Below are 68948 nucleotides of genomic sequence, written 5' to 3'. Positions count from 1 at the left end.
ATCCTGAGGTGGTGAAGGAAATAAGCATATGCACTTCCTTAGACTTTGGAAAGCCTTCCTATCAATCTAAAGAGCGAGGTCCTCTGCTTGGTCAAGGGATCCTGACTTCAAATGGAGCAACTTGGGCTCACCAGAGAAAAATCCTTGCTCCAGAACTATACATGGAGAAGGTTAAGGTTCGCCTCAAATCGAACGTAGCTACTTTTGGGTGTGAGAAAACAAGAAAAAACTCGCTTTTAGGCGGAATACATTCTGCTTTCTCATTGAACTTAAATAGAGAAGAATTACAATTGTGGTTGATCACATCAAGCTAACAAGATAAGCATTGATGTGATAAGGTATTTATCTAGCTAATTAATACAAGAGGATTAATTACAATCAACCACAAGAGGTGTGATTGAATATAAACAGATTACTTAAATGTTATCTGTTTGTATTACAAGAGAGAAGTAAGAGTAGTAAGACTCCCAGTAGGAGTAGGAAGTTTACAGTGACTGGTTGTGCTCTGGCACTACGCTCGAGCGCTCTAGTGATTGTGCTCGAGCACCCTTGGGATGGTATTGCGCTCTGGTACTCTCTGATACTGCGATCGAGGGCTTAAGTCTTGATCGCTCTCGGGATGGTATTGTGTTCTGGTACTATCTGGTACTGCGATCGAGCGCTTAAGTGATTGCGATCGATCGCCCTCGGAATGCCATTGATCTCCTTCCTTAACATCGGGTAGGAGAGATCACAATTGTTTCATAAAATTCGTTTACGAGAATATCTTTATTGAATGAGAAAAGGGTTAATCCTAAATTAAATACTTATTAAAAGTCGTAGAGGGTAGTATTCAACTCCTTTGTACGTTGTGTAGGGCATGATGAACATAATGGTGGATTCCTTGATGGCAGTGGTGAATTCATGGAGGAGAAAAAGTGAGGGTGGAGTTGCAGATGTAAACATTGATGAATATATTAGAAGCTTTTCCGGGGATGTAATTTCAAGAGCCTGTTTCGGGACCAACTATGCCAAAGGGGAGGAGATATTTTTAAAGCTTCGAGCACTTCAAGAGCATATGTCTAAAAAAGATTTTATCCAATGGCATTCCTGGAATGAGGTTTCATCTTTTCCCCACCCAAAATCACTTTATGTCTACCATCACATAAAAAGGTTGTTTTTTGATAAAAAGGGGTTGTTTGTGTTGCAATCAATCAGATATCTTCCAACAAAGAGTAATAGAGAAACATGGAAGCTGGAAAAAGATGTCCGCGCTTTGATTCTCAAGGTAGCCAAGGAAAGAAAGGAAGCAACATCAGGGAATTATGATTTGTTACATATAATTCTTGAAGCTGCCACCAACAGTGGATTTTCCCAACATGAGACAGACCGATTCATTGTAGACAATTGCAAGAACATATACTTAGCTGGGTACGAGACTACTGCTGTCTCTGCCACGTGGACATTGATGTTGCTGGCCTCAAAACCAGAGTGGCAAGCCAGAGTTCGTGCTGAGGTGGTAGAAGTTTGCGGGGGTCAAATGTCTGATGCTGACACGGTTCGTAAGATGAAAATAGTAAGTGATGCCCGACACGTTGATTCAAGATATTGAATGAATTTAATTATTTAATTTATATTCTAACAATTTTAATCATCGACAGTTGACAATGGTAATTCACGAATCATTGCGACTTTATCCTCCGGTGCCAGTGGTGTCCAGGGAGGCATTAGAAGACTTGAAATTCGGAGATATTCAAGTTCCTAAAGGTGTCGATGTCTGGACCTTGATGGTTACCTTGCACCAAGACTTTGATATTTGGGGACCCGATGCCAGTGAGTTTAACCCTGAGAGCAATGGAGCCAGTGGTGCATGCAAGCTCCCTTATGTCTACATGCCTTTTGGAGTTGGTCCGCGTACGTGTTTGGGGCAGAACTTTGCCATGGCAGAGCTCAAAATTCTTTTAGCTCTAATTATCTCCAACTTCTCATTCTCCATGTCACCAAAATATAGGCATTCCCCAGCAATGAGGTTGGTTATAGAACCTGAAAGTGGTGTCGATCTCCTTATTAAGAGGCTGTGAACAATAAGCCTACCGGCTGATAATTGGTTCTTTGGACAGTTAATCTTATTTATTGATGTAATTATTAATAATGGTTTCATGAAATTTTGTGCGTAAACTCGTTACATGTTACATGTTACATGTAATGCATAAAAGGCATGCTCTGTTTTATCCTTAAAACAATGTGTTTGATTGGGGCCTTGGATCCTCTTAAAAAAAGACATCTCAATATTAACAAAAGGTAATCCTCATTTAGTAATTATGTTAAGCAAAGAAAAGGTTTACTATTTATATTTTCATACTAAAAGTGTTAAATACTGCGCCTATATCTTGGAGCAAAACCAAGATTTCAAATGAGGTGGACAAATCTAAAAAATTGAAGATCTTTTAAGGGTAAAAACTTAATTTTGGGGGTCAAAGACATAAATAAAATATAAAATTTAGATAAAAAAATTAAAATTTTTAGAGATTTTTTAAAAATTTAGGCAGGTGCAATTCCACCCCTGCCTACATCTCATTTTATTACATTGGGTTGATGTGACAATACTCATAACTCTTATTTAAAAATAAAGAAATAAATAATAGCTGATTCAATGACCGATAAGCACTGTCATATCAAATAAGTGAAATAAGAGTTTCCCTTTTCGTAATGTTAGTAGTAGTAAATAAGGGTTAATAACTTTTTTAATACCTATGTTTTCCCTTTTTTTATTGTTTCCCACTTAGATTTCAAATTGTATCATATATGATACCTGTTTAGTACCTATGTTTTCCCTTTTTTTTTTTTTATTGTTTCCCACTTAGATTTCAAATTGTATCATATATGATACCTGACTTATGGGTAAAAGACTAATTTAATACCTTCGTCATATTATATTAAACCGAACTAATTTCGGCCATCCCATTCCGGCATTGGGGTAGCGCCACCCCATATTTTTCTTTTTCTTTTTTTAAGTTTTGATTTTTAAAATTTTTTAATTAGATTTATGATTTTTTTTTTTTGTTAGGACACGTGGCATGTTTTTGTTATAACACATGTCAGTCCGTTAGTTTGATTGACGAAATGGTGACGGAAGTGCTAAATCGGTATTTATCCATAAGTCAGGTATCATTTGTGATAGGAATTAAAACCTAGGTAAAAAATAAAATAAAAAAGTGAAAACCTAGATACTAAAAAAGTTATTAACCTAGTAAATGATACTAAGATGACTCTGATGCTATAGGACAATGCTTATAGTTGTTCAAGATGCATTCGAGTCATTCGAAATTGACGACGATGAGGTTGAAGTAAATTCCCTAGAATATGACTCTATTTCTATAGGAAATAAGAAAAAGGGAAAGAAGCATAGGAAGACCTCAGTTGTTTGGCAATATTATGATATCATTCCTAATGCTGATCCAAATGACTCGGAGATATGGGCAAAATGTAAGACGTGTGGTACTAAATATAGGGCCCAAAGTTCATATGGAATTGGAAATTTAAGAAAGCATACTAAAGTTTGCGGATGGAGAAACACTCATAATGTTGGGTAAATGCTCTTAACTTGAAAAACAGGATCTCTGGGGGCAAGTGACTCTAAATTTGATCCTAAAAGATATAGAGAATTGTTGGTTGCTTCGGTTATTAAGCATGATTTGCTTTTTTCATATGTTGAATATGATGGTGTAAGAGAAACACATCAATACTTGCATGGTGATGTACCATTTATCTCTAAAAATACTGCTAGGGCTGATTTGGTTAAGATGCATCTCAGGAAGAAACAAAGGGTTAAATCTATGTTGAATGCTTGTCCTGAGATGATTTATTTAACATCTGATTTGTGGACTTCTTTGACAACTTATGGGTATATGTTGCTTACTGCACATTTTATTAACAAAGATTGGGTATTAACTAAAAGGGTGTTAAACTTTCCATTTATACCCCCACCACATAATGGTATATCTTTGTCTGAGACTATATATAATTTGCTACAAGAGTGGAGGATTGAGAACAAGATTTTCACAATAACATTGGATAATACTTATTCCAATGATCTTTGTGTTGGGTTATTAAAAGAAAAATTGAACATGAAGAATGCCCTTCCTTGTGATGGTGAGTTCTTTCATATGCATTGTTGTGCTCATATTCTTAATTTGATAGTGCAAGATGGATTGAAAGAGATCAATGATGCTACCCAAAAGGTTCGAGATAGCGTGAAGTATGTTAATGGATCACAAGTGCGAAAACAAAGTTTTCTTTAGGCAGTGAATCAAATGTCATTGGACAGTCATAAAGGGTTAAAACAAGATATGCCAATCAGATGAAATTCTACATATCTTATGCTTGAGAGTGTTATTCACTATAGGCGTACTTTTAGTTATTTGGAGATGACTGATAAAAAACTATAAGCATTGCCCTGCTGCACTTGAGTGAAAAAATGTGGATAATATTAGTAGTTTTTTAGCTTGCTTTTACCAAGCTACATGTGCTTTTTCTGGTACTAATTATCCCACTGCCAACTTATACTTTTTCGTAGTTACCATGATTTATGTGAGCTTGAAGGAAGACCTTGTGAGTGAAGATGAGCATAAGAGGTTGATGGCAATTCAAATGATCTCTGAATTTGGGAAATATTGGTTGGAATTCAGTGAAGTGTTGGCCGTAACAGTTATCTTAGATCCTCATTACAAGCTTCACCTTATAAATTATTACTATACGAAGATCTATGGAGTTATGAATTCTACACAGTATGAGAATGTTCATGAGAAATTAAAGAAACTTTTTTATGGAGAATAGTGTTTCTTCTATACTTTCAAGTTCAAGCTCTATAACTGTTCAGCAGCTCCTAAGTACCTCGCGCAACATTAGCTTGGGAAAAGATGAATAATATCATTAATTTCTTATCTTGTTAGTAACTTAGTATATATATATATATATATATATATATACTCTTAATTATTTATGTTTATATTCTCTCATTTTCATGTAGGAATATTTGGAATTTCGTAGAGATGATGTTAATTCACAAAAGAATCAATTGGAAATTTATGTGAAGGAACCTAGGTCTGTGGCTGTAAATGATTCATTTGACATCCTTTCATTTCGGAAAGGAAATGAATTTCGCTATCTTGAAGTAGCTGCTATAGCTCATGCTGTTTTGAGTATTCTTGTTTCTACTGTTACTTGATAATCCACTTTTAATATTAGTGGACGTGTGATTGATCAATATAGGAGCTCACTCAAGCCTAATATTGTTGAGACATCAATTTGCACTAGAGATTGGTTATATGGAGATCAAGGTAATATTATTTATTTGCATATTTCATTTCTTCATTTACTTGTATTATTTTTTAACTACACTATAATAATACTAATTTTTTTTTTTTTTTTTTTGATATAGAACAAATGAAGTTGAATAGCAAAGAAGAGAAAGTTTTGACAACTGATGTTAATTCTTGTGACATTCCAAATTCATCTAGAGCACAATCTGCTAATATTTCTTAAAATGAGCAAATTTGTGGTGTTTCATAATTTATATCTTTGATTGCATGAGATGGAATCGGTGGATGATGGATCCTTCAAGTGGACAACACCATGCATAATGGCCCATGGGAACCTTATTTTGTAATGAATCTAATGATGATAGAGTTTGTTTATTTTTTCTTTATTATTTTGTTTTTGTTATTTTTTATTTTTATGATCTTTTTCTTTATTGCTAATTTGCTATGATGGAAATGGACTATCTAATATGTATAGAGTTGAAAATTGCTAATCTTTGTGAATGTTTTTATTGAATGGCAATTTGTTAAGCATTGGTATATATTATTATTACATTATTTTTTTCCATTTTTCATTAAGGGTTTTTTAACGGGTCGGGTCAGGTCGGATCATGTCTATTCGATATGACCTGGTTATTTTAGACGGGTTAAGCGGATTGTGTCGGGTTACCTGTATATTTCCCGTGTTATAATTGTGTCAGACTCACTAACCCGTTTAACTAAACGAGTCGTGTTCGTGTATAAGGTAATTGTGTCGCGGGTCTGAACAAGTCGTAATCATGTTTACCCGATTACCTGTTTTGGCGGCCTTACTTTTACTCGCATTAAAATTATAAGGAGAGGGACAAAATTCCCTTAACATGCCCAATGCACATAGCCATACCTACAGTCTACTTTTAAAAACAAATGTAATTACGAAAAGGCCCAAGTAAAAAATGAAGAAAATTTGACTTGAGGAGGGCAATCTGTGTAAAAAATGTACGGTGCTTATTATTGTTTACACAACTTTGGGGTTGCCATGGACCCCATCCTTGTACATAAGTCCTCCTAGCCTCTATGATTTAAGATCAAATATGGGATCTATCATTAAAGCATTCGCATTGAATTCTTTATATTTGTCTTTTTCCTAAAATTCAAAAAAAAAATAAATAAATAACATTTAACAAATTCTTTATCTAATGTTAAATATATCTCTTATTAGATATCCTCTCCTACCATAAAGGGTTGAAAAAGTAAAAGATATCGCCTTTTAATCTTATTTCCCATACCATTTGTCTTTCCTTTTCTTTCACATTGAAAATAAAAGATTTATGAAAATTTTGTTACAGAATAGAAATATTTAGAGAGTATTTTTGATGGTTTTAAAAAGTAGCTAGCTATAACAACAAAAGTAGAATTTTAGATTTAAATGAAAAGAATTTTGAAGAATTCAATATGAAAATTGGCCGTGAAAAACAAAAAGAAAAATCAGCAAAAAAGAAATCACAACCACATATATTATAAAATACATTAACACCTACATATAGAGCAAAAGTAAACTATACATTTGAGAAATCGATAGCCATCCCAAATGCTTCTCAATATAAACTTAAAACAAAATATGTACTGTTTTGCCACATCAATATATTAATTTTTTTATTAATTTAATTTAAAAATTAAATCTAAAAAAAAACAAAAACATTGAAGGGGTGGCCGAAAAGCCACCCCTAACCCCTATGGAGTCGCCACTCCATAGGGGTTAGGGGTGGCCGCAAGCCACTCGTAATTACGTATACGCCATACCAATTGAGCATTATTAAAGTTGGTTTCATGCATGGTAATAATTATAGAAATATTTAGAGAGTATGTTTAGTGGTTGTAAAAAAAAAGTAGGTAGCTAAATCAACAAAAATAAATTCATAGCCATCCCAAATGCTTCTCAGTATAAACTAAACAGAATTAAGAAGGGGAAGCCACTTTTGGAAAAAAACAGAGAGAGTAAAAGCCATGGAGCAGCTGTTGCTTCTTTTTAAGATCATCATCACAATCGCCTTGCTTGGCTTGGTTACCACGTTAATGAAGATGTGTGAAGCTCTAATATTGAAGCCAAAAAGGCTTCGAGGAATACTGAGAAAACAGGGGATCAGAGGCCCTCCACCCTCTTTTTTGATTGGAAATATTGGTGACATGAAGAAAACGAAATCCTCACCCTCAAAGGCTCAACAAAAAGAAGAGCAAGCAATAACCCACAATTGCTATTCTGCAATCTTTCCATTCTTTGACGAGTGGAGAAAATCATATGGTAATAACATCAATAGCAGTGCTAGAATTTAGTTTCAATTCTCATATATTCTTGTAAAATCTGATTGGTTGTTTATTTTAACAATTTTTTTTTTTTTTTTTTTTTGGATGAATAAGCTCTTTTTTATAGACAAACCAAACTCAACATTATTAGAGCTCAGGTTTACCCACAAATTTCTGCCCAACAGTTCACGGGAGAAACGGGTTATCGTTGTTCCAACCCAAGGCCCGATGTGTGAGGGGGAGATTGTTCGGGTTATACTACATCGGTTATGCAAGGGGTTGGTGGTTAATTTACAAATGTGAGGGAAAGCCTTACCTTTTGGAGTTGAGATAGGCCTAAAACCACCCAACACAAACACATCAAACACCCAAAAGAAACCCACAAAACACTACAAGTGAGGAGGCTATCAACAAACACTGTTAGAATATACTATGTGAGAATATATCAAATCTCACATCATATATCAAACACAACAGCAGTCTAGCAGAGAGCAGGTACCAATCCCTAGTAAATAAACAGAAATTCTGCAGAACCCAGCAACAAACACTGCAAACAGAACTCCCCTACTTTTTAAAGCCCCATTTAAGAAGAAGATTCAAGCAATTTTTCATTACCAACCACAAGATAAAAAGAATATATGCTTGGGGGTGGCTAGGGGAAACCAGACAACTTTCCACCAATCCACAACCAAACTCAATCATTCACCACACTCGAGAGCTTAGCATCTAAACTTGTCAAAAGGATTCCACCAATCCACCCACAAGTGAATATCTTTTCCATTGCCAACCTCAAAGTTTATACAATGTCTAGCAAACTCACGCAACTTCAAAATCTCTCGCCAACTCCACGAGCTATTCTTGGATATTTTTAACCAGTTTTGCTATTATAATGTCTTTAGGTCCAATATTTATGTTCTCACTTGGCAACATACAAATACTGCACATGAGCGATCCTGAGGTGGTGAGGGAAATAAGCATATGCACTTCCTTAGTCGTTCGAATGCCTTCCTTTGAATCCAAAGCGGTTGAACCTCTGTTTGGCGAAGGGATCCTGACTTCAAATGGAGCAACATGGGCTCACCAGAGGAAAATCCTTGCTCCCGAACTATACATGAATAAGGTTAAGGTATATATATGCTTCAAATCGAACGTGTATGGCTACATTTTTCTTGACTAATTATTTAAATTATGAAGTTTGCTGTTAAAATAAAATGAATATAATTCCAATAGTGGTGCAATTTGTAGGGCATGATGAAGATAATGGTGGAGTCCTCGATGACAGTGGTGAACTCATGGAGGATAGAATGTGAGGGTGGAGTTGCAGACGTTCACATTGATGAATATATGAAAAGCATTTCGGGAGATGCAATAGCAAGAGCCTGTTTTGGGAGCAACTATTCCGAAGGGAAAGAGATATTTTCAAAGCTTGAAGCACTTCAAGTGCACCTGTCTAAAAGTTTATTCAAGATTGGCATTCCTGCACTGAGGTTTGATCCTTTTCTATCTCAATTTCTATTGTCACTTTGGATGGATAGAACAGAGGAGCAATAAAGGAGCAAAGTCGGTTGAAATTGGAAGGGAGCTCATGGACTTGGCAACTCTCTTTCCCTCTTTACTTTTTCACTTAATTATTTTTCTGGGTCTTTATTGATTTACTTAAATTTAAAATTTTCTTTTTCTTTCTGCAAATTGGTTGATAAGATACTGAGCTATATATGGAAATTAGTTAATAACGGAAACTTGGTTTTTCGAATCTAAATTGTTCTTCTATTTTCCTACTTCAAGTTGGATTACTTGATCATTCTAAGACGGTTTTTGTTAGAGTAAACACTCAAAGATAAACACAGAAGCTATTGAAAGGTGGACATGAAAGATAAACACAGAAATTAGATAAAAATTTATTGTGGTGTTGCAATCAATCAGGTATCTTCCAACTAAGGGTAACAGGGAAATATGGAGGCTAGAAAAAGAGGTTGGCGCTTTGATTCTCAAGACAATAAAGGAAAGAAAGGATGGAGCATCAGAGCATGATTTCTTAAATAAGATCATTGAAGCTGCCACCAACAGTGACCTTTCTCAAGATGAGATAGATCGGTTCATTGTAGACAATTGCAAGAACATATACTTTGCTGGGTACGAGACTACTGCTGTCTCCGCCACGTGGACATTGATGTTGTTGGCCTCAAATCCAGAATGGCAAGCCAGAGTTCGTGCCGAAGTGCTCCAAGTTTGCGGTGGTCAAATACCTGATGCTGACATGCTTCGCAAGATGAAAGTAGTAAGTTCTTTCTATTTTCATTCATATATATATAGATAGAAGGGGCATCATGTTTGCTATATATAAACATTCACCACCCAACATTTTGTCAATAACTCACTTGGATTTACCTTTAACCCATCACAGTTGACCATGGTAATTCATGAATCATTGCGACTTTACCCTCCAATTTCGTTGGTGGCCAGAGAGGCATTGGAAGACTTAAAATTTGGAGATATTCGCGTGCCTAAAGGTTTCAATGTCGTGACCTTGTTAGTAGCCTTACACCAAGACCCTGATATTTGGGGACCAGATGCCAAGGAGTTTAACCCTGAGAGGTTTGCTAATGGAGTCAGTGGTGCGTGCAAGCTCCCTCAAGTCTACATGCCTTTTGGATTTGGGTCGCGTAAGTGTTTGGGGCAAAACTTTGCCATAGTAGAGCTCAAAATTATTTTAGCTCTAATTGTGTCCAACTTCTCATTCTCCTTGTCATCGAAATACAGGCACTCCCCGGCAATGACTTTAGTTATAGCGCCTGAACATGGTGTCAATCTCCTTATTAAGAGCTTGTGACATATTGGAGTATATGTTTATATCTTCATTCTAGTTTACATTTCTACATGTTTAATTTTTTTTTTCGAGTCCAAGTTGTCAAAGAAATGGTGTAGAAGATTTGGGTACTTCAATTGAAGAAGAACTCCATTCAAGGGTGCCTTGCATGGAAGAATCCAATTCAATTCCCAAAGGAGTCAACCAAGTGCAATTTATATCCCTCTCTGTGAATCAGGGTGATTCTAGGATTACGCAATGTGCATCCAACTGCTACATGTCTTAGTTGTTTTAGTCTACATTTATCTTAAATAAGTAGACAAATTATATAAAGTCATGCGCTCTTTTTATCAAGCATTCAATGAAAAGTTATATTATGTCTAAACTTGTTTGAGTTGTGAAATCTCTTTAAAAGAGAAATCGGGATAGCTAAATCCAGGAAACTGCTTATCTATAGAAGATTAAATTACAAACAATTTATACTTATAAAACCTTCGAAGTACACACTAATGCACCCAACAAACGACCCGTTTGTCTGCTACTTCAGTAACTCCAGGACTATGGCCAATCTTCCATGTGATCTCCTTTTTGGGAACTCCAGTGGCTTGAAGGTTTTTTAAATGTGGAGGTTTGTGTGGTTTACGCAAAATAACTCTAAGAGAGATAGCTCACGAAGGCGTAAGTAACGAAGAAAACTCTTTTAGTAAACTTCAACATGGCTAAGGGTCTGTAGAAAAACGTGCATTGTGAGGCCATAAATAGACTTGAGAAACTTGGAGTTACAATCTAAACTCGATTTCTCAATTAATGTGGATTCTAAGTTAGGTTTTGAACCTAAAGGTAAACTTGTAATGCCCTCAAATTTAATTAATAAAAATAATTAACGTGGAGAGTTACTAGTGTTAAACACAATACAGAACCTCCTGATGATCTTGCTGCTCATGCAGCAGATGTTCCAGCAGCTACTAGAGCAGCAGAAGAACCTGATGATCTACACAACAAGCATGGCATCACGAGTGGGCTCGAGCGCATTCACTAGAGTGCTTGAGCATAATAACCAACGGCTACTTTGCATCATGAGTGGGCTCAAGCGAATTCACTATAGCGCTCGAGCGTAGTCACCAACGGGTATGAGTTGTTTACTTCTACTGCAACTCTTAGCTGTGTTTTCTGTCATTGAATGCAACCAACCATTGGTTGCATTCAACCACAACTCTTGTGGTTATATTTAATTAGTTCTCTCTTCTGTGTTAAGTCCTCTATTGTATCTCTTCTCTTCTCTTAGATTATTTCTACTTCAAGTTTATCTTGTTGTAATACCTCAACTTTTTAAATTGTTTTAAAAAAAGTTATTAATCCCTTACTAAATGAGCTAACAACCTTCTAAATCAGCCCTAAACAGAAAACCCTAAGCGATCTCAGCATAACCCATAGCCTTCACACTTGGCCATGAAGCCTTTGAAGTGAAACCCAAACCTACCATTTCTGACCGTACGTACGCCCAGGGGACCGGACGTACGCTCTTGTCTTTAGTAGAGGATGTACGCGTGGGGACCACCAGATGTACGCTCTTGTCTCTAGTACCGGACGTATGCCAAGAGACCACACCGGACGTACTCTGCCAATAGTACACCATACTCTACAAATAGTACAGGACGTATGTCAGGGGACCACACCAGACGTACGCTGCTTTTTTGAGTAGTTGGTGAACGCCTCCAACTTTTCTCCTCTATAAATACCAACCCCTCCCCACCCTCAAACTCACCACTTACGCCTCCAAGCTTTCTGTAACCACCAAGTGAGTGTTCCTTGTGAGTTTTGTGTTTTGAGAAACAGAAAGAAGAAAGCTTGTGTTCTTGCCATCCCCTAAGGTAAACCCTGCCTATTTTACACTTTCACTATTATTTTATTGTTTTCCTAAATGCTGTGAGTTTTCGAAAGGATGTTATGTTAGGTTTTCACTCCTTTCCTTACAAACCAAGAAATGTTTTTAAAAGAGTTTCGAAAGCTCCTTTGATTTCTTGTATTGCATGATGTTGAGTTTTCTTATGATGCATGTGCTTATTTTACAGCCTAGAAGGAGTTATAGTAGCCTCTAGATTGCATAGGAGCCTTGAAACCCCGTTAGGAGCTTTTGGCTGAATGCCAACTCACTAATCGAACGTACACTCCTTGAGCCTGAACATATGGTCAGGAGGTCAGAAATCCACCTTAGCCCCATTTGTGAAACTTAGGCCCTAGCAACCCTTTTGTTAGATAAGGCTTAGTATCTTACTTGTAAGGGTCCTCTAGTATTATGTATAATGGTGTGTTATATTTCATTATAGCAGGATTTAGTAATGTCGGAGGATTCAAGCAAGCGTACGAGGTAAGTAAACACTTACAAACACTTTCTTAAAAACGTGGGATATGTCAGTTGACTGACCACGAGAATGATATGAGCATATCTATTTTTCGTAATAACTTGGTAACTGCTTTATTAATTGAATAATAAGATGCATCGTATGACATGGTACACCGGTACGTGCGGTATAAATGGTCATGGGCTTACTATATAGACTTTATTCTATGGTCAAATGTGTGTGTGTTATATAGGCCTTGGATCCAATGGTTGTTTTATGGCTGGCACAGCCTTAACAGGCAGCAATTACAAGACGGACATCATTAGCGATGTGGGCCACCTGAGGTCGGACTCGATCATGCTGCTAGTGTTATGTACGGTAGCATACAATGACTGAGGGCATTGACATTGTATTACAGGCCCCCAAGGAGAGCGCCAACCCTGCTGAGAAGAGGTAATATCTCGGATAGACCATACATGAGAGTTATAACCTATAAAGCATTAGTTTTTCCTGCATTAAAATATTTAGGCATTTGTAGCAGGGAGTACACCACTCTTTTATTAACCAAACAATACTTTTACTGTGTATTAACGGGGGAAACAACTCTTTTAAATGTTTACTAAAGCTACACATTTATTTCTGCTTAAATGAACTCATATCATACTGAAACTGTGAGATTTGCTTACTAAGTCGTTAGATTTACGTTGTTACTACCCTTTTAGGAAGTTTGTCACTTAAACCCAAGAGTGGCTATGGACCTTGCTTTAGAATCTTTATGCTGCTATCAAGTTTGTTTTACATTGTTATTAGCTGTTCCATATCTTTAATTTGAGGATTTTACTTATACCATGACAATGTAAATAGTTTTTCCCAAATTGTAGTTCACCTTCGTATGCATTACTCTGAAATTCTTAGAGGGGCGATTCCCCATTTAGCCACAAGTTGGTTTAACTGAGGCAATTGCCAGTAACCCTGCCAGGTTAGCCAAGGCTAATTATGGGGATGTTACACTTGATAACTTGAAGTTTGATTATACTTGTAACTCCTTACCTATTTATACTCAACGAGAATGCAGTAGAAAGTATTTCGCCAAAATCAATTTCTTTAGTTTCTCTTTATGGTATCAAAGCCCTTGTAGGCACACACCCGAAATTTCTTTTTCTTTATCATCAACCTGTCTGCAATGGCAATTCCCACATCCCTTTCGGCACCAACCTTTTCTCCACCTACACTTTCCTAATTCAATGGAAATCTTGAAGGTCCAAACTACCTTGGTTGGACAACACAATTTCTTCCTATCCTGCACACTTATGATCTGGTAGGCATTGTTGATGGATCTAAACCATGCCCTCCCAAATTCCTCAGAGATGACAGCGAGAAGGAAACTCTCAATCCAGAATTCACTATCTAGAATAGAAAGAATCAATCTATCCTCAGCTGGATCAATGTGACACTCTCTGAGAAGGTTCTGTCCACAGTTTATAGACTTAATCCTTCCAGACAAGTCTAGTCAGCTTTAGCAACTAAGTTTGCCAATGATTCTAGGTCTCGAATTTCCAATCTCAAAAGACATTTACTGAGTCTCCACCGAGGCTCCTTAATCTGTTAAGATTACATTTAATAAGCCAAGGTATGGTCTAATCAATTAGCAGCAGTAGGGAAACCTATTCTTGATGAGGATTTGATTTCTTTCTCCTGAATGGTCTTAACCCTTCCTTTAATAATTTTGTTACTACTGTCTCTCTACTAACTCGAGAGAGACAACTCACACTTGATGATTTTCAAGAGGAGCTTATCAACCATGAAACACTGCTCAACCAGCAGCAAGCTTCATCTGCAGATATTTCAACTTTTGCCCTGTTTACACAGAAGCAGGGTCAGAAGTCCTTCAAAGGCCGTGGTCCATTCCCTGCTAAGTTTCCCTCTAGAAACTTCAACCCTAGACCACCTACACCTACTGCCAAATTCTCTACTAATGTTTCCAGTGCTACACCAAGGTACAAGACCACTCCTGCTCCAAGGTACAACACTTCTTCTGGCTTACTACCATAACCAGGATCAAGTCACACATCTCCTTCAACTCTAGTCCTCGAGTACCATGTAAAATATGTGGGAAGATAAACCACCAAGCCTTGGACTGCTACCATAGGAATGACTATTCATTTCAAAGGAGACATCCACCTCCTTAACTAGCTGCAATGGTGGCTCACTCCAACAATGTCTATGAAGATCCTCAATGGTTTGTTGACAGTGCAGCCAATACACACATTACTCAAGACTTGGAGAACCTCAACATTCAGCAACCCTTCCAACACAATGAAATTGTTGCTATTGAGAATGGAACATCCCTTACTATAGCAAATTCGGGTTCCACAACTCTTCACTCCTCTAACTCTATTTTTCAACTCAATAATGTTTTACACTGCCCTCAATCTATTGCAAACCTTGTGTCAATTCAACATATCTGTCATGACAATGCATGCTTCTTTATTTTGACATCATCCAACTTCTATATCACTAATTTTCATACTAGAACAATCCTCCTAGAAGGGAAGAGTGAGAATGGTATGTATCCTCTTTGGCTAGGCAAGAAGTCTCACAAAGGCAACAAGTCATTTATAGCTTTATTAGAAATAAGAACTTCATGCTTAGTATGGCATTTTAGGTTAGGTCACCCTGCTAATTATGTAGTTACTCAAGTTGTTAGAGATAACAATCTCCCTCTTTTCCATTCAAATTCTATGTCAGATTCAATTTTCAATAAAAGTATCCTTTGTGAGTCATGTCAATTGGGCAAAAGTAAGAAACAACCATTTTCTGCTTCTAACCATGTCGCTTTATCTACACTCCAACTCATTCATACCAATATTTGGACTTCTCCAATAATGTCTATCACTGATTATAAATATTATATTGTGTTTGTGGATGATTTTTCAAGGTTCACATGGATTTATCCTTTACATACCAAATCTGAAACTTCTTGTGGAAAACCAATTCTCCACAGCCATCAAGGAACTCCAATCTGATGGAGGAGGTGAGTATACCTCTCTTCATTTCCAATATTTTTCTCAAAACCAATGGCATTGTTCATAAAAAAAGCTATCCATACACTTCCACTCAAAATGGTCTTGCAAAGAGAAAGCTAAGGCACATTATTGAGACTAGATTAACTTTGTTAGCTTACTCTCATCTTTCTAATAGGCATTATGTAGACTCATTTATCACTGTTGTGTATGTTATAAATAGATTGCCTACATCTGTCCTCCAAAACATGTTTCCATAGTCTAAATTGTACACCAAAGCACCTTACTACCAAAAACTTAAAGTTTTTGGATGCTTGTGTTATCCCCTACTGCAGCCTTACAATGCTCACAAACTAGATTATAAGTCTAAACCTTGTATCTTCTTAGGTTACAACTATGCAAGTTACAAATGTCTAGATCCAGTCACCAACAAGGCTTACCTTTCAAGACATGTTGTGTTTGATAAGAATTCTTTTCCTGCCAAGGATCCTGCTACATAACACTTTCCATCCAAGTTGCATTCCACAGGTGATTCTAACTTCCCTCTACCTACTATTTCTTCTTTTATTACTGAACCTCCAAATTACACTCACTGTATAATTCAGCAGCCACACACTACAGATCAGCCAAACTTACCTTATGTTGACCTAAACCCTATTGTGACCTCTACAACAATCCCATCCCACCCTATGATTACAAGATCTAGGGCTCACCTTTTAAGCATAACACCTACTGCAAAACACTCATTTACTGTAGCACCTTCATCTTCCTCTGCAGGTCAATCTGCTCAACCTATGGCTGAACCTATTGCTCAATCTCTTGCTGCTGCTTTACCTAAACCTCCTACCCCTCTCCCACTGCCGCGCGTGGAGGTGCGTGGAAAGACCCTTCCGGCACGTGGAACACCATGGAGGCGCGTGACTGACAAATAGATCCTTCTGGAGGCGCGTGAGGGAGCGTGGAAGCTTGGACGGCTGAGATTTTTTCAGATTTGGACTCGTATGCGTCTGATCTATCGTCTAGAGTGGAGCATGTAGCTCTGGCAAGGGCAGTTGCGGCATGTGGACGCGCGGACCGTAACTGGTGTAGGCGTGTGGCAGTGCGTTGGAGGGCCGATGGCAACGTATCTTCCACAAATCTGTAGATCTGTGCCTCGCAAGCATGAATTTGGGATAAATTTTCCCAGATGAGGCTGCATTGAAGGTGCGGATGAGATTTTGAGCAAAAAACCGCTTGGTGGCACGCAGATGACCGAAAAAGGGAGGTCGCCGGAAGGAGCATCGTAAAATGTCAAAGACGTTTATTGGATGCCACAAGAAAGTGGCTCTGATACCATGTTAAATATATTGTTGAATATAGTGTGGACAATGAAGAAAGAGAGAGAGAGAGAGAGAGAGAAGAGAGAGAGTGGAATGAAACAATGGACTACATTGTATTATTTTCTTCTATATTGATGATTTGTTTACATAACTCTTTATTTATAGAGAGAAGAAGTAGTGGGCAAGAAACCCTAGACTAAACACTAGAATATGTAAGGAAACATAATAAAGTAAATAATATCAAATATTCTAACAAATAAAATAATGCAATTCCTACACCATATCATGATGGGGAGGGAGGGTATTCAGGGGAGTAATGGCAAAGCTTACATCCATAGTAAGGTAGATAATGGAAAGAGTAGTATTGATATAATAAAAGAAGTTGAAAAAGTAGTGGTGGAAGGTGCAGAGAAGAAGATGGACATTGATCTCACAATGTCCGATCCTAAAATCACAGAAGTTGTCTTATATGATGCAGACCCTATGGACGAGACGCATGGGGTGCGAACTCCACAAACGTCCATCCATGGATCACATATAACCAGGGGATGGAAGAAACAAGCTCGTAAAGGGAAGATGGTGAGTGATCCCAAGAACTTATTGACTGTTCCCCTAGGAAAAAGGAGGGTTGAGGAGACTTTAGAGGAAGATATGATTACTACAAGAAGAAGGAAGATAAAAGGAAGCATGAAGGTAGGGGTTTCAAATATTATGGAAATGGCAGAGGCTGTAATCTAGCCCTGCCTCGCCATAAGTCTTTTAAGCTGGAACTGCCGAGGCTTGGGAACCTTCAGATAGTTCGTGACCTATGCCAAATGGTAAAGGAGAAGACACCCAAATTTTTGTTTCTTATGGAAATAAAAATCTGTCAAGAAACAATGCAACGAATTTGGATAAAACTTGGTTTTGAAGATATGTTGGCTATTGATCCAGTCATATTAAGTGGGGGAGTGGCTTTGTTTTGGAGAGATGCTAAGGACTAAGGAGTAGATATTCACAACTACTCCCTAAGGCACATCAATGCTATTATTTCAATAGAAGAGTCTGTTGTTTCATGGAAATTTACGGGAATCCGGATCGAGCTAAGAGGCCAGAATCATGCAAATTGTTATCTTATCTTAAGAATTTCAATCCTCATCCATGGTTGTGTGTCGGTTATCAAGGAAGTACTTATACATGGAGTAATAAGCAAGACGTGGGGGTTTTTTCACAAAAGCTAGGCTTGATAGGGCGACAGCTACAAAAGACTGGTGTACTATTTTTAATAATGTTGTCGTTGAGGTACTTGCAGCCCGGAGTTCTGATCACAGCCTCCTGTTTGTGAGTTTATTGAAGAAAAAATATGGGAGACGAAATAAGAAAAAGCCTTTTAGATTTGAGGCGAGTTGGGGTACATATGTTTCTTGTAGGGATATAGTGAAGGAGGCTTGGGGGGAAATGGATGGTGGGGACAATTTTACGCAGACAGCAAAAAAAAAAATTGCAAAGGTGTCAACAAGCTTTGACCGATTGGAGTACAGCAAAGTATGGATCTATAGAAAAGGAGATACAACAAAAAACAAGGAGATTAGTTGCTCTACAAAAAATTAAGGGCCAGACAATCTAAATACTATCAAGCAGTTACAAAGGGAGATTGAACATTTATTGGCAATGGAAGATGTGAAGTGGAAGCAACTAGCCAAGCGTAATTGGTTTAGACAAGGAGATCGGAATACCTAATTTTTCCATGCATGGGCGAATCATCGGAGGAAAATAAACCACATTGGCAAGATCATTGACAAAGAGGGTATTTTATGGAAAGAGCATGAAGAAATCGGGAAATCTTTTATAGAGTGTTTCCAGAATTTGTTTACTTCGATAACTCCAGTGGGGGTGGAAGAGAGCATCCGGGATGTTGAGGTCCGGGTCACGGAAGAGATGAGCAGGCAGTTGTTGAGAAATTTTACGGCTGAGGAAGTTGACCTTGCTCTTTCCCAAATGCAACCACTAAAATCTCTGGGACCAGATGGATTTGCTACAGGATTCTATCAGCAATACTGGGACACGGTGGGGGTTGAGACTAGAAGAGCAGTTCTGAGCTATCTCCAGTCAGGTATTATGGATTTGGATCTAAATTCTACTTTTATTACATTTATTCCAAAAGCAACTCCTTCCATTAATGTTACTGATTTTCGTCCAACAAGCCTCTGCAATGTGTTGTACAAATTGATCTCAAAAGTGCTTGCTAATAGAATGAAGAGGGTGCTACCCCATATTATTGCTCAGAATCAAAGCGCTTTTATCCCGAGTCGTTTAATAACAGACAATGTTTTGGTTGCCTATAAGGCCTTCCATACTATGGATTCTAGAATGGCGGGGAAGAAGGGTTATATGGGTATAAAACTTGATATGAGTAAAGCTTATGATCGAGTGGAGTAGTGTTATCTAGAATCTATTATGCGAAAAATAGGGTTTGCAGAATGTTGGATCCAACTCATTATAGGTTGTTTCAAAACTGTAACTTATTCGGTGTTGATTAATGGTTATCCTCAAGGACGTATTGTTCCCACTAGAGGTCTTCGACAAGGTGATCCTTTGTCTCTGTATTTTTTCCTCATATGTGCTGAAGGTCTAAGTTATCTAATTTTGCAAGCGAAAAGGGATGGAAAAATTACTGGTGTTCCATTGGTTCGAGGAGGGCTACGGGTGAGCCATCTATTTTTTGCGGACGACAGTCTGTTGTTTTGTAGAGCAAATTTGATGGAATGGAGTTACATCTTTTGGCTGTTGTCTATATATGAGAAAGCGTCAGGTCAAAAAATCTACAAAGGAAAGACCGCCATTTTCTTCAGCAGAAATAAAAGAGTGAGTTTAGAAAATATATTTTATCCATAGCTGGAATTTCTGTTGCAAATAATTTTGAGAAATATTTGGGGCTGCCAGCGGTGGTGGAACAATAAAAAAATAGAACATTTGCTGGCATTAAGGGTCGGGTTAGGCAAAAACTAAGTGGATGGAAGGAGAGATTTCTATCCCAAGCGGTTCGGGAGATTCTTATCAAGGCTGTAGTCCAAGCAATTCCTACTTAGAGTATGAGTGTGTTCTTGCTACCTAAGACTCTATGTAGGGAATTGAATGCTTTAATGAGCAAATTCTGGTGGGGTGGGAAAGAAGATGAATCAAAGGTGGCGTGGATGAGTTGGGCGAGAATGGGGAGATCCAAAAATCAGGGAAGAATGGGGTTTAGGGTTCTGGAGAGCTTCAATCTAGCTATGCTTGCAAAATAGGGATGGCGATTCTTAAAATATCCTGATTCTTTAGTGGCCCAAATTTATAAAGCTAAATATTTTCCAAATAACTCTTTTTTGGAAGTGGAAATGGGAATGAGACCATCATATGCATGGAGGAGTATTGCTAGTTCTTGAGCCCTTCTCAAGTCAGGTTTAGTTTGAAGAGTGGGGAATGGGGAATCTATTAGAATATGGCGTGACAAGTGGATCACTACTCCTAGCTCCTATGAGATTCAATCCCCTATTAGAATTTTGGATTCTAAAAGCAAAGGTTAGTAAGCTTATTGACACTGATTCAAAATGGTGGAATATTGCTCTCATCCAAGAATTTTTTAATCCTGAAGAAGCGAAGAAGATATGCAGCATGGCTTTGAGCCCATACGATCATCAAGATACTTTGGTTTGGGTGGGTAATCCGAATTGGATGTTCACTGCAAGAAGCTCTTATCACATTGAGAAGGCAAGAGTTTTGGGTGAAAAAGGAGAATGCTCCACACTGTCATGTTTCAGCGAAACTTGGAAGAAGCTATAGAAGATGAAAGTCCCAGGGGTTGTTAAAAAAATTTTATGGAGAGTTTGCAACAACCTATTACCTACAAAAGAGAACCTTTGTCGGAAGGGCATTGTAAAGGACCCTATCTGTCCTATTTGCTGTGCATGGCCCGAAACTATAGGGCATATTTTATGGAAATGCAATTCGGCTACTGGGGTTTGGATGGAATGCAACAGGAAAATTGAAAAGCTCTCCCTTGATGAAGACAACGGTATTAGGCTAGTGGGGAAATGGATTGAGTTATTGGGTGATGATGATCTTGAGTTAGTAGTACTTGTGGCAAGGAATATATGGCTGAGGCATAATTCTGTGGTTTATGGAGGTGATCTTATGTCGCCCAAGCAGGTCAGCATTTCTGCACAAGAGGCTTTGGCAGGTTTTAAGGAAGCCACAGTGGACCAAGAACGTGGTCTAGGGAGGTTGAAGGGTCCTGGGCGACAGAAATGGAACAAGCCCCCAATGGGAGTGAAAAAAGTCAATTGGGATGCGGTGACTGATGAGCGTAACAAGAAGATGGGGGTGGGTGTGGTAATCCAGGAGATAGAGGGACGTTTGTTGGCTTCTCAATGTACTACAGTGCCTTTTATTGTCGATCCCACTATTGCTGAAGCTATGGCTACTTGGAAGGCTGTGATTTTTTGCAAAGATCTAGGATTTCAACGGATTTATTTAGAGGCAGATGCGCTTGAAATTGTTAACTCCTTACGTCAAGAAGGGCTCAGCTGGAGTCGATATGGGCAATTGATTGAAGACACTAGGGTAATTCTTAATAGTATCCAATCTTGGGTTGTAGGGCATGTTAGGTAGGAGGCAAATGAAACGGCTCATCATCTTGCGAAGTTGGCTCTTGGCCATGATGAAGAACATGGATAGAAGAAAATCCTATGTGTATTCGAGACATTGTAATTGCTGAGCAAGAGTCTATGGACTGATTTTTTATGAAAGATCGACCATTTTCAAAAAAAATATGGGGAAAATGCATTTTACCCTCCCGAACTATCCACTTAGTTGCAATTTGACCTCCAATACTTAAAAAGTGACACTTGACCCCCCCCTCCCTCCAAACTTCCAAATTGTTGCAATTCGACTATTCTGACATTTTTTTCCCAAAATGCCCCCATCCCAAGTTAAAAAATAAATAAATAAAAATTAAAAAAAAAAATTAAAAAATTAAAGGGTGGCGAGCCACCCCAGTTGGGCCTAAGGGTTCGGCCACCCCAGACCAGACACCCTTTAATTTTTATTTTTTATTTTTAACTTGGGATAGGGGCATTTTGGGGAAAAAAAAAAGTTAGAATGATCAAATTGCAACAATTTGGAAGTTTGGGGGGGTCAAGTGTCACTTTTTAAACATTGGAGGTCAGTGTAAATGGGTGGATAGTTCAGGGGGTAAATGTATTTTTTCCAAAATATAGATATATATAAACATTAACATTGTAATTACAAACCTTAATACACATGTATCATGATTATCTATCAAGCGGCACGTCCTATGATTATCCTTGCTCACGATTTTGTAGATCCCACAGGAGGCAGCTTGCTTGAGTGGCCAAAAGAGCAGCTTGTGCTTCTAACACTCCAAAAATGTGGGAGATTGTTTGTTGTGGGTACCTTAGACTTAGAGTTTAGTATTCTTTTATAGAGCTACCTTCCATAAGGCAAGTGGGCCGAACTTGGCAAGTACTTGGGGGTGATGGTTTGATATAAAAGATGGTGGATTGAGTTCCTCTGCTGATCTCCGTCCTTAAAAGGTCAATCTTCCCTTTTTGAATCCTGGGTCCTAAATAGGTATGAAAGTAGGATGAGGGAGGGGGCTTTCCTTATATGGCCTTATCGCGATATATATCTTGTCGATCATGCTGCCCCTCAGCTGGGGACTTTCATTTTTCATATCATTCAATGACGGGAACCCCCCAAGCAGGAGTCATCGTTGTTGAAGTCACTATCCTATCATATATAATTAAATTAGTCGGATTAAAATTGACATATATAATTTTATACTCTTGTTTCAACACAACCCAAACTAAACATACACATGAATTGGCACGCGACTATCTAGTATACGAAATCACCGATTTTTAGTTACAAGAAAAAAAAAAAAAAAAGATAATTAACTAATTAAATATTATATTAATAAATTTTGAATATTTAAACCGCTTCCCATGTAAGTACTGTATAGACTCAAAAGTTTAGACAACAAAATCACAAATTTAAAATAACAAATGAATAAAGTAAGGGTTTGACTTAATTAGTTGTATGTTATTAAGGAGATAAAATCTCTAAATTCAGTTGGAAGAAAAGAAATTTAACCCAATTTATTAAATCAAATTGAGTTTAAAATACATATGATTTCCACATAGATTTTTTAAAAATATATGTGAGAATTACACGTTACATTAGAAATATATATTTAAAATGGTGTTAAGTAAATAGACTAATTTTTTTATTAAAAAACAAAAAAAATAAAAATAAAAATAAAAATAAAAAATCCCTATAAGGCTACAATCCGATTAAGAGAAATACTTTATTCTCGGTAGGCGATGGCTTTATATTGGTTATAGGTTTTCATGGCACCAATGGCGAATGCCTTTCCCCATTGGCTCGCTCTTCTTTTTGCTTTATGGGATCACCTAATACTTTGACCACAGGGTAAAGGGTCCAATCATTCCCACCATCACAAAAGTAAACAAATAAATAAATAAGAGAAAAGACAAAAACTTCTAAGAAATTCTAACGAAATGGCAAAGATTTTCTTCTCTCCATATCAAATCAATACAAATAGGATCATGTGTTGTCTAATCTCTACAAATAGATGGTTTTTCATTGCATTATCATCAAATTATTTATCCATGCCGTTCATGCGTAATGGTTCCTGCCATTTGGCCAGAGAAAATGGCTCTACCACCACTTCAAGTGCCTTATTATCAAATTGCTCACTTTTTAAACCAAAATGCTTCTCAACATAAACTAACAGCATTAATTAAGAAGGGGGAAGCCACTTTGGAACAAACAGAGAGAGAGAGAGAGTAAAAGCCATGGAGCTTCGATTGCTTCTTTGTAAGATCATCATCACAATCGCCTTGCTTGGTTTGGTTAGCACATTAATGAAGATGTGTGAAGCTCTAATATTGAAGCCAAAAAGGCTTCGAGCAATACTGAGAAAACAGGGGATCAGAGGCCCTCCACCCTCTTTTTTGCTTGGAAATATTGGTGACATGAAGAAGATGAAATCCTCACCCTCAAAGGCTCAACAAAAAGGAGAGCAAGCAATAACCCACAATTGCTCTTCCATCCTCTTTCCATTCTTCGACGAATGGAGAAAATCATATGGTAATTAATAACATCAATTTAGCTTCAGCTCTCAGATGTTCTTGAAGAATCTGAATGGTTGTTTATAATAATGTATACAGGTCCAACATTTATGTTCTCACTTGGCAACATACAAATACTGCATATGAACGATCCTGAGGTGGTGAAGGAAATAAGCAAATGCACTTCCTTAGACTTTGGAAAGCCTTCCTATCAATCTAAAGAGCGAGGTCCTCTGCTTGGTCAAGGGATCCTGACTTCAAATGGAGCAACTTGGGCTCACCAGAGAAAAATCCTTGCTCCAGAACTATACATGGAGAAGGTTAAGGTTCGCTTCAAATCGAACGTAGCTACTTTTGGGTGTGAGAAAACAAGAAAAAACTTACTTTTAGGCGGAATACATTCTGCTTTCTCATTGAACTTAAATAGAGAAGAATTACAATTGTGGTTGATCACATCAAGCTAACAAGATAAGCATTGATGTGATAAGGTATTTATCTAGCTAATTAATACAAGAGGATTAATTACAATCAACCACAAGAGGTGTGATTGAATATAAACAGATTACTTAAATGTTATCTGTTTGTATTACAAGAGAGAAGTAAGAGTAGTAAGAGTCCCAGTAGGAGTAGGAAGTTTACGGCGGCTGGTTGTGCTCTGGCACTACGCTCGAGTGCTCTAGTGATTGCGCTCAAGCACCCTCGGGATGGTATTGCGCTCTGGTACTCTCTGATACTGCGATCGAGGGCTTAAGTGATTGCGCTTGATCGCTCTCGGGATGGTATTGTGTTCTGGTACTATCTGGTACTGCGATCGAGCACTTAAGTCATTGCACTCGATCGCCCTCGGAATGCCATTGATCTCCTTCCTTAACATCGGGTAGGAGAGATCACAATTGTTTCATAAAATTCGTTTACGAGAATATCTTTATTGAATGAGAAAAGGGTTAATCCTAAATTAAATACTTATTAAAAGTCGTAGAGGGTAGTCTTCAACTCCTTTGTACGTTGTGTAGGGCATGATGAACATAATGGTGGATTCCTCAATGGCAGTGGTGAATTCATGGAGGAGAGAAAGTGAGGGTGGAGTTGCAGATGTAAACATTGATGAATATATTAGAAGCTTTTCCGGGGATGTAATTTCAAGAGCCTGTTTTGGGACCAACTATGCCAAAGGGGAGGAGATATTTTTAAAGCTTCGAGCACTTCAAGAGCATATGTCAAAAAAGATTTTATCCAATGGCATTCCTGGAATGAGGTTTCATCTTTTCCCCACCCAAAATCACTTTATGTCTACCATCACATAAAAAGGTTGTTTTTTGATAAAAAGGGGTTGTTTGTGTTGCAATCAATCAGATATCTTCCAACAAAGAGTAATAGAGAAACATGGAAGCTGGAAAAAGATGTCCGCGCTTTGATTCTCAAGGTAGCCAAGGAAAGAAAGGAAGCAACATCAGGGAATTATGATTTGTTACACATGATTCTTGAAGCTGCCACCAACAGTGGATTTTCCCAACATGAGACAGACCGATTCATTGTAGACAATTGCAAGAACATATACTTAGCTGGGTACGAGACTACTGCTGTCTCTGCCATGTGGACATTGATGCTGCTGGCCTCAAATCCAGAGTGGCAAGCCAGAGTTCGTGCTGAGGTGGTAGAAGTTTGCGGGGGAGAAGTTTGCAGGGGTCAAATGCCTGACGCTGACACGGTTCGCAAGATGAAAATAGTAAGTGATGCCCGACACATTGATTCAAGATATTGAATGAATTTAATCATTTAATTTATATTCTAACAGCTTTAATCATCAATAGTTGACAATGGTAATTCACGAATCATTGCGACTTTACCCTCCGGTGCCAGTTGTGTCCAGGGAGGCATTAGAAGACTTGAAATTCGGAGATATTCAAGTTCCTAAAGGCGTCAATGTCTGGACCTTGATGGTTACCTTGCACCAAGACCCTGATATTTGGGGACCTGATGCCAAAGAGTTCAACCCTGAGAGGTTTGCCAATGGAGCCAGTGGTGCATGCAAGCTCCCTTATGTCTACATGCCTTTTGGAGTTGGTCCGCGTACGTGTTTGGGGCAGAACTTTGCCATGGCAGAGCTCAAAATTCTTATAGCTCTAATTGTCTCCAACTTCTCATTCTCCTTGTCACCAAAATATAGGCATTCCCCAGCAATGAGGTTGGTTATAGAGCCTGAAAATGGTGTCAATCTCCTTATTAAGAGGCTGTGAACAATAAGCCTACCGGCTGATAGTTGGTTCTTTGGACAGTTAATCATATTTATTGATGTAATTATTAATAATGGTTTCATGAAATTTTGTGCTTAAACTTGTTACATGTTACATGTAATGAATAAAAGGCACGCTCTGTTTTATCCTTAAAACAATGTGTTTGATTGGGGCCTTGGATCCTCTTAAAAAAAGACATCTCAATATTAAGAAAAGGTAATCCTCATTTAGTAATTATGTTAAGCAAAGAAAAGGTTTACTATATATATTTTCATACTAAAAATGTTAAATACTGCACCTATATCTAGGAGCAAAACCAAGATTTCAAATGAGGTGGACAAATCTAAAAAATTGAAGATCTTTTAAGAGTAAAAACTTAATTTTGGGGTCAAACTCATAATTAAAATATAAAATTTAGAAGAAAAAAAATTAAAAATTTTTTAGAGATTTTTAAAAAATTTGGGCAGGTGCAATTCCACCACTGCCTACATCTCACTTTATTACATTGGGTTGATGTGACAATACTCATAACTCGTGATTTTTTTAAAAAAATAATAATAATAATTGATTCAATGATTGATAAACACTGTCATATCAAACCAGTGAAATAAGTGTTGCCCTTTTCGTAATTTTAGTAGTAGTAAATAAGGGTTAATAACTTTTTTAGTACCTAAGTTTTTCCTTTTTTATTGTTTTCCACTTAGATTTCAAATTATATCACATATGATACCTGACTTGTGGGTAAATGACCAATTTAATACCTTCGTCATATTCTATCAAACCGAATTAATTTCGGCCACCCCATTCTGGCCTTGGGGTAGCGCTACCCCATATTTGTCTTTTTCTTTTTTTAAGTTTTTAAAATTTTTTAATTAGATTTATGATTTTTTTTTTTTTTTGTTAGGACATGTGGCATGTTTTTGTTATAACACATGTCAGTCCGTTAGTTTGATTGATGAAATGGTGATGGAGGTACTAAATCGATATTTATTCATAAGTCATGTAGGATTTGTAATACGAATTAAAACTCAGGTAAAAAATAAAATAAAAGAGTGAAAACCTATATAGTAAAAAAGTTATTATAAATAATTTAGTTTCAACATCTTCAATTTAAAAAATGGTAAAATCCCAGATTGCATTGCAATTGTAGCCTGTAGGCATATAAGTCATTTTGCCTCCAAATTCCAAACCCAGAAATTTGATAATTAATTTGACACCACCAAATTCCAATTGCTTGTTTGTGCCATTCGATTGGCAAAGACATGTTAGGGCTCACTCCTCTCTCACACCCACCACTCCCGCTTCCAATTCGCTCAACTCCAAGACCCTTCTCAGCTTCCCCACACAACAATCTGAGCTTCCCTTCTTTCTTCTCCAAAACCCAATCCCAAATCCCAAGAAAACCCACAAGATTTCTGGTTCCATTCGCAGAGAACAACGATGGGTTGAGCCAAGATTCCAAGGACAGGGAAGACAAAATAGAAGAGGAAGAAGAAAAAGAAGCTGGGTCTAATGGCGGCGGCGGCGATGATGGTTTGGGGAATGATCGGAAACCCATATTCAGTATCAGATGGGGTGATCTGCTGGACCCAGATCCTGACAATCTCCTGGCCATAGCATTGACGGGTGTTCTCGCCTGGGCAAGTGTGCAGGTGCTTTGGCAGCTCTTCTTCATCTCTTTGGCTATTCTTCTGGCCGCTCTCAAATACTCCTTTATTGCTGCTCTTCTTATTTTCATTCTCATTACCCTTCTCTGAGTGGAATTACCATTGTATACTTTCTTCTTTTGAACGCAAATATTCCTTTCTTTTTTTTCCTTAATTTAAATTTTATATATCACTTTGATATAGTCTCCAAGCATTTTGATCCTTTTTTTTTTTTTTTTTTTAAGCTTGTTTATATGAAATTTGAAGTTGTTCAGAGAGACTACAGGGGATTATTTATTTTTATTTTTTTCTAAATATTAATTTGCTGGATAATGAGCAATAATCCGTTCATACAGCTGACCACATAATGATCATATTGTGTTAATACATGGGTTATCTTTCAACAAGACAAAGTGAAGAACATATTCACTCCAGCCTCATGGACATGCTGGTGGAGTGTTGTTGAGTTGAGTTTCCTCAAAGTGGTTGGGCGGATTCAAATCTCCACAATGGAGAATTTCAACATATGTCTGATTAGTATTAGTCACCTTAGTTTTTATTGATGCTTTGGTAGGGCCGGGTCAAGCTATGGCTCAGTCGGATTTAAGGAAGTGCTTGCTGTTCCCACTGTCTAAGCTCCTCATGTGCGGCTTTAAGCAAGTAGGTACCGCCCAAGTAGAATAGCCACAATTGGTCTTTCCAGCCTACCCTTTTTATTTAAAAAAAAAAAACAATGTTGTTGAGTTAAGAATAGAAAGACTGGGCTAACAAGTTTTGACGTGACCTTCAAACTTAGATATGAATTTAACGCAAAATTAAAGGGTTAAAGTTGAAAGATTTAATTCATTTAATTAAATGAATTAAGTTATAGTTGACATATATAACCTTTAACTCGTGCCTCGACATGATACGATCCAAACTCTACACGCAATATTTAGGATTGTTAATTTTTCATATGATTTGCAAATTCAGCACGAAATTAACAGTTAGGGTTGAGGAGTCTAACTTGTTTAATTAAATAAGTTAAGTTAAGATTGACTTATATAATCTTATACTTAAGCTTTGATTTAAACTTAACACACAAACATGAATTGCCACCCCTTATAAATTATTTGTGGGCAATTCCTTTGCTAGAGAATGCCTTTGCATACAAACTGCAACACCAATTAAAACTGGCTGAATAGAACCATCAATTACATGTCTTGCATTTTCACACTACTTCTTGTTGTAAAAAGATGGAATTTTGGTCTCCTTGCATGGGAAAAGGATTCTCTCCATTTCAAATCCCCTCTATTTCTTCCATTTAGTGTATTTTAAAAGATAGTGTTGTCCAAAAGTTTTAATGATGGCAGTGCATTAAATGCACTACTCTTCAAAATGCACTAAATTAAATAAATATAAGAGATTTGAAATGGAGAGAATCATTTTTCCCTCGGACAGTGAGACCACAATAGAAGAGAAACTATAAATTATTTAGCGGTACCAAACATCCCATTTGCAAAGCTTTTCAACTTAAGCTATCAGAAACAGAAACACTAGTGTAACCGTTGTCCATTGAAGGGATTGGCAGCAATTTGTACAGTAAATTGTAAGACATTTTATATAAGAAATAAGATTTGGTTTGTCCAAGTACCTACTTGATCAAGTCCCATATCAACAACTCTCTGATAATTATTGTCAGAATTGATAGCAAATTGTTGCATCCTTATCCTCATTAGAGTATCTATCAGATACAGAAAGGAGCCGAGCACCATTGAAAGTTCCTGTCAGTTTGTTACATCCAAGACAGTTTATAAAGTAAAAGCAACGGGATTTCATCTTTGCAAACTGAACTATCCACCAGTTTCTTGGGATATTACATTGCTGAAGGGGTTGTTGAGAAACAAAAGATGTGGCTGTAAATCAACAGAAAGAAAATTTCTTTAAAATTAACACATTCTACATCCAGTCTGCTTTAAAGTACTAGAGTAGTCATCAGCCAAAACACGATGACATCAATAAAGGTCACACAAATGGGCTTCAAAGGATTTATCCAGGATCCAAGGCTGAAGAAGGTGCTGTGAAAACCTCTTCAATAGGACATAAACATCAACGCTTCCGATCTTTCATGAAACTCCAATTTTGAATCAAATAATAATAACAATCATAATCAAACTTCATCACCTGCAGTCTCTGGTAAATAAAAAAAAAAATGACACTTTCCCAAGATATTATACCTATTCATCATCAAATTTTATCTTCTTTGGAGCAGGCTGGACGCTACCCACCTGCAAATTAAGCCAACACGAGTGAGGAGCAGAAACAAAATCAACCATAGATCAGCACAGTTATTCTCCCTTTCTATTATCTATTAATTCTGAAGCACTTAACTTCTGCAACAAGAAATGATAAACAAACAAGGTGTGATTCTTACAATTTCTGGGCTTTCATATTCAATACCAGCAGACTCTATTTTCTTTTTCCTTTTCAGATCGCGCTTCATGATCTTTTCCACCAACTTCGTGTGCTCTTTTAATGTTCTTTCCTGAATAATCATCATGGAACAGTGAAAAGTTCAATATTTTCTGTTTTTATTTTTAAAGGAATAAAAACAATAAGCTTCCAGAGGTTATCTCTTCATATCCACATCGGATACCTTGTTTTGCCGCTTACGTTCAATTTGAACACAGTCAACTGGCTTGTATCGGTAATTAAAACCTCTCCATCTATACAAGTAGCAAAGGAACAAATGTAAAATGACCATTGTTCTCAACATGTGCAGACATGTATCAAGGTAAACAATTCTAAGACCTCTCATGCTTCAGTTTTACAATATACTTTTTTAATAAGAGCCCCACAATGTAGACATATCAAGAGAGATTCTTTTTTTTCCACCTTCCCTACTGATTTTTCAGCTTTTGGACACCCTAAATCCAGATTGGTTGCCATAACGAAGGAAATTAATTTTACCAGATCCAAAAACAGTGGAAACACAGTTCCCATTGTATTTGAGTATACGCCTATTTTTCTCCAACCATTCTGAACAAATCAAAATGCATAACAATTAATATTGAACTCAATTTCATTTCAATTCATCTTTTTGTTGGGATTTTTTTTTCACACTCAAATTGCTTAGTAGGATGAGAAAGTAAAGCACAAAATCGATTGAGTGTTTACTAGTTTGGTACATAGGTATATAAGTGCTTACACAGAATGTCATGACAAGACAATAAAGCTTTGAAGAATAAATATTTTTTGGACAAGTCAAGAACAACACTTCTTCACAAGGTACAAACATCTTAGAATAGATAGTAAAATTTCCTTTGACTTTCATTGCATGAATAAGAAGAAGAAAGTTGAGGAAGTTTCTCATCCTTCCGTTACTTCCCTCATACTTCCCTTATACTTCCTTTCCTATTCTCTTTCAATAAATGGACACCATCCAGACACCGGGCATTGATGTGCATCGCCTTCTTTGTGAAGGCTCAACATTCTATAGCAAAAATTTGAAGGATGCAAAACAGCCTAACTATAAAGGAAAACATTGTATATGCTACTTAAACAAGACATTTTTTTAATGTTATCCTCAGTCTACATCATGTGGATTTAAAAAGAATAATACCGTAGTATATACTAATTAACTGCTTACAATTTTGGATGAACATGCTCTGGGGGAATAAGATGGACTTGCAAAAGATGCTCGAATAATAGTTGATTATGCATACAGTCAGCTACGATTTTTGCCACCTTCATAACAAAAGAAAATCTTAAGACTAACAGTTAAACAGAACTCTAGTGCAATAATAATGATAATGATCGTTGCAGTTAAAAAGTAGTGATTACTAACCTCAGGAGACTCGAACTCGATGAAGCCAAAATGCTTTGATTTTCCTGTCTATGAAACAAAAAATCAAGGCAAAAAAGAAAAGTTGATATCAACAATTAATAAAGAATTTAATTGAGCAATATGGAAGAACCTTAGTCTGCAAATGTTCGATGTGTTAATGTTCAAGGGATTACATTTGAGCTATAATTACAGTCCAACAAACTACCGTCTAAAATTGCAAGTAAGAGCAATTATCCATAACTTCATTAGAAACACACAAAATGAATGCAACGACTAACAAGAAATGTGAGTCCATTTCTCATATGAAGTTTTTTTTTTTTTTTTAATAAAGAGGAACCCCCTCCAAGGCAGAGCCATGAAACTTCATGTAGCAACCCCTGTCGGGTAAACCACAGACTCGTGCAACGCAATATGATATATTTTTTGTAATGAACATAGTTTTAATACCAACAGAAGAATGGACCTTACTAATTAACAGGTCCAACCTAACTTGTAGTTTATTCTAGAATATGCCCAATACATCAACTAGAAAGACAACATAAAAAAGAGGTCTCATGAATGTAACCTGCAACCGTGAAAATATCTTATAATTGAAATATTAATATACTTCATGCAGAAAACAACCTCATAACCTCTATGGCTACCACAAAATCATTCCCTTTTTGCAAATCACAAAAAGAGTCATTCCAACTTCTTAGAAAGGTCTACCAAAACTTACATTTGGAGTGTCATATGTAATCTCAAAGTAAGATTGCATAAACCAAACCAAACCAAACAAAACAAAACAAAAGACACCCCAAATACAAAGATGTTAAACATCCACATTCAGACGTTTGTTAATAATAAATATATTGAAGGAAAAAAAAAAAAAAAAACTATCTACACACATACATAAGTTTATAATTACAATGAAACCATCATAGATAAGAACAGGTGCCTAACCTTTTTATTCCGTGCAATTCTTAATCTTTTGACTTTACCAAATTGTGTAAAGAAACCTGAAAAAAAAAAAATCACCTTATACCCAGTCAGAAAATGGACAAACCCCATAGACTTAGTTACCCTTTTTCATAATCTAATAATAAGCTAAGAAACTAATCACACCTTCCATTTCCTTTTCATAGAACCCATGTGGCACCCGACCAATGTACAGCACTGTAGCTTTATCCTCAATTGGTTTTTGCTCGGGAAGTTTGCGCCCAGGACCACCTTCTAGTGGCTTTGATATGTCAACAAAACAATGATAACGTAATTAACAAACAAGTAAATCAATACATAAACAGAATCTAGAATGTAAAAGACATAACCAGTATACCAAAAAATCAGCAGCTTCGGTCTTACGAGCAGAAGCCACTAACTGAGAAGAAGCCTTCTTCAAATTCTTCTTCATGGCTTTCTTTGCCTTGGCCCCCATCTCACTAGCAAAACAAGAAAACAAAAGATTATAAAAATAAAAAATAAAAATACGAACCCAAAATTGAGCAAAGGAAATTTGTAAAGTCCCACAAGAAAACAACCACCAAAAAAATCCAAAAATACAAAAAATAAGAAAACCCATACCTCAGCAGATAAGTTCAGTCAAAACCCAGGAACAAATACAACGGCTTAAAGCGCTATTTCGATTGGTGGAGTTTTCAAGCTTCCGAAACCCAGCTGCATGTGCTTTGTGGTCTCCAACACACTCATAAACCCTAGAACTTTTTGTCGTGTTGCCTGTTTTAACCCTATTGATTTGTTTATATTACGCAGTAAAACGAGAAAAAGCGCAAACAAAAATGATAATATAATATCAATAAAATTGAAGAATATAATAATTTCCCAAACCCAGGCCCAAGGCCCACGGCCCATCCAAGTAATTTGAAATTGTCTAAAAGAAGAGGGACAAAATGGGAAAACAGAAATATTTTTTGGAATTAGGGTTTATAAGCCTAGTACACTAGCGGGCCGCGGCCTTCGGGAGCACTCTGATCTGGTCTTCAGCCCCAAGATCTCGTCTGCACGAAAAAGCGAAAATGGTACCTCTTTCTTTGTTTCACTTTGTGTTTTATTATATTTTCTTGGGGTTTTTTCAGAAGCCGCACGCAGCATCGGGTTTTGTAGAGTCTGTGTTTATTTGAATTTTTTGTATTTTTGGTTGTGTATGATTTTGGCTTTGTATGTTTCAAGCTCGATTAACTGTTGTCTTGGATTGGGATCTGTTTGGTTGTTGGGAAAATGTTCGGGAAAAGAAAGTAAAGATGCGCGATGATTTAGTTCTTAAATTCGTCTTCTTATTTATTGAGTTAGTCTAACTGTGGTCTTGCTAAATTCTGTTGAGTTTTTTCTTTTCCTGGAAGCGGAAAAAGAGATTTTATTATTAATTTTTGTATTTTTTTTATTTTTTATTTTTTAAGTTTTCTCAGCAACTTATGGTTGTTAATGACAATTTATAAAAGCAATTTTAGTTCCTCTTTTTTTAAAAAAAATTATACTTTTAAAATTTTCTCAGTAACCAAAATGGTTGGTAAGTGATCAATGTCAAACCAATGCTAGTTCCCTCTTGTATTTTGGTTTTTAATGTCTTATTTATCAGAAACCAATGGAGCGTTGATGATCATTTTCAAAATTGGTTTCGTACTCTTGCCTTTTGTTTTTAGGGGTTTATGCCTTTGATGCTAAGCTAAAAGTAAAAGTCTTTTTTAAGCAAGTAAAAAACTAAACTGAGCATGACCAACATAATTCAAGCTGGAAATCAAAACCAGGTAAATTATTTATTTGTTTAATTTTCTCAGAGAAAAAAAATATATTTTGTTCATTTCTCTTGTATTATTATTGGGAGTTGGTTAGGGCTATGTTCAATTTAACCTTGATATGTTGTAACCCACAAAACGTGTATCAATGCTTTTTTTATTTTCGAAGTATATGTAGAGATATCATTATTGATGTATTATGTATATATAAATATATGTACGCGCACTATTGTTATTTCCTATTCTTGATGTTGTGTTCGAAGAGAACTCTTAACTGGTAACTTCTCCTTCAGTTTGAACACAGCTTATAAATACTTGTTTTGGGGTTTTTTAGTGTTATAGTTGTCAGCTTGGTGAGTCCCTTGTAGATTATTGGTGTGAGTGTTAATCTTTATGTTGCTATCACTGCAATTTGTGTGCGCATGTGGTTTTCTTTTGTCTTTTTGTATTTGTTAAATGATTGTGGTTTGGAGTTTTTGAATTGCTCCTGTTTGGTTGAGAAAATCTGGTTCAGCATTTCAGCTGATGCTGTGAAAGATTGGGTGGAAAGACTACAGATTTTGAGATTTTACCTCTTATTTGTTTTGTTTTATGGTTGTCTGGAAATTCCTGACATAATACTAAGCCTACAACCTTCTTGTAACCAATCCCTAGAAGGTAAAACTAATGTAGAATCAGATTGTACCGTCATTGTGGTTTGTCCAACTGGCATCTCAGCCACAACATGAAGGGGAAATGGCCATTTTAACCACAGTTTGTGGTCTGTAGTTTTATTTTTGTCTTCTACTTTTTTTTTCCTATTTTGGAATTTATATATGATTGGTGATAAGCTAGAAGATACAACAATATTTTTTGGCAAGTGGAAAGATAGATATAATAATATGAGAGTCAAGTTTGGTATCAAACCATTTATTTGTCATCTGGTGGTTTGTTAATTTTTTAATATATTAATAAGCTCGTCATCTTCTCGGGCGGAACTGAGAGTGTGTCCCTTTTTGTCATCCGGTGGTTCGTTAATTTTTTAATATATTAATAAGCTCGTCATCTTCCCAGGCGGAACTGAGAGTGTGTCCCTTTTTGCACTAATGATCCAAATTAAGTTGAATTCGCTGGAGACGAAAACAATATAAAGGATTTTAATACCGGTTACTAAACATGGTTACTTATATATGCATAATTGTTGAGATGTTTTATGTGGACCGTGTATGGTCGTGGTGCTAAGCTAGAGGAATGGGTGATTTAGTTGGTCAATAAGAAGCTATGTTGAGTATTGCCAGACTCAAGTCTGGTATTAACCTCTATTTGGTGGTTAATCTGTGCCTTTAATACAAGTGCCTTGATGCTTTTCATGCTTGCATCTTTTGGCCCAGGCCCTACAGAAGCTATGTTGAGTATTGCCAAACTCAAGTCTGGTATTAACCCCTATTTGGTGGTTAATACAGTTATGAGTCTGGTAAGTCAACTGTGCCTTTAATACAGGTGCCTTGATGCTTTGCATGCTTACATCTTTTGCCTCAGGCCCTACAGAAGCTATGTTGAGTATTGCCAGATTCAAGTCTGGTATTAACCTCTATTTGGTGGTTAATACAGTTACGAGTCTGGTAAATCAACTGTGCCTTTAATACAGGTGCCTTGATGCTTTTCATGTTTGCATCTTTTGCCCCAGGCCCTACAGAAGCTATGTTGAGTATTGCCAGACTCAAGTCTGGTATTAACCTCTATTTGGTGGTTAATACAGTTACGAGTCTGGTAAATCAACTGTGCCTTTAATACAGGTGCCTTGATGCTATTCATACTTGCATCTTTTGCCCCAGGCCCTACAAATTGGTGCTAGCGTTGCTGTCATTCATGATGAAGAATGGAAAAAATAGGAGTAACTGCATAGATGAATCAACTAGTAGTTCTTTATTTTATCTTTTTGTGTTGTTGTAAACTTTTTAGGTGGTGTTTGGTAAATGGGTTGGCCTAGATACTGTAGTTGATGTAGATTTATGTGAAAAAAAAAAAAAAATAAGAATTGTTTGTATAAAAAAATGAAAAAGTGATATGGAAAAGTAAAAAAGTTTTGTTTTGTAGTGATTTTTTTATTTGAATAATAATAAAAAGTGAATGATGTGATATAAAAAGTGAAAAAGTTAAAATATTTTGATGTTGATTTTTTTGGAAAATTGTGATGAACAGTGTCTAAGCTAACTCCAACCCCTTTACCAAACCAGGCCTTAATGCCATTGTCTTGATATATATTTTCACATTATATAGTTACATTGTGTGCTTCTGCTAATAGCTTGAAACATATTGGTTTTTTCAGATTTTTTTTTTAGTTTAACCAAGTCTTTATTTTTATACTATAAACAGCCAAAGCAAATCCACGAGATCAAGGATTTCCTTGTTACTGCAAGAAGAAAGGATGCACGCTCTGTCAAAATCAAGAGGAGCAAGGATGTGGTGAAGTTTAAAGTTCGCTGCTCCAAGTACCTTTACACTCTCTGTGTCTTTGACAATGAGAAGGCTGACAAGTTGAAGCAATCCCTTCCTCCAGGTATCACCAATTTATTCAACTATATTCATCAGTGTCTGTTAGCTTTGTTTTTTGGCCTCTCCGAGGTCAGAGGAGTCTTACATAGTCCTGCTGTATCACTTGCATATTATAGTTTAGAGTAAGTCTATTTAGTAGACTCTTATACGACTGACATACAATTGAGACTCCTTGCATTGAAAATTCATGTCTATTTAGGGCCTGTTTGAGATTGCGTTTGAGGGGCCTAAAAGTGCTTTTAACACTCTAAAAACTCGTTTGAAAAAAAAAAAAAAAAAAAGTACTCATTTGGAAAAAAAAATAAAAATAAAAATAAAAAGCACTTTTAAGGGTCTAAAAAGCCTAAAAATAATTAAAAAAAATACTTTTGACAAAAGCTTAAAAATGAAGCTTTTGTCCAAATACTCTTTTTGATTTGAAAACTCTATTTCTCAATAACAATTCCAAATAGGCTCCTAGTAGACTCCTTGCATTGAAAATTAGTTTTGTTTTTTTTCAAGTATTAATCCAATGGAAGATGATAGTCTACTCTATAGTTTAATATGGATGTGATTATTATAGAGCAAGGTGGCTTGTGCATTTGCAAGCTTTTGTGTTTCTTGAGATGTAGGTTTCATACTGAGCCCACACTCCTTTTTTTGGGGGGGGTCATAGTTATTGATAATTCATGTCATTGTTTCATTTGTAGGTTTGAGTGTGCAAGACCTGTGAAGCAAATGAGTTGCTATCAAAGATTTTTACTAGTGCCTTGAGAAGTTTTTTGATAAGTACTAGTGCCTTGAGAAGTTGATATATATTTTTGTTTACCCCTTAAATTTGGTGACTGCGTTGATAGGTGGTGGTGATGGTGAGAACCTTGCAATTTCTTTGGGCATGAATTTGTAGACTGAACCTGATGGTGTGTTTAGTATTTTAATTTAATGAATGACTTCTCAATTACTCAAACTCTCTTCAAACTACTACTTTACTAGCAATGTCCCTCCAAACTATTTTTTTTAAAGTATTAAAAATTGTCGATGTTTTCTCAAGACCAGCAAAAAAATCAAATTTAGTCGATTGACATTAAAGTTTTTCAACAAGACAAAAATACTCTAATAAATTTGAAAAAAATAAATAAACAAATAAACAAATAAAGGTCTAGCGTTGGCTTAATCACTCATTGGCCATTTTTGCGTTGTTTCTCCAATATCCCCCTTTTAAGTCATTTCTACAAAAACCTGTTGAGCATCCTCAAATTCGTCTCACTTCCTCTACAATTTCATAAGCTTTAACCTGATCAAGCTTTTCGAACTCAACCTGCCCATGTGCTTGCTTACCCTTTTCCAAATCCAGCTGAAACCCTCAAACCTTCAAGATTGAAGTGATTGCATATTCATTGGATTGGACATTTCGACAGAATTGGCTAATTGCACCGGATTCGGATCCCCAGCAATACCTAGAAATTGCCAGTCCAAAATTTTGATAATCCAAGCCATCAATTTAAATTAAGGGTTAGCAAGAAGACACGTCATCGATTCGCTTCTCAAGACTCCCAACCTCGTCAGTGATCCGCTTGCCATCTTATTGTTCTCAATCCCCTCATTTCGCTCTCCCTTCTCCCTCTAGAACAATTCTTCTTCACCCTCCAAAATCCTATTGGATTCACAGAATCCCAGTTGTATTAAATTCCGGCGAGAAAACAATTTTCAGGAAACCGAATGGAAGAACACCCATTGCCATTGGTCCGCTGGGTTGTTGATTTGTAATATTCACGTTCTTTGATTTCGTGGCTACAGCAGAGAAAAACTGAATTCAATTCTCATAGAAGGGTTTGGGTGTTGTTTTCTGCCCATTTTGTAGCTCTGCTATTGGAGTTTTTTTTTTTTTTTTTTTTTTTTGTCGGTTCTCTTAGGATTGTTCAATAGTTGGGGGCTAAGATTTGAGGGTTTTGAGTTTTTCCGTGGGATTGTAATTTCGTGAAATGGGGTTGTAAAAATTATAATAGTTGTGTTAATCTCTTTATTAATAATAGTTTCATTTCAAAGATGAAATTATGGTGTTTGTGTTTATTTCAAACTTGGCTTTTCATGAATATTGAACCCAAAAACTGGATTTTAGTGCACTGAAGAGTGATTATAATGGCATCCATGTAAGTGGTGTTTATCAGAGAAACTTCATAACCTTCAAACCCACAAAACTTGTTGAGATGCCACAAGTTTTGCTGAATCTGTACTTCTGCAAGCTCTGGTCCAGGAAACCCTGTCGCAGATCCGAAGCGAAAGCAAGCATTGCAACCAAATTTTTCTGATGAGAAGTTGAACCCAAGTGATTAAGAAGGAGATGAACCCAGATTTCTCTTAGGAGAAGTTGAACCCAACATCTGAGACAAGATGAACAATATTTTTCTTCAAATGTTAGACCGGGTTGTTGGAGGATGAGCGTCTAAGCCAAGAAGAAGGTTTGTTAAAGCGTGGAGGGAAAAGGCTGAAACAAAGCATTTGGGTGTTCACGCGGATCGCTGAGGTGGCGTTTGTAGGTGACATATTCTTTTACTGTTAGATATATCTAATGGCCCATGCTCTTACTATTGCCAAACCGACAATTTCTAGGTATTGTTGGGATCCGAATCCAATTGCACCAATGTAAGAACCCGACAGCATACTTATAAAAAAAATAAAATAAAAACAGACAGTACAAACCCATTAACAAGAGTAGTGTAGAGGTATAGATTTGGGTTTTGAGTGTGCTGAAAAATCTTAAAGGCATAGTCAATTCAATGGAGTAGAGGGTTATGCATGGGCATGGGGGTGGTTGAGCCACGGTGGAACCGTATGTACTAGTATTTCTCATTATTGCAGTGGACCTTGGGATAAAGGCTCACTTAATGAGATTCTCTTTGGGCCAGTATCGTAACCCAAGTGAATGACGAACTATTGGAGTGGACCTCAAGATAAAAGTTCAACCAGCAAGGCCCAGAAAGATACTTGAACTCTAACCAAATCCAGGCCCACAATACCAAACCCCGGCATAAGTTTTCTCTTCCCCCCCAGCTAAGAAAACCCCGCAGAGTAAGGGGCAAAGCGTAAAATACTCTCCTAAATGTGAAAAATATCCCTTCACATAGAAGGAGAGCCAAGGATTCCCAAAAGTCATGAACACGCACGATCAGTGGGATTGGACCCTCTCATTTTCAGCCTCCCTCTTCACGGTGTAGGAAAAACTAAAAAAGACAACCCTAAATCCCGCTATAAAAACCCTAGGGTTAGGACTTCAAGACTATGATGATATCTCTCTCTCAACCACTACTATATTATTTTGCTCAAACATTATTGCTTAATTGTCATTATATTTTCTCATTAGTTTTTAACTTAGGCATCAGAGGTGGAACGGTCACCCTCCCCCCATTTCATTGTCCTCTATAGCTGATCTTTCCCTACTCTCTATTGGGCCCAAGATCGAAGAAGCTACCAAGAGTGATGGCTGGTCTAACAAGTTTTAAAATCGAGTTAATCACTTCATGAAGTAAGTAAAAAAGAATAAATTAATCTATGCCATAGATGTACCGTAGTCTGTAGGGGTGTCAAAAATTACCGAGAAATCGAAACCGGACCCAGTTTCAGTTTGAAAAAACCAAAAATCGAGTACTCCGTTCCAGTACCCAATTTTTGGGACCCATCTTTACCGGGTATATATATATATATATATACTTTAGGTAATTAAATTAATATATATAAAAACCGGTTACCGGATTGGCCGGTAACCGGGACCTCGGTTTCTGGTTTTCCAAAACTAAGAACGAGGTACCCCGGTTTCAATCCCCAGTTTTGGCCAAAAACCGATAAACCGAACCAGGTTGACACCCTTACTATGCTATTAGAAAAGTTGACAAAATTCATTAATGTGTTAAACGGGATAGCCGAACTACTCTCATGGCCTTTGAAGTGATTTAAGCACCCCCTCTGAGCATATTTGGGGGTGGCTAAACAACTTCTATAGTCATTAGGAGTGGTTTGGCCACCCAAAAAAAATTGAGGGATGGCCAAACCATTTAATTAAAAAATATTGTTAGAATTTAAAAAAATTCATTGAAGTTATTCTAGAAAATCTAAATAAATGTTCAAAAGTGGCGGTCCAAGAATTTTTCAGTGTTCAGAAAATGTTAAAAATATGTTATGAAAAACGTTTTATATGGAAATAAATGGAGCCTTTGTGTGTACGGCCGAGGGAAGTTCACTATCAAATTAGGTTTGAGCCATTTAATTTTGACCAAATCATGGGGGCATTTTTTATGTGGCTCCCTACATCTGCCGCCATGGATTCTTAGAAGAGATGGAGGTATAGAGAGAGAGAGAGAGAGAAGACAATAGACTGAGAATATTATTTAGGATTCTTAGAGCTCGAAAATTTTACTAAGAGCCTGTTTGGAATTGCGTTTGGGAGGTTTAAAAGTGCTTTTAACTTTCAAAAAGCCCATTTGAAGAAAAAAAAATACTCGTTTGATAAAAAAAATTAAAAGCACTTTAAGGGTCTAAAAAGCCTAAAAATGAACAAAACGCACTTTTAGCAAAAGCTTAAAAATGAAGTTTTTGCCAAAAAGCTCTTTTTGACTTAAAAACTGTATTTTTCAAACGAGCTTTAAATATACTAAATTGGTGTGGATTCCCCCGTATAAAAGCACACACAGGATCGCAAATTATGATGGCCGCCTGTCGGAGAATGTAAAAGCTTTGGAACATTGCCATTGGTAGCAATTTTCCTGAGTAATGCTACATATCAAACAAATATCTCACAAATATTTATGAAATTGATGTGGCAAGAACTGATTTAAGATCTATTAGACTTAGCCAAGTTAGTTTTATAAGATATTTGTGGAATATCTATATGGTATGTAGCATTACTCTTTTTTTCAGTTGTTGACAGTTATATATATATATATATATATATATATATATATATATAGTTTTTTTAACAATTTGAAGAGGAATAGGCTGTTTGATTTTTAGTCTAAACATTCTAAAATATTGGTTGCCCAATCACTTCAGTAGCGTGAATTCAAAGATCATCTTTAGTTCATTTGAATTGATTTTTGTCAATTCTCTCGGGGAACAATGACCCTTCAATTTCAGGCCCAAGGCCCATCCATGTACTTTGAAATTGTCCAAAAGAAGAGGGACAAAATGGGAAAACAGAAATATTTTTCTGGAATTAGGGTTTATAAGCCTAGAACACTTGCGGCGTCCCGGAGCTCTCTGATCTGCTCTTCAGCCGAAGATCTCTTCTGCACGAAAAAGCGAAAATGGTACCTCTCTTTCTTTGTTTCTCTTGGTGTTTATATTTTATTGTATTTTATTGTGGTTTTCCTGAAGCTCGACCAGCTGTTGTCTTGGGTTGGGATCTGTTTGGTTATTGGGAAAATGTTCGGTAAAAGAAAGTAAAGATACGCGATGATTTAGTTCTTAAATTCGTGTTCTTAGTATTGAGTTAGTCTAACTGTGGTCTTGCTAAGTTCTGTTGAGTTTTTTCTTTTCCCGGAAGCGGAAAAAGAGATTTTATTTTAAATTTTTGTATTTTTTTTAAGTTTTCTCATCAACCTATGGTTGTTAATGACAATTTACAAAAGCAATTTTAGTTCCTCTTTAAGTTTTAAATTTTAAAAATTTTCTCAGTTACCAAAATTGTGGGTAAGTGATCAATGTCAAAACAATGCTAGTTCTCTCCTGTATTTTAGTTTTTAATGTCTTATTTATCAGTAACCAATGGAGCGTTGATGATCATTTTCAAAATTGGTTTCCTACTCTTGCCTTTTGTTTTTAGGGGTTTATGCCTTCTAGTGCTAAGCTAAAAGTAAAAATCTTTTTTAAGCAAGTAAAAAACTAAACTGAGAATGACCAACATAATTCAAGCTGGAAATCAAAACCAGGTAAATTATTCATTTGTTTAATATTCTCAGTGAAAAAACAAATGTTTTGTTCATTTCTCTTGTATTATTATTGGGAGTTGGTTAGGGCTATGTTCAATTTAACCTTGATATGTTGTAACCCACAAAACGTGTGCCAATGCTTTTTTTATTTTCGAAGTATATGTAGATATATGGGTGCGATCATACTAGCACTAATGCACCGGATCCCATCAGAACTCCGCAGCTAAATGTGCTTGGGCGAGAGTAGTACTAGGATGGGTGACCTCTTGGGAAGTCCTCGTGTTGCACTCCTCGTTTTATTTATCAAAAAAAGTATATGTAGATATATCATTATTGATGTCTTATGTATTTATACATATGTGTACGCTCACTTATCAAAAAAAAAACATATGTGTACGCTCACTATTGTTATTTCCTATTCTTGATGTCTTGTTCGAAGAGAATTCCAACTGGTAACATTTCCTTCAGTTTGAACACAGCTTATAAATACCTGTTTTAGGGTTTTTTAGTGTTATAGTTGTCAGCTTGGTGATTCCCTTGTAGATTATTGGTGTGAGTGTTAATCTTTATGTCGCTATCACTGCAATTTGTGCATGTGCATGGTTTTCTTTTGTCCTTTTGCAATTATTAAATGATTGTGGTTTGGAGTTTTTGAATTGCTCTTGTTTCGTTGAGAAAATCTGTTTCAGATTTCACCGGATGATGTGAAAGATTGGGTTGAAAGACTACAGATTTTGAAATTTTACCTCTTATTTGTTTTGTTTTGTGGTTGCCTAAAAATTCTGAGATAATATTGAGCCTACTGCTACCTTCTTGTAACCAATCCCGAGAAGGTAAAACTAGTGTAGAATCAGATTGTACCGTCACTGTGGTTTGTCCAACTAGCTTCTCAGCCACAACATGGAGGGGAAATGGCCATTTAACTGCAGTTTGTGGTCTGTAGTTCTATTTTTGTCTTCCTACCTTTTTTTTTTTCCTATCTTGGAATTTAGTTGGTCAATAAGAAGCTATGTTGAGTATTGCCAGACTCAAGTCTGATATTAACCTTTATTTGGTGGTTAATACAGTTATGGGTGCCTTGATGGTTTTCATGCTTGCATCTTTTTCCCCTAGCCCTACAGATTGGTTCTAGCGTTGCTGTCAATCAAATTGCATGATGTAGAATGGGTCATAACAAAATTGGAGAAAATAGGAACAACTGCATAGATGAATCAACTAGTAGTTCTCTATTTTATCTTTTGGTGCTGTTGCAAACCTCTTTAGTGCCATTGTCTTGATATATTTTTTCATATTATTTAGTTACATAGTGTGCTTCTGCTGATACGTTGAAACATATTGGTGTTTTCAGATTTTTTTTTTTTTAGTTTAACCAAGTCTTTGTTTGTATGTTATAAACAGCCAAAGCAAATCCACGAGATCAAGGATTTCCTTGTTACTGCAAGAAGAAAAGATGCACGCTCTGTCAAAATCAAGAGGAGCAAGGATGTGGTGAAGTTTAAAGTTCGCTGCTCCAAGTACCTTTACACTCTCTGCGTCTTTGACAATGAGAAGGCTGAGAAGTTGAAGCAATCCCTTCCTCCAGGTATCACCAATTTATTCAACTATATTGTTTTTCTTCATCAGTGTCTGTTAGCTTTGTTTTTTGGCCTCTGCGAGGTCAGAAGAGTCTTACATAGTCTTGCTTTATCACTTTCATATTATAGTTTAGAGTAAGTCTATTTAGCAGACTCTTATATTGCCATACAATTGAAATGACATACCACTAAAAATTAGTCATTGATATTTTTTTTTCAAGTGTTAATCCAAGGGCAGATAACAGTCTACTAAATAGTGTTACTCTGTAATTTAATATGGATGTGATTATTATAGAGCATGGTGGCTTGTGCATTTGCAAGCTTTTGTGTTTCTTGATGTAGGTTTGATATTGAGCCCATACTCCTTTTCTTCTTCTTTTTTGTGTCATCGTTGATAATTCTTGTCATTGTTTCATTTGTAGGTTTGAATGTGCAAGACCTGTGAAGCAAATGAGTTGCTATCATTTTTGTTTACCCCTTAAATTTGGTAACTGTGTTGTTAGGTGGTGAGAACCTTGCAATTTCTTTGGGCATGAATTTGTAGACTGAACCTGATGGTGTGTTTAGCATTTTAATTTAATGAATGAACTTCTCAATTACACGAACTCTCTTCAAACTACCACTTCACTAGCAATGTCTTGAGTCAATGTTTTTTTCAAACTACTAATAATTGTCAATGTTTTCTCAAGACCTGCAAAAAGATCAAATATAGTCAATTGACCTTAAAGTTTTTTAATAAGATAAAAGTACCCTTATAAATTTGAAAAAAAATAAGAAGAAAGGTTTAGCGGTGGCTGAATCACTCCTTGGCCATTTTTGCATTGCTTTTACGATATCCCCTTCTAAGTCATTTCTGCAAAAAACCTGTCTCACATCCTCGAATTTGTCTCACATCCCAAACAATTTCATAAGCTTTAACCTGATCAATATTTTCAAACTCAGTTTTAAAACCTGCCCTTGTGCTTGCTTATACCCTCTTCGAATGCCAACTGATTTTTCAGCCAAAAGATCGAAGTGATTGCATATTCGTTGGATAGGACAGATTCGTACACCATTTTGACATAATTGGCTAATTGCATCACTTCGAATGCCAACTGATTTTTCAGCAAAAACATCGAAGTGATTGCATATTCATTGGATGGGTAAAGATATAGAGCACGCCCGCGTGCTTCACTGTTGAAGCACGCCGGCCGTGATTTTTTTATTATTATTATTTTATTATTTTAATTTTTTTGAAAAAAAAAAAAAAAAAAAAAAAAAATTTAGCCTGGCGTGCTCTGAATCATGACTCTTCATTGGATAGGACAGATTCGTACACCATTTTGACAAAGGGTCATGATATAGAGCACGCCAAGCTAAATTTTTTTTTTTTTTTTTTTCAAAAAAATTAAAATAATAAAATAATAATAAAAAAAAATCACGGCCAGCGTGCTCTATATCTTTACCCTTTGACAAAATTGGCTAATTGCACCAATGCGTGAGAGTGTATATATATATATATATATAATTTAAATAAATTAAAAAAAAAAAAAAAAAAAAAAAAAAAAAAAAAAGAGAAGAAGAAGAATCAGACGGCACAAACCCATTAACAAGAGCAGTGTATAGGTATAGATTTGGGATTTGGGTTTTGAGTGTGCTGAAAAATCTAGGCATAGTCAATGGAGTAGAGGGTTATGAAAGGGGGGTGGTTGAGTCTAGACTCTTTTTCTAAATTTTACAATTTTATGAAGAATTTTTGAAAGATATTGACAATTTTTAAAAGTTTTGAAAGATAATAACTTAATCAATAGTTTGGGAGGATATAGACAATAGGCTAGTAGCTTAAGGGGGTACTTATACTTTTTTCAAAATAATATTACAAAAAAAAAAAAAAAAATGACATGCAAATATTATTTTCGTAACTCATTGCATACTTATTTTAAGATATAAAAGATATTATTAATTTGTTCGACGAGTTAAAGATGTTTGATGTGCGTCTTGACAATGTATGACGATGAATTTTAATTGGAAAAATGTTTTAATTGGGCTATCATGAACACTTGTGGCCTAGCTATGGCGTCAGGTGAACTTGTGGAGGTAGAAAAGCGTAGGACATTTAGTCGCTCAAATTGGAAATAATTTGAGTAGTAATTGTAAGAGAGTTTATATAAGACATACTTGTCTAAATAAATTTTAGGGATGTCTAGCCACCTATTTAGATAAGTAAATCTCATATAGACTTTCACGATTATTATCTGCCCAAGTAACTAATTGAGAGAGATCCCAATACTTAAGTTGCTATATTGCTTATAGTTATCCGGGCAAAAGACAATTGTCTTAAGAAAAAAAATAAATAGGGTTTCTAGGGGAGAACTGGGATCCTCTTCAGTTAAAATGAATTGGAGAAAAATCACTTAGTTATAACATCAGGATAAAATGGACCAATCAAAAAGTGAAATTAACATTTTACCCTCATATTATAACTAACTAGCAATTGGAGAATATCTTGGTTCCCTAGGGATGATTGTGGCTACTTTTGCCACGAGGCATGATATATAAAAAAGGAGTGACGTTAAAGGCCCCCAAACAAATGTACATATGGCGCAAGTATTGACTTCCTCTCATTCAATTTTTTTTTTTATTATTATTATTTTATGTTGAGAAACCTCTTAAAGGCAAGACCCTTTAGATCCACCCATGCAGAGTAAACCTCGGTCCCGTGCACCGCACCCTTGGAATTATTCAAATATGAGAAGACATGAGAGGCCATCAATCGGAGGGAAGCTCTCCTTGGTGTAGAACCACCCATGAGATTGGGAGGTAATAGGCCCCCTCCCCCAACAAAAAGAAAAAAAATTAAAAAATGTCCTCAAATTCATATTTTTTTACAGGTTGAACCCCAAAAAAATATTTTTATTTTTATTTTGCACCCATTTCAAATTCTTATTCCGCCTTGAGCGCTCCCATTTCGAGGTAATCTTTGCAACCTGGACAATCGATCAGTTTCTTTGGATATTAATTTGCTATAAATCACCTTAAGAAACAAAAAGATGAGGCTGTAAATTAACAGAATGGAAATTTCTTTAAGATGCAACATATTCTACATCCAGAGTCCAGACTACTTTAAACTACTAGATTAGCCAATAGCCAAAACTTGATGAAATCAACATAGGCCACAGAAATGAGCTTCAAATGAGCTTCCAAGGCTGAGTAACTCTCCTACAAAACCAAACCTCATTAATATGTTTGGAAGACCCACTATCGCATGGTTAACAAAAATGAAGGTTGATATTTTGTTAAACAACTCTTTTCTTAAAATAAATCTAACTTAAGCGTATGGATGGAAAAGAGGGAAACATAAACTCAATGATTTTTTTTTTTTTTTTTAAAGAGAGGTTCCTCATCACAAGAGACAGACACACACAGAGAGGAAGAGAGGTGGAATGGACATGAACAAATGGTTTACATTGACAACAATAAGAATTTCGAGATTAAATAGAACTTAAAAGACTAAATTGATAATAGAGTCGAACTTTGATCTCAACGGACTCAAACTTTGATGGATTAAAGTAGAATCTACTCTAGACAGTATATGTCCAATTGAAACTAGTGCTAAAGCAATGTTGAATTCTTATTCCTTTCTCTCTCTTTTTCTTATTTCTTTTTTATGTTAAACAGCTAAAACAATCTTGAATCCTTCTAGTATTTTTACAAATGCAGAGTTCTATTGGCACTGACGTAAGTTTCATGGCCTGCAAGTCATTAAAGTACCTTAATATTCTACCATCATGGTTTGGTTCAAGTACAAACTGATCTTCATTTGGTATTGCAATAGGCTTGTATTTGAGACCTCGACGTCAATAATCCATTTGCAAGTTAGCAAAAACCAGCATGCTTTATGGTACACAAAACCAATTACACAATCATTCCTAAACTTTCAAAAAAAAAAAAAATTTCTTTTTGTTTTTCTTCCTCGAAAGATAGTGCAGAAGTAGACATTTGGCTAGCATTTTCCAGTCTAGTTTCTACCTGTAAAGACAAAGATTTGGAATGCAGCTAGCTGCTACTCATATCAGTTCTCTTAAGAAATGTCTGCAAGAAATGAGTCTACGGTCTAATAAGCTAACTATTCCATTGAATAGTGCCGTTGTAGCTACCATGCTGACCTCTCCATTTCATTCTGAAATGAACAATGATCCTCTCCATTTAATTTGAAATTGATAGTATCTATTTTATTATTGTAATTTAAAGTGTGTGCATTTAACCATGTACATAATGCGACATTTGGCATGTCTTTTAAAAAATTTAAATAATATGGCATCATGTACACTGTTAGATGTGCCAACTTTAAATTCTAACCATAAAAATGGATACTATGAGAATCCTACTCCTGACCTTGCAGGAATAATACTTAACACACAAACACACACACACATGCAGGCACATGCACACACAAAGGGTTCGTTTGATAAACAATTTTGTTTTGGTTTTGGTTCGATACTGTAGTAAAAAGTAATTGATGTGAAAAAAAAAAGTAAAAATGTTTTTAAAAAAAAAAAAAAAAAAGTGGAAAAGTAAGAATGTTTGATGAGAAAAAATGAAAAATTTGTGTTTTGTAGAAATTTTTTTATTTGAATAATAATAAAAAATGATTGATGTGATGTAAAAAGTAAGAAAATTGAAAAAATGAAAAAGTGAGATGAATAGTGTAGTGCCAAAATCATGGCAAAACCGTTTATCAAACAGAGCCAAAGATGCCAACATTTGGAATGACTATTTCAAAAAATAAGGATGGTTGATTATTTTTTGGTTTGAGGTTGATGCAAATACACCTTTCAGGCTACTTGACAAGACAATTAAAAATGAGCATAGGACTTAGGTAAAACTCCATCAGCATGATATTGGAAGCATCAATTTAGATGCAATCTTCAATGTGACATCTAATACTTAACCACGCACACACACACAAGGCAGTTAAACAGAGGAATATGAGTCAGTTAAAGATGTCTATCTGTCAAACATCATTATTCTCTTCATAAGCTTGCCAAGAAATCCCAGAAGAGCTTCAGCAAGGAAACTTGTGGAATCTCAAACCATTCAACCAATTGACCAAAACCGAGTCAGATTCCATCCCCAATTAACTTCTAAAATGCTTTAGCAAGGAAGCATCATTAACACTGTGCAGTCCAAGTTAGACAATGTCAATCAAAAGGCGGGATCAGGTAAATGTTGGACAATACTATCAAAAGGCAGTGCTAGCTCACCAAACGAGGTTTATGAGTGTGCAGTCCAAGTTAGACAATGTTTTTGTAGCATGAGCATGAACAAATTCAGCGTCAAAAGTAGAGAGCAGAGGTGGCATATAATACATAGAGTTGCTGAATTAATTTGCTAGGTTATGGATCCATCGACCAAAGAACCACTTCTACAAAAAATTGAGTTATATAGGTTCAAAATAATTTGAGTTTCAATTGATCACACATTTAAAACAAAACTAGGCAAAAACAAATTCGATAGAATTCACTTTAATCTTTATACAGAACCAAGAAAATGGAATCCTATTTACTAGAATTCACTTTAATCTTTCCAAAGGTACTACCCAAATTCAAAGTAAAGTACTAAAAGATATGATAAGCAAATCCAAACACTCGCTTCAGTCAGTTTTACAAAGTAACAAACACCAAACTCTTCCCATCAGCCGCATCAAATTAAAATCATTACTTTCAATTACCCTCATCAAAACCTTTAACAACATCATCACATAATCCAATACTCACACTTCATCGTCAACAGTTACGCCATTCATTTTGCATTCCACACATACCAGGTATGTATTATGGTTTACATAAATCATTAAAAGTTCAATATGAAATGAATTCTACCACATTTCTTTTATTTTGGTTCCAAAAACCATATTTTATCCTATGTAATGAAAATTCCATGCCAACCCATATCCATTTCAGTTTCATAAACCCATTCCCCCACCATTCAAAACAAAAAGCCCAAAATCAGACAATTACATATAAGCAGATCAATTCAAAGACACAGAATTCATTCATTCATTCATTCTAACAAAACAAACCCATTTCTCCTTACTTCTCTACCAAGACGCCTTCTTAATGCCGTTGAGAGCACCTCGGGAAGCCAGTTCGCGGAAAACGATACGGGACATCCGGAAGAGCTGGTACACTCCACGAGGGCGGCCGGTGAAGATGCAGCGGTTTCTGATGCGCGTGAAGGAGCTGTTTCTGGGCAACTTGGCAAGCTTCAACTGCATTTGTTCCCGAGCCTCGGCGGGGAGAGCAGGATCCCTCAGGAACGCCTTGAACAGCTTGTGCTTAAGCTCGTACTTGGCTGCCAATTCGCGGCGCTGGTTATCATGGATGTTGCGATTCTCCCGTCGGGTCTCCATAAGCCTGCTTGATTACAGCAAAGAAAAAAGAGAGGTTAATATAGCGAGACCCATGGAAGCCTATTGGGCTTGCTCCAAACCCAGGCCCTCAGGCCTAAGGCCCATCCACGCTTTGAAATTGTCTAAAAGATGAGGGACAAAATGGGAAAAGAGAAATATTTTTTTTTGGAATTAGGGTTTATAAGCCTAGTACACTTGCGGCGGCCTTGGGGAGCACTCTGATCTGCTCTTCAGCCCCAGATCTCTTCTGCACGAAAAAGCGAAAATGGTACCTCTCTTTCTTTATTTCTGTTTGGTTACTGGGAAAACGTTCGGGAAAAGAAATTAAAGATGCGCAATGATTTAGTTCTTAAATTCGTCTTCAGTATTGAGTTAGCTAGCTGTGGTCTTGCTAAGTTCTGTTGAGTTTTTTCTGTTCCTGGAAGCGGAAAAAGAGATTTTATTTTTAATTTTTGTATTTATTATTATTATTTTTTTTTAAGTTTTCTCAGCAACTTATGGTTGTTAATGACAATTTATAAAAGCAATTTTAGTTCCTCTTTTTAAATAGTAAATTTTAACTTTTTAAAATTTTCTCAGTAACCAAAATGGTGGGTGAGTGATCAATGTCCAAAAAATTCTAGTTCTCTCTTGTATTTTGGTTTTTAATGTCTTATTTATCAGAAACCAATGGAGCGTTGATGATCATTTTCAAAACTGGTTTCGTACTCTTGCCTTTTGTTTTTAGGGGTTTATGGCTTTTGGTGCTAAGCTAAAAGTAAAAATCTTTTTAAAGCAAGTAAAAAACTAAACTGAACATGACCAACATAATTCAAGCTGGAAATCAAAACTAGGTAAATTATTCATTTGTTTAATTTTCTCAGTGAAAAAAAAAATATTTTGTTCATTTCTCTTGTATTATTATTGGGAGTTTGTTAGGGCTATGTTCAATTTAACCTTGATATGTTGTAACCCACAAAACGTGTACCAATGCTTTTTTTATTTTCGAAGTATATGTAGATATATCATTATTGATGTATTATGTATATATACATATATGTACGCTCACTATTGTTATTTCCTATTCTTGATGTCTTGTTCGAAGAGAACTCTAACTGTTAACTTCTCATTCAGTTTGAACACATCTTATAAATACCGTTTTGGGGTTTTTTAGTGTTATAGTTGTCAGCTTGGTGATTCCCTTGTAGATTATTGGTGTGAGTGTTAATCTTTATGTTGCTATCACTGCAATTTGTGCGCATGTGGTTTTCTTTTGTCTTTTTGTAATTATTAAATGATTGTGGTTTGGAGTTTTTGAATTGCCCCTGTTTGGTTGAGAAAATCTGGTTCAGCATTTCACTGGATGCTGTGAAACATTGGGTGGAAAGACTACAGATTTTGAGATTTTGCCTCTTATTTGTTTTGTTTTATGGTTGCCTGAAAATTCCCGAGATAATACTTAGCCTACTGCTACCTTCTTGTAACCATTCCCTAGAAGGTAAAACTAATGTAGAATCAGATTTTACTGTCACTATGGTTTGTCCAACTGGCTTCTCAGCCACCACGCGGAGGGGAAATGGCCATTTTAGCCTCAGTTTGTCTTTAGTTTTATTTTTGTCATCTTTTTTTTTTTTTTTTTTTTTTCCCATCTTGAAATTTATATATATATATATTTTTTTTTTTTGATAACGTAGGAGAACTTTACTCAGATTAATGCACGTCGCAAACGCATACTGTACAACAATCCTCACCGTTAATCAAACTCCTACGAGTAACTGACCCCACCCGCCAGAACCAGTTACCAAGTAATCCAGGAGCTTTCACCCCTGACGGGCTAAGCAGTTTATCCTCATGCCCAGGAGGCATCTTGAAATTTATATATTATTGGTGATAAGCTAGAAGATACAACAATATTTTCTGGCAAGTGGAAAGCAAGTGGAAAGATAGATATAATAATATGAGAGTCAAGTTTAGTATCAAACCATTTATTTGTCATCTGGTGGTTTGTTAATATTTTAATATATTAATAAGCCCGTCATCTTCCCAGTTTGAACTGAGAGTGTGTCAGTTTTTGCACAAATGATCCAAATTAAGTTGAGTTCACCGGAGACGAAAACAATATAAAGGAGTTTAATACTGGTTACTAAACATGGTTAATTATTTATGCATAATTGTTGAGATGTTTTATGTGGACCGTGTATGGTGGTGGTGCTAAGCTAGAGGAATGGGCAACTTAGTTGGTCAATAAGAAGCTATGTTGAGTATTGCTGGACTCAAGTTTGGTATTAACTTCCATTTACGAGTCTTGATGTTTTTATGCTTGCATCTTTTGCCTCAAGCCCTATAGATTGGTCCTAGCGTTGCTGTCAATCAAATTGCATGATGTAGAATTGGTCTTAACAATATTGGAGAAAATAGGAGCAACTGCATAGATGAATCAACTAGTAGTTCTTTATTTGATCTTTTTGTGCTGTTGCAAACCTTTTAACGCCATTGTCTTGATATAATTTTTTCATATTATTTAGTTACATAGTGTGCTTCTGCTGATAGCTTGAAACATATTGGTTTTTTCAGGTTTTTTTTTTTTTTTTAGTTTAACCAAGTCTTTGTTTGTATACTATAAACAGCCAAAGCAAATCCACGAGATCAAGGATTTCCTAGTTACTGCAAGAAGAAAGGATGCACGCTCTGTCAAAATCAAGAGGAGCAAGGATGTGGTGAAGTTTAAAGTTCGCTGCTCCAAGTACCTTTACACTCTCTGTGTCTTTGACAATGAGAAGGCTGACAAGTTGAAGCAATCCCTTCCTCCAGGTATCACCAATTTATTCAACTATATTCATCAGTGTCTGTTAGCTTTGTTTTTTGGCCTCTGTGAGGTCAGAAGAGTCTTGCATAGTCTTGCTTTATCACTTCCATATTATAGTTTAGAATAAGTCTATTTAATAGACTCTTATACGACTGTCATACAATTGAGATGTCGTAGCATTGAAAATTAGTCATTGATTTTTTTTTTCAAGTGTTAATCCAAGGGCAGATATCAGTCTACTAAATAGCGTTACTCTATAGTTTAATATGGATGTGATTATTATAAAGTAAGGTGGCTTGTACATTTGCAAGCTTTTGTGTTTCTTGATAATTCATGTCAATTGTTGATAATTCATGTCAATTGTTTCATTTGTAGGTTTGAATGTGCAAGAACTGTGAAGCAAATGAGTTGCTTTCAAAGATTTTTACTAGTGCCTTGAGAAGTTGATATATATTTTTGTTTACCCCGTAAATTTTGTAACTGCGTTGTTAGGCGTTGAGAACCTTGCCATTTCTTTGAGCATGAATTTGTAGACTGAACATGATGGTGTGTTTATTATTTTTAATTTAATGAATGAACTTCTCAGTTATGCGAACTCCCTTTAAACTACCACCTCGGTGACAATGTCCCCACAATATTGCATGTTCATTGGATAGGACAGATTCGTTCATCATTTTGACAATATTGGCTAATTGCACCAATGTGAGAACCAGACAGCACAAACCCATTAACAAGAGCAGTGTAGAGGTATAGATTTGGGTTTTGAGTTTGCTGAAAAAACTAGAAGGCACAGTCAATGGATTGGAGGGTTTAGCAAGGGGGTGGTTGAGCCACCCCTGGACTCTTTTTCTAATTTTTATAATTTTATGAAGAATTTTTAGTCATTGGGGAATATTGTAAGTTTTGGGGGACGTTAACTCCGATCAATAGTTTTGGGAGGATATAGACAATGGGTTGGTAGTTTGAGGAGGTATTTATACTTTTTCCAAAATAATATATTACAAAAGAAAAAAAAAATTGAGATGCAAATATTAATTTCATAACTCATTAATGTAAAAAATATTGTTAATTTGTTGATTGAGTTGGGGATGCCTGGTGTGCGTCTTGACAGTGTAAGACGATGAATTGTAAATGGTGGCTTTTCCTCTAGCGAGAGCTCAATGTTTGAAGAGAAAGTAAAGGAAAGAGAGAATGGGGTGGACTCATTGGGGAGATGAAAACAAAGTGGCAGCAATTAAGTCCAAAATTTGCAAAGCTTATCAATCGCCTTCGGGCATTAGACTATCGTGAACACTTGTTGCCTAGTTATGGCTCAAGAAGAGTGAACATGTGGCGGTAGAAAAGCGTATCACAATTAGTCGTTCAACGGCATTAAAATTTGAGTGATAATCGTAAGAGGGTTTATATAAGACATATTTGTCTAAATAAATTTTAGGGTTGTCCGGCCACCTATTTAGATAGTTAGATCCCATATAGACTTTCACAATTGCTGTCCAAACAACTAATTGATAATATTTAAGTTGTTATATTGCTTGCAGTTATCATGCAAAAGAGAATGGTGTCTTAAGGAAAAAGAATATGGCTTCTAGGGTAGAACTAGGATCCAAACAAAAAGTGAAATTATCATTTTACCCTCACATTATAATGAACATGCATGTTCCTCTTCCGTTCTTTTCAACTAGAGAGGATTCTGATCCTCTAGGAGATGAGTGTGGTTACTTTTTTCACAAGGCTTGACTTTAAAAATGGGAGTCACGTTAAAGGCCCCAATTGGATGTACATATCGCTAAGTATTGACTTCCTCTCATTCAAATATGAGAGGGACATGGGCGGCCCTCAATTGGAGGGAAGCTCTCCTAGGGGCAGAAGCCGCAGAACCACCCATGAGAGGCAATAGCCCCCCACCGTTAACAAAAAGAACAAAATTAAAAAAATGTCTTTAGATTTATATTTTTTTTATGGGTTGAACTCCAAAAAATATTTTTATTTTTATTTTGCACCCATTTCAAATTTTGATTCTGCCCTCGAGGTAATCTTTGCAACTTGGACAATCGATTAGTTTCTTAGGATACTAATTCGCTGTAAATCACCCTAAAAAACAAAAAGATGAGGATGTAAATCAACATAATGGAAATTTCTTTAAGATGCAACATATTTTACATCTAGACGGTCTACTTTAAACTACTAGATTTTAAAGTATGTAATTTGAAAATATACTTTTTTAAAATTCTGTCAAGTATCTGGTAAAATTGTAGTTTAAATTTTAAACTCGTGCATTTTTTAAATTTGCCAATTACTTGTGATTTGATAATACCGATTTGTTTATGTTTTCAAATCGTAATTTTTTTAAAAATACACTCTCATACTATATTTTTTCAGCTATTTAGTTTGAGGATAAACGCATTTTTTTCCCATATGGTTTGAAATTTTGACAAATAGTTCATTGAGTTTTAAAAAGCAGTTAATCACTTCCTGTTGTAAGCAAAAAAAAATTAATTAATTAATTTATGCTTTGAAAAAAGTTGACAAAATCCATTAATGTGTTAAGCTGGGTGGCCAAACTACTCTCATGGCCTTGGAGGTGATTTGAGCCCTCCCTTTGAGCATATTTGGGGATGGCTAAACAACTTCTAAGGAAAAAAAAAAACATAACTTAACAAATTGAGCAATAGCTGAACCATTTAATTAAAAAATATTGTTAGAATTTAAAAAACTTCTTTGAAGTTATTCTAGAAAATCTAAATAAATGGTCAAAAGTCGCGGTGACATTTTTTTATGTGGCTCTCTACATGTGCCACCATGGATTCTTAGAAGAGATGGAGGTATAGAGAGAGATAAGACAATAGACTGTGAAAATATTATTTAGGATTCTTAGAGCTCGGAAACCCCATTGAACATACTGAATTGGTGTGGATTCCCTCCCATCAAAGCATGCGCAGGGTCGTCAATTATGATGGTGGAGTGCCGGAGAATGTAGATGCTTTGGAGCATTGCCATTGGTAGCAATTTTCCTCCATTAATGTTACATATCAAACAAACATTTCACAAATAATTATAAAATTGATGTGGCAAGAATTGATTCAAGATCTATTAGACTTGGCAAGTTAGTTTTGTAAGATATTTGTGGGATATTTGTATGGTATATAGCATTACCCTTTTTCCCGGTTGAGGGTTAAATAAGGTTTTTTTTTTTTTTTTTTTTTTTTTTTTTTCAATTTGAGGAGTAATATTGGTTGCCCAATCACTTTCAGCAGAGCAGCGTGAATTCAAAGATCATCTTAGTTCATTTGAATTGATTTTTGTCCCACCACTCAATAATGAATTGATTTTTGTCAATTCTCTCGGGGAACAATGACCCTTAAATTTCATGACAATTTTGGAAGGACTCACACTCTAAATAGTGATGCTTCTCTTCCAATTGTTAATTCCACTCTTAATTGAAAATCTCCAAACAAGATATGAAGCAATAAAAAATAACATGTTTCAAATAGTCAATTCTCTTGGTACTTCTAGTTCTAGTCAATGCATTTTATCAAAGTATAACTAAAACATTTCGGTCGAGATAGCCACCCCGGGAAAGATCTTCACCATGAGTAACCTTGAGAAACAACATGTTATTGTGGTTGACTAGTATTGTATTTGTAAGAAGAATGAAAAGTCTATAGATCATCTCCTTCTCCATTGTGAAATCGGCAGTGCCTTGTGGAGTGCTATTTTCAACTAGGTTGGACTAGCTTGGGTTATGCTTACGAGAGAAGTAGACCTTTTGGCATGCAGGTGAAGGTTGGTAAGTAATCCTCAAAGCGCGACTGTGTGGAAGATGGTGCCGTTCTTTTGTGGTGTCTTTAGAAGAAAATAAATAATAAAAGTTTTGAAGACAATAAGAATTAGTGATGGAACTTAAATCTTTCTTTTTCGAAACTCTTCATCATTGGACAGCTTCTTTAGATTTTAATATGCTTAGTTTTCATGATTTTTTTGACTTGTTTTCTCTTTCCAAGTAGATGTTTTCTCATATATACTCCATGTATACTTGAGTTGTATCTTTGCACTCTAAATGATATTTCGTGTATTTATTTTTTTTTTTTTAGTAAGTAATAATGTTATAAAAAGAGTAGAGGGGCGCAACCCATATACACGGGAAGTATATAAAAAGAGAGCGCCTAAGAGGGAGAGAACTGAAAGAAGAAGTTAAAAAAACTAATTACTAAAGGAGCTAGTCAAACGGTCGTCCAAGAGTAAAGAGTAAAGAAGAAAAGATGAATCAGTTCCTCTATAGTCCTAGTAGAGTCCTCAAAACATCTAGCATTTCTTTCAATCCATATACACCACATAAGACATAGAGGGATCATCTTCCATACTACCGCGTTTCGAGCACGTCCTCCCAACCACCAACAATTGAACAAATCCGTCACTCTGCAAGGCGTAACCCAATGCAACTCAAACCGACTAAAAATAGTATGTCAAAGGGTTCTTGCGGTTTCACAGTGAAGAAAAAGATGATCTACTAACTCTCCTGTCTTCTTGCACATACAACATCACTCCACCACCACAAGGTTCCTCTTACGCAGATTATCATGAGTCAAAATTTTGCCTAAGGCCGTGGTCCACCCGAAAAAAGCCACTCCCACAAGCACCTTTGTGCGCCAAATACTCTTCCAAGGAAACACCTCATAGTCAAAATTAGACAAGGCCTTGAAGAGCGACTTAACCTCAAACTTGCCTTTCTTAGACAAGATCCAACAAATACGATCCACTATACCTATAGAGATCTTGCAAGAGTACAACCGATCAAAAAAAGGAGCAACCAAATCCACATTCTAGTCCTGAACGGGACGCACAAAAATTACAATCCACTCTACAACTCCATTCCTCCAAGTAAAATTATCCTTCACCCAAGCTTCTTTATGTCTAGCGACGCTGAACAAAGACGGAAAGTCTTGCTTCAAAGAATTTTCTCCACACCAAATATCATGCCAGAAACGAACTTTCGACCCCACCCCCACCTCAAACCGAATGCCTTTGGAAAAGTTTCCATAATCCCATACCATGAGAACCCAAAACCTCTTTCGTGCACCACCCACCTTCCTGGTCTCCATACTTAGCTTTGATAACCTTGCACCAAAGAGCCTCACTCTCATTCGCATATCTCCAAAGCCATTTCCCCAGGAGAGCTTGATTAAACTGATGCAACTTTCGAATGCCAAGACCACCGTAGTGCAGGGGATGACAAGCTTGGTTCCAATTTACAAGATACACCTCAGACTCATCTCCCATCCCTCCCCACAAGAAATCTCTTTGGACTTTCTCAAACCTTTTAACTACACTCATGGGAATCGAAAACAGAGACAAAAGGTAAGTCGGTAGATTAGACAGCGTACTCTTGATGAAAGTTAAACGGCCTCCTTTAGAAAGGTACATCCTCTTCCAACCTGCCATTTGATGCTCCATCTTCTCAATCACATCATTCCACATAAACTGAGCTTAGCTTGAAAGAAACATAGATAAATAATAATAACTTGAAGAAACAAAGATATGATGAAACTGAGCTTAGCTTGAAAGACTCTCATGGGATCTGGTACATTTCTCCAGCCAACTAAAATACAGACAGAAGTGCCTTAAACGGCCTGCAAATTCAACAAAAACAGATTAGCTGGAGTCTTTAGAAGCAAATTGTGGTTTCCAACTTAGAGATAAACAAATATCAAAAAATTTAGAATGGAAATTCATATAAGGTCTAATCCAATAAAGGAACTTGCTAATATGTTTCCCACTAGTATTAACCATCAACTCTCTAAGATTGGAGACAAAATTTAGAACCTAAAAACATCATTTGCTCCATGACCAATGTGTTTCAAATCTAAGCATACCAAAGGGGAAAGAGTGGCTTGTAACTCTACATCAAAGGACAATTTTAGAAATTTCCAGGGAACATTTTCATACTTCAATATCAAGTTAGCAAATGTGGAACAGTAAACGACATCTCCTTACTAAAAGACAATGATTCTTCTTTGAGTGAAGACTCTATAAACATGAACATAATACCCATTGAGATTCCAATTATCTCTGAAAGGGAGCACTAATATGTAATTAGCTGTATTTTAATGCACATTGCTGAGAACAAAGATGTAATGCACCTACAGCCAATGAAAATTCAAAATCAGATGTAAGGAAACTTTGTTACCTCAAAAGGCTTCGGAAGATCACCGTTCCTTCCAAATCCTTCAAATCATCAATCTCTGTGTGCCTGGCGACCATAATTTTCTTCCTACTAAAGCCACAGGAATGAAGGTAACTCCAGAGTATCTTTTGTCTTTCTGATGAGTATCTTGAAGGGAGTATATATCAATTTTCCCCATACAGCAGGTCCCCTTGTGGTTCTACAATATATTCATTCATTGAACCATAATTCTTAAAATTTCTACTGCCATTTCTTCTTTTCAGTCTTTTTACTGATTTCTATTCTCATCATCATCCCACGGCACTAACAAGGCTTATTAACATGGCAAATCATTTGGAACCGGGTTCGGGGGCAAAGCTCTGGTTTTTTGTCAAGATAAATGCTATACAAACTCTCTATTTTACACTCCTGAGTGTTTACTACCTAATGTGACAGTTGCCACATCATCTTTCCACCACAATATTTTTTAATCCCATCCGGCCCCATCCCCTTACTCTCTTTCTGCAACTGCCGCATTATGGAGTAAATGCTTGGAGTGTAAAAGAAAGAGTTTGTACATAATTTTTCTTTTTTTCATATTCCCTAAGGATTTGCAAACCTAAAAATAACAGAGTCAACATCGAAAAATTATATTCCTCAACTTCCATGGACCACTTTGTCTCAAATCTTCCTTAGGGAATCCATGTATACTCCTGAAACAACCAATCTCAGTCTAATTAGAAAAGAATTATCACAATCACTAATGGAAGACATAGTAGCTGACATTGTGGCAACTAGAACAAAATTCTCCCCATTTCCTATGTCTATCTCGTACAGATCATGAAAAACCTCCCGCAAATCATGTATCAATTTCTCATAGAAAGACCTATTTGGAGAAATGACATTTATAGCGAGAACACCAAAATCACAAAGAACCAATTTAGCAGCCAAAAGAACATGCTTCCTTACAAATTCCAAAGGTGGAGCAACTGTACCACTACTTGCATCGCTCGAATCCAAATCGACCATAATAGCATCAAATTTGTTATTGATATCATTGCTATCATACAAGCAATTACCATTCTCTGCCTCATTAACACCAAAAGAACACAAATTGTGCCCATTTGCACGATATGCAAGTTTCTCTATAACATTTATTGCATCTCCAACAATAACCCGGATAGAATCATTACCATCCAAAGCAAAAAACCGCCGTGCAACCCTCAAAACCTCTTCATCAGCCTCCACCCCCACGACCTCAAAACCCAATTGGGATTTCAGAAAAGCAAGCAAAGCCCCACCCCCCACACCAATACACAACGCTTTCGGCCTAAATCCACTTCGAATCCGTTCCTCAATACAACTACTGATCGAAGAAAGACCGGCCACCATTGGCGCCAGATAAGGATGCACCAAAACATCAATATCCGGTTTGAAATCAACCTTTCCAACTCCCACATGATCAGAACCAAAATCTTCCTCTGGAACAACACGTATCTCAGTCTGAATCAAATTTGGCATCCTCTTGAACCTCAATCGCCTCCGAAACTCCCTCTTCGAACACTCACCCATCTCACTACTACCACTGTCAATTTCCACATCCTCAACCAACATTTCACCCGCGAAAGACCCAACACAATGCTCTAATACCACACTACAAACCACATTATCCTCGTATCTCAAAATGGGTATCTCAGGAATTCCATTTTTGAACAAAGATTTAGGAGACAACGCAAGCAAAAGAGGTTTCAAGCTCACCTCGAGGCCGTGGGGACTGTTGTTGATCGGGCGGCGGAAAATCGTTGGCAAACAATGATCGTTGATGGGTGGGTTTCCGACGAGGATTAGGCGTGAAACGCCGGGAGAGCTGAGGAGGAGCTGGAGGTGACCCGACTCGGTGGAGAAGATCCAGTCCGGTTCGCGGTGCTCGGGGACGAACATGGCGGCGACTCGGGGTGAGTCGGGGGGTTGGAGCTGTGAGTCGAGGACGGCGACTCGGAGAAGGGAGGTGGGGCGTAAGGGGTGAGGGAAGGTGAAAGTGATGAAGCGAGATGGGGTTAAGGTTTCGAAGGTGGCTGGGTCCATGGCTATCGAGTTGTTTTAGCTGTAAACAACGGGATTGAACAGAATAGCAAAAGTTTATTTATTTATTTTTTGTATTTTTCTGATTTTTTTACTTGTTTCGATTTTTCAGAATTTTTTACTTTTTCTATTTTTTGTCTTCATTTTTCTTTTTCTTTTTTTAGCTTAATATATTTTTGTCATTTTTTTTTTTAGGAATAATTCGAAATCTTATTGAAGCTCAAATAGAGCATATCAAGAAAGGAGGGGTGTTTCCTCCTTCCTAATAATACCACCAATATCTGGTGGAATACAATGCCACCTATATTTATCAATGACATGGGTACAAGCCTCTTTTGCTAAATGATGGGAAGCAGAATTTGCTCCCCTAATAACATGAACAAAACTTGACATTGCAAAATCGCTCTTACGCCATTGCACATCTTCCACAAAATGACCATAACTGCTCTCACATGATCCAGTGGAGTTTACTGCCTTCACAATCGTTAGAGCATCTCCCTCAAATATAACACTTGAAAATCCTAGCTCCTTTGCAAAGATCACGGCATGCAAGGCAGCAAGTGCTTTAGCTACTGTAGGGTCTGCTGTTATCCTTTTTTTGATCCCACAAGCAACCAAGAATTTACCATATGCATCCCATGCTAGTAGTCCTAGGCCAACACAAGAATTTTTGTGATCTATTGCAGCATCCCAGCTCACTTTTATCATATTCACCGGTGGAGGCTGCCATTTGATCATTTGAAATTGTTGTGTTGCACTGTCTGTCCCCTTAGGTTGTGCATTTATCCTCTGAAAGTACTCCAGACCAGCAATTGTATTCATGAATAATTGATTTGGAGAGATGAAATCACCCCCATGTACAACATTGTTACGCCTCAGCCAAACACTTCTAGCTAACACTGTAAAGAGCTCTAATTCTTCCTGCTCATACCGCTCGATCAGCTCTTCAAACAGCTGCACAAAGTTTCTATTTCCACATGTGCTCTTCTGTAATTTAATAGGTCCACAGCTCCACACATTAGACGCGGATGGACAAGACCAAACAATATGCTCCACACTTTATTCTACTAAATTACAGGTTGAGCACATTGGTGAATTAGTCACCCTTCTCTTGAACAAATTGGCTTTTGTTGGGAGAAGGTTGTGGCAGGCCCTCCATACAAATATTTTCACAGTGTTAGGAACGTTTAGTTTCCAGCAGACTTTCCATATCACACTCCCTTGTCCCTGCTTCGACATTCCCCCACGTGCCTTTGCTTGCCATTCAATAGCCAGATGATAAGCACTACGGACTGAAAACTGTCCATTGGTTGTACACCTCCATATTAATTTATCTTTAGGAACTAAAGGACTTAGAGGAATATTCTTTATCACTGCTGCCTCCTCCTCAGAAAAATTTTCTGAAATTATAGTGTTATTCCAGCCCCCCGTAGCCACATCAATAAGGTCGCGCACCATAGAGTTAGCCGCAAGAGTAATCAGTGGGGATTGGACAGAATAGGTCGTTGGTCTTGGTAGTCAACAATCACCCCACTCCCGAATGTCTTTCCCATCCTCTACCCTCCAGATTGTCCCATTCTTTATAATTCCCTTTGCTGAGATTATGCTCCTCCAAGCCAAAGATGGCATTTTCCCTACTTCAGCATCCAACACCATCACCATAGGTTAATATTTAGCTTTAACAATCCTTGCCACTAAAGATTCCGACTTTTGTATAAGTCTCCATATTTGTTTTGCCAAAAGCACCTTATTAAACAAAGCCAAATCTCTGAATCAGAGACCCCCCTTAGCCTTGGATATACCCATCCGCTCCCAACTCATCCAATGAATTTTGGACATATTCTCCTCGTGCCCCCACCAGAACCTTTGCATGAGCCTATTAATATCCTTGCATAAAGTGACCGGTAATAGAAACACCGACATATAATATGTAGGGATGGCTTGAATGACTGCCTTCAACATTATTTCCTTCCCAGCTTGAGATAGAAAATGGACTTTCCAATTTTGCAACCAATCCCACACTCGATCCTTGATATTCTTAAAGGCTTTTGATCTCGATTTTCCCACCAAAGTTGGCAACCTTAGATATTTTTCATATTTTTCAGTGGCTTGTAATCCAGACAGCCGGGTAATCTCATCTCTTTTTGCAACACTAGTATTATGACTAAAAAATAGAGAGGTTTTGTCCTTATTCAATTTCTGTCTCGAGGCAATTTCATATTTGTCTAATATCTTGGTGAGTCGTCTCCATTCCACCGAATTAGCCTTACAAAAAAGAAGACTATTGTCCACAAAGAAAAGATGGCTAATTCGTGGACCCTTTTTGGATGTAGGCACCCCTGTGATTACCCCATTTTCTTTTGCTCTACTTAGCATATAACTAAGGGCCTCTGCACAAATAAGGAAGAGATATGGGGATAGCGGATCTCCTTGTCTCAAACCTCTCTTTGGAATTATATAGCCCACCGGTTGTCCATTGACAATAATAGCATAAGTGACAGTTTGTACACACTCCATTATCAAATGTATCCATCTTGCAGGGAACCCCATCTTGCACATAACTGACTCCAAAAAAACCCACTCCACTCTGTCGTAAGCTTTACTCATGTCCAGTTTGATTCCCATATAGCCTACTTTGCTCCACATTCTGATGTGCATGGAATGTAGAGTTTCGTAAGCTGCTAATATATTATCTGTAATCAAACGCCCTGGAAGGAAAGCACTTTGAAAGGGTGATATTACATGAGGTAAAACCTCCTTGAGCCTATTAGCCAAGACTTTTGAAATAATCTTATATATTACATTACATAAACTAATAGGCCTATAATCTGAAACACTCTTAGGATTATTAATTTTTGGAATCAAAGCAATATGGGTTGAATTGATAATAGGCTCTATAACAGAAAAATTAAAAAAGTGTAGGACCGCTTCACATACCTCCGGACCTATGGTATTCCAATGTTGTTGATAGAACCCAGCAGTATATATGTCTGGTCCTGGTGCTTTCAATGGCGCCATCTATTTGAGGGCAGCTACAACCTCCTCTATTGTGAAGTTTGCCAAAAGTTTGCATGCCATGTCATGGGTCACCTTATTTTCCACTGCTGCCACGCATTCATCAATAGAATGAGGCCTTGCCGAAGTGAAGATGTTTTTATAATAAGCCACAAATGCTTGCTCAACCCCATCCGCCGTTATCCACTCCTGGCCGTTTCCATCGAAAATCTAAGATATCGTATTATGAGTTCTCCTCTGCGTGGCACACGCATGGAAGAACTTCGTATTGCGATCTCCATTACGAAGCCAATTCTCCTTAGTTCTTTGCCTCCATTTTGTGCCTTCTTGTTCTAAAAGCCCATTCACTTCCTCCCTTAGCTTTTTCAGCCTCCAAGTTTACACTCCTTGCCACCCCCTGCATCTCTTCAAGCTCTTTTGTTTTGGACTGGATAAGATCCTCTGTAACAAGGACTATTTTTTTAACCCATCGTAAAATGGAGCGCTTACATGATTGAAGCTTCCCGTGTACATTCTGCAATGGGTTCTCGCATCTTTGTTTCGCCTGCCAACCTTTCTCCACTTCATTCTTAAAATCTGGATGAGACTCCCAACTGGCTTCAATTCGGGAAGGTCGACCATCTCTCCTTCTGAAGCTGGCAACATCAACACAAAGAAGAAGTGGATTATGGTCAGAATTGCGCCTTGCCAACACCTTCACCTCTGAGCATGCAAAAAGTGAGAGCCATTCTGGATTTGCAACGGCCCTATCCAGATTTTCTTGCATAAAAGCATCATCCGGCCTACCATTAGTCCATGTAAACTTTGGCCTTGGAACCCCAAATCACTAAGCATACAATCCTCCAAAACTTCCTGAAAATCCACCATTTGTCTTCTAGTTTTAGATACAGCCCCCCTTTGTTCGGAAAAGCTTACTATCTTGTTAAAATCTCCCATATATAGCCATGGGATAGGGGCAAATGTAGCTAGATATCGAAGGAGTCCCCATGCTTCCCTTCTTTTTGCAACCTCTAGATGGCCATAGAACCCTGTAAATTTCCACTCCACCCCGCTCGCATGCATACCTATAATTGCATTGATATGTCGCCGACTGTAGTTCTGTATTTCCACATTAAAATTATTTTTCCACAAAAGAATCAAACCTCCGTTTTTCCCAATGCTATCCACCACAAACATGTTATGCATCCCTAGTTTGATTCTCAAAAAATCTAAATTCATGTTGTGCACCTTGGTTTCCATAAGGAAAACCACCGTGGGTTTCTTTTCCTTCACCATCTGATGAAGGTCCCGAACTGTCTGAGGGTTCCTAAGCCCTCGGCAGTTCCAACTTAAGAGACTCATAAGTGATGCTAGGGCTGCATAACAGCCGCTGCCAAAGCTTCGCCATGAAGGTCCTCCTCTACCCCTTCTCTCCTATTCTTTTTTTCTATGGCCCGATAATCTCCTCCCTCACTGTTCAAGTTTTTTCTTTTTCCCAAACCATTATCCCCCTTACCATTGCACACAAGCTGCAGAGCACCCAAGCTACATGCTTCATATTGCTTTTTCATTGAGACCTTCGTTTTTTTTCTTTTCGGAGAACTCACGTTAGTACTACCTTGCGCTTTTGATTTTCCAAAAACAAAGGCTGGAGACACTACATTTTGGTCGCCAGATGGAGACATTGCACTGCTGCCAGCTATCCCACTTCTCTTTAGCCCATCTATAGCATCACTTTTATCCACCGTTGCCCAAACCATCTTCTTCTTGATAGAGTCCCATTGGCCCACGTAGATATTTTTTTCCCCACCTAAACAGTACTCATTTGTTGGTTGACTCATATTCATAACACCCAAATCTTTTTCATTAATGCTCTCCACCCCATTAGGACACAACTTAAAGCCCCCATTATTCTCTCCCGAATCCCCTCCCTCATCAATCTCCTCATCCTGTAACTGCAGTCTTCCAAGATTTTTGCTCCTTGATATGGAGTAAGCAGATTGACTTCGGTAGGGTGTTTTTCCAAAACTACCCCTCACTAGAGTTTTGGAATTTTCAGATGAACCTCCACCACTTTGGCCCCTCTCCATCTCCTCTTCCCTCTCCTTCCCATATCTGCGTTGTTGGCCATGTTCTCCATAAAAACTTCCTGCATGAACGTGGCTGGTTCGCCCCTTGTCGCCCAACCTCCACCCCTCCCATATCTCCTTGTTGGCGATGGGACCCGAAGCCAAGGTCCAAATTCTACTTTCTTCTCTCCCCCATTAAGTCTTCGGCCTGTAGGTCCTCCACATCCACTCTTCCCATGCTTTATGACTCCACAAGTATAGCAATATCGAGGAATCTTCTCATATTGAAAAGCAATCCAGATAGATTTGCCCTTGAGATTTATAGTCCTCCATCGTGAAAGTGGTTTAGTAAGATCTAGACGAATCCGAACTCTTAAAAACTCCCCCCACCCTACTCCTTCCTCCGTGACATCAATATCTTCAACCTCTCCCACCGAAGCACCAATCTTCTGTCCCACTTCTCTTCCTATACAAGACAGCGGGAGACCAAACATGCGGACCCAGAAAGACGCTTTATCAAACTCCAATTGGGATGGTGAAGTAAATCCATCATAATCAACTATTGCAAAAAGATGATCATCAAACTTCCACGGCCGACCTTCCAGAATACAGACTTTATCACATTCACTCGCAAACTCGATTAGGAAAAGATTTGCTCCCAATGTTTTGAAAGAAACTCGATCTGTTGGATGCCATGCCCGTATCAATGGCGTCTTGAGGACATCCTTCCCCACAGTTCGATCTGCTAGCAATTTCCCAGCAATACAAGATGTACCCCGAGCAGCCAAATGAGCTAAGTCAGACTCTCCAATGGCAAGGTTGGCCCCCTTTTCCTCCTTCAGCGTGAGATTTTCCCAAAAGCCGAGATAATTCCTTCGTCGTGTTTCCCATCTCACTTGTTCGTTACTCCTTGACACACGGATAAAAGTACTCACTCCACCCTAGACCCAGGGGATAAAAAGCTTCACCTCTGGGCGCCAGCAGGAAACCCTAGAGAGAAGAAAAAAATTTAAGTCCTGCTGTTCTAATATTATCCCCCTATATTCTAATTTATTTTTGTCATTTTATAATGGATAAGATATTGTAACATCAATAGTAAAATAGGGAACATTGCAAAAAATATAATATTAGAAAACATTATAAATAAAGTGGTAGTTAGAATGAATAAATATAATTTTCCCTTACATTTGTTTTTGACCAAATATTATTTATTTTAATCATGTTGAAATATATATAAAATATAAAATAAGAAAATAAGAAATAGAAAGAAAAGAGAGCTGAAACAGAGAGAGACGTATGTGCTACAACTTGTATATTCATCATATCAAACAATATTACATAACTTTTTACTTATAGAGAGATAATGAGTAGTGACTAAGAAACCCTAAAGTATACTTAAACTAATTAAGGAAAATAATAAACCTTACAAGGTATTATGAATAATATAGTCGGCCCAAGCTTGTGGGCCCAGCCCAAGCCAACAGAGAAGTAGGAACCAAGGTGGTGTTTGGTAAATGGGTTGGCCTAGACACTGTAGTTGATATAGATTGATGTAAAAAAAAGTAAGAATGTTTGGTATAAAAAAAGTGAAAAAGTGGTATGGAAAAGTGAAAATGTTTTGTTTTGTAGTTATTTTTTTTATTTGAATAATAATAATAAATGAATGATGTGATATAAAAAGTGAAAAAATTATAATATTTTGACATTGATTTTTTTTTAAAATGGTGATGAATAGTAACGAGGAAAACCCCAACTCATTTACCAAATAGAGCCTCAACATAGCTTGAAACCTAGGGAGATGGCGCGATCAACAAATGACA

The 68948-nt window shown here is 36.8% G+C and overlaps 11 protein-coding genes, 1 non-coding gene and 1 pseudogene across 13 annotated transcripts; 8 read left to right on the top strand and 5 right to left on the bottom strand.

Annotated features, from left to right (window-relative positions):
* The window catches only part of LOC132168022 (cytochrome P450 714C2-like), a 2498-nt pseudogene extending 438 nt beyond the window's left edge, over positions 1 to 2060 (top strand).
* A 5223-nt stretch (positions 2061 to 7283) lies between these two features.
* On the top strand, positions 7284 to 10727 carry LOC132167296 (cytochrome P450 714C2-like). The gene is made up of 5 exons (XM_059578215.2): positions 7284 to 7578; positions 8480 to 8706; positions 8826 to 9067; positions 9504 to 9858; positions 9985 to 10727. Exons 1-5 carry the CDS (start codon positions 7284 to 7286, stop codon positions 10408 to 10410), a joined length of 1545 nt encoding a protein of 514 aa, XP_059434198.1. The 3' UTR covers positions 10411 to 10727.
* Positions 10728 to 20511: 9784 nt separating this feature from the next.
* On the top strand, positions 20512 to 21699 carry LOC148587366 (uncharacterized). Its single transcript, XM_088512566.1, has 2 exons — positions 20512 to 20837; positions 21069 to 21699. The coding sequence occupies exons 1-2, from the start codon at positions 20512 to 20514 to the stop codon at positions 21697 to 21699; spliced, it is 957 nt and encodes a 318-aa protein (XP_088368692.1).
* Positions 21700 to 23915: 2216 nt separating this feature from the next.
* On the top strand, positions 23916 to 26468 carry LOC132168187 (cytochrome P450 714C2-like). Its single transcript, XM_088513793.1, has 5 exons — positions 23916 to 24222; positions 24303 to 24529; positions 25217 to 25458; positions 25557 to 25929; positions 26015 to 26468. The coding sequence occupies exons 1-5, from the start codon at positions 23928 to 23930 to the stop codon at positions 26438 to 26440; spliced, it is 1563 nt and encodes a 520-aa protein (XP_088369919.1). The 5' UTR covers positions 23916 to 23927; the 3' UTR covers positions 26441 to 26468.
* Positions 26469 to 27626: 1158 nt separating this feature from the next.
* LOC132167592 (uncharacterized) lies at positions 27627 to 28258 on the top strand. Its single transcript, XM_059578603.2, has one exon. It carries the CDS (start codon positions 27700 to 27702, stop codon positions 28192 to 28194), a length of 495 nt encoding a protein of 164 aa, XP_059434586.2. The 5' UTR covers positions 27627 to 27699; the 3' UTR covers positions 28195 to 28258.
* Positions 28259 to 29883: 1625 nt separating this feature from the next.
* Positions 29884 to 33623, bottom strand: LOC132187989 (RNA-binding (RRM/RBD/RNP motifs) family protein). Its single transcript, XM_088513461.1, has 9 exons — positions 33470 to 33623; positions 33225 to 33327; positions 33014 to 33128; positions 32852 to 32907; positions 31910 to 31957; positions 31712 to 31809; positions 30719 to 30788; positions 30497 to 30607; positions 29884 to 30350 (listed from the first exon to the last, which is right to left on the bottom strand). Exons 2-9 carry the CDS (start codon positions 33321 to 33323, stop codon positions 30300 to 30302), a joined length of 648 nt encoding a protein of 215 aa, XP_088369587.1. The 5' UTR covers positions 33324 to 33327; positions 33470 to 33623; the 3' UTR covers positions 29884 to 30299.
* Positions 33624 to 33853: 230 nt separating this feature from the next.
* On the top strand, positions 33854 to 45246 carry LOC132190897 (large ribosomal subunit protein eL38z/eL38y). The gene is made up of 3 exons (XM_059605925.2): positions 33854 to 33924; positions 44472 to 44655; positions 45070 to 45246. Exons 1-3 carry the CDS (start codon positions 33922 to 33924, stop codon positions 45090 to 45092), a joined length of 210 nt encoding a protein of 69 aa, XP_059461908.1. The 5' UTR covers positions 33854 to 33921; the 3' UTR covers positions 45093 to 45246.
* LOC132168249 (5S ribosomal RNA) lies at positions 43246 to 43364 on the top strand. Its single transcript, XR_009438774.2, has one exon. It is a non-coding gene; the product is annotated as a 5S ribosomal RNA (ribosomal RNA).
* Positions 45247 to 47689: 2443 nt separating the features above from the next.
* Positions 47690 to 51042, bottom strand: LOC132192137 (small ribosomal subunit protein uS14m). 2 transcript variants are annotated; one of them, XM_059607381.2, is made up of 2 exons: positions 50723 to 51042; positions 47690 to 47845 (listed from the first exon to the last, which is right to left on the bottom strand). In XM_059607381.2, exon 1 carries the CDS (start codon positions 51036 to 51038, stop codon positions 50727 to 50729), a length of 312 nt encoding a protein of 103 aa, XP_059463364.1. In that variant the 5' UTR covers positions 51039 to 51042; the 3' UTR covers positions 47690 to 47845; positions 50723 to 50726. The 2 variants fall into 2 exon arrangements, with proteins under 2 accessions (XP_059463364.1, XP_059463372.1); XM_059607389.2 differs by lacking the exon at positions 47690 to 47845 and adding an exon at positions 50027 to 50051.
* A 162-nt stretch (positions 51043 to 51204) lies between these two features.
* Positions 51205 to 54418, top strand: LOC132187179 (large ribosomal subunit protein eL38z/eL38y). Its single transcript, XM_059601401.2, has 3 exons — positions 51205 to 51306; positions 53645 to 53828; positions 54199 to 54418. Exons 1-3 carry the CDS (start codon positions 51304 to 51306, stop codon positions 54219 to 54221), a joined length of 210 nt encoding a protein of 69 aa, XP_059457384.1. The 5' UTR covers positions 51205 to 51303; the 3' UTR covers positions 54222 to 54418.
* A 3651-nt stretch (positions 54419 to 58069) lies between these two features.
* Positions 58070 to 62079, bottom strand: LOC132171716 (S-adenosyl-L-methionine-dependent methyltransferases superfamily protein). The gene is made up of 2 exons (XM_059583104.2): positions 60008 to 62079; positions 58070 to 59450 (listed from the first exon to the last, which is right to left on the bottom strand). The coding sequence occupies exon 1, from the start codon at positions 62066 to 62068 to the stop codon at positions 60665 to 60667; it is 1404 nt and encodes a 467-aa protein (XP_059439087.2). The 5' UTR covers positions 62069 to 62079; the 3' UTR covers positions 58070 to 59450; positions 60008 to 60664.
* A 220-nt stretch (positions 62080 to 62299) lies between these two features.
* On the bottom strand, positions 62300 to 63727 carry LOC148587365 (uncharacterized). The gene is made up of 3 exons (XM_088512565.1): positions 63595 to 63727; positions 63269 to 63465; positions 62300 to 63052 (listed from the first exon to the last, which is right to left on the bottom strand). Exons 1-3 carry the CDS (start codon positions 63725 to 63727, stop codon positions 62300 to 62302), a joined length of 1083 nt encoding a protein of 360 aa, XP_088368691.1.
* Positions 63728 to 65378: 1651 nt separating this feature from the next.
* On the bottom strand, positions 65379 to 65846 carry LOC148587364 (uncharacterized). The gene has a single exon (XM_088512562.1). It carries the CDS (start codon positions 65844 to 65846, stop codon positions 65379 to 65381), a length of 468 nt encoding a protein of 155 aa, XP_088368688.1.
* Between the last annotated feature and the right edge of the window lie 3102 nt (positions 65847 to 68948).

Source organism: Corylus avellana, chromosome 2 (genome assembly GCF_965113065.1).
Source record: "Corylus avellana chromosome 2, dhCorAvel1.hap1.2, whole genome shotgun sequence".
NCBI classification, from domain to species: Eukaryota; Viridiplantae; Streptophyta; class Magnoliopsida; order Fagales; family Betulaceae; genus Corylus; species Corylus avellana.
The sequence above is the reverse complement of the archived record's forward strand: the minus strand, read 5'-3'. Positions and strand labels throughout refer to the sequence as shown.

What these genes read in the sequence shown, in the direction of transcription:
- LOC148587365 (XM_088512565.1), bottom strand. Translation starts at nt 63,727, where the DNA reads ATGGTGATGGTGTTGGATGCTGAAGTAGGGAAAATGCCATCTTTGGCT. An exon ending in GAAAGACATTCGGGAGTGGG is followed by an intron (nt 63,466 to 63,594) that starts GTGATTGTTGAC and finishes CTATAATTTCAG; the next exon opens with AAAATTTTTCTGAGGAGGAG. An exon ending in AAGGGAGTGTGATATGGAAA is followed by an intron (nt 63,053 to 63,268) that starts GTCTGCTGGAAA and finishes ATTAAATTACAG; the next exon opens with AAGAGCACATGTGGAAATAG.
- LOC132190897 (XM_059605925.2), top strand. An exon ending in GAAGCAATCCCTTCCTCCAG is followed by an intron (nt 44,656 to 45,069) that starts GTATCACCAATT and finishes TTTCATTTGTAG; the next exon opens with GTTTGAATGTGCAAGACCTG.
- LOC132167296 (XM_059578215.2), top strand. Translation starts at nt 7,284, where the DNA reads ATGGAGCAGCTGTTGCTTCTTTTTAAGATCATCATCACAATCGCCTTG. An exon ending in TATACATGAATAAGGTTAAG is followed by an intron (nt 8,707 to 8,825) that starts GTATATATATGC and finishes TGCAATTTGTAG; the next exon opens with GGCATGATGAAGATAATGGT. An exon ending in TGCTTCGCAAGATGAAAGTA is followed by an intron (nt 9,859 to 9,984) that starts GTAAGTTCTTTC and finishes AACCCATCACAG; the next exon opens with TTGACCATGGTAATTCATGA.
- LOC148587366 (XM_088512566.1), top strand. Translation starts at nt 20,512, where the DNA reads ATGGGGAATCTATTAGAATATGGCGTGACAAGTGGATCACTACTCCTA. An exon ending in AAAGGAGAATGCTCCACACT is followed by an intron (nt 20,838 to 21,068) that starts GTCATGTTTCAG and finishes GGAATGCAACAG; the next exon opens with GAAAATTGAAAAGCTCTCCC.
- LOC132167592 (XM_059578603.2), top strand. Translation starts at nt 27,700, where the DNA reads ATGTTAGGGCTCACTCCTCTCTCACACCCACCACTCCCGCTTCCAATT.
- LOC132171716 (XM_059583104.2), bottom strand. Translation starts at nt 62,068, where the DNA reads ATGGACCCAGCCACCTTCGAAACCTTAACCCCATCTCGCTTCATCACT.
- LOC132192137 (XM_059607381.2), bottom strand. Translation starts at nt 51,038, where the DNA reads ATGGAGACCCGACGGGAGAATCGCAACATCCATGATAACCAGCGCCGC.
- LOC132168187 (XM_088513793.1), top strand. Translation starts at nt 23,928, where the DNA reads ATGGAGCTTCGATTGCTTCTTTGTAAGATCATCATCACAATCGCCTTG. An exon ending in TATACATGGAGAAGGTTAAG is followed by an intron (nt 24,530 to 25,216) that starts GTTCGCTTCAAA and finishes TACGTTGTGTAG; the next exon opens with GGCATGATGAACATAATGGT. An exon ending in CGGTTCGCAAGATGAAAATA is followed by an intron (nt 25,930 to 26,014) that starts GTAAGTGATGCC and finishes AATCATCAATAG; the next exon opens with TTGACAATGGTAATTCACGA.
- LOC132187989 (XM_088513461.1), bottom strand. Translation starts at nt 33,323, where the DNA reads ATGGGGGCCAAGGCAAAGAAAGCCATGAAGAAGAATTTGAAGAAGGCT. An exon ending in CCGAAGCTGCTGATTTTTTG is followed by an intron (nt 33,129 to 33,224) that starts GTATACTGGTTA and finishes GACATATCAAAG; the next exon opens with CCACTAGAAGGTGGTCCTGG. An exon ending in AACGTAAGCGGCAAAACAAG is followed by an intron (nt 30,608 to 30,718) that starts GTATCCGATGTG and finishes ATGATTATTCAG; the next exon opens with GAAAGAACATTAAAAGAGCA.
- LOC132187179 (XM_059601401.2), top strand. An exon ending in GAAGCAATCCCTTCCTCCAG is followed by an intron (nt 53,829 to 54,198) that starts GTATCACCAATT and finishes TTTCATTTGTAG; the next exon opens with GTTTGAATGTGCAAGAACTG.
- LOC148587364 (XM_088512562.1), bottom strand. Translation starts at nt 65,846, where the DNA reads ATGCAAGAAAATCTGGATAGGGCCGTTGCAAATCCAGAATGGCTCTCA.